Source organism: Microtus oregoni, unplaced genomic scaffold (assembly GCF_018167655.1).
Source record: "Microtus oregoni isolate MIOR12 unplaced genomic scaffold, Mior012 000071F_ref0000514, whole genome shotgun sequence".
NCBI lineage: Eukaryota > Metazoa > Chordata > Mammalia > Rodentia > Cricetidae > Microtus > Microtus oregoni.
Window position 1 is genome coordinate 5,642,058 of NW_024543978.1, and position 70,524 is coordinate 5,712,581.

Consider the following 70,524-nt stretch of genomic DNA (forward strand, 5'->3'; position numbering starts at 1 on the left):
AGGGCATCCCCAGTCTTCACTGCAGAGTGTCTCTCAGCCACAGGACGGACCCTACACAGAGTTCTGTAGCCCAGAGTATTAGCAATGCCCGGTGGGAAGTGAGCCACAGCTGTCTGTCTGTCTGTCTGTCTGCCCCCTTGCTGATATCATGAAAATAAATGAAAAGAGCAGGATGCATGTGGCAGCCCAGGCGCATGCAGCCAGAGTGTGGCTTAAGTGGCACCCTTTGCCCAAGGCCATCTCCTCTGCCCCTCGGGCTCCTCTTCTGTAAAACAGAACAAAGGTGAGGTCAATGTGTGGGCAGACACCAGAGCAACTACCTGGTCACTGCAGAACCAGCACAGGGACAGGGTGGGGGAAACAACGTGGTCTCAACTGTGTGCGGGAGGGAAGGGTTGCGACAGCATCCTTGGTGTCCGCCAGCCCCAAAGCTGAGACGTTGCAACTGCCCACCAGCTGAGCACACCAAGAACACCCAGGAACTCTGGTCCTTATGGCTATGCAATAGGTTTCCAGCATCTCCCTCTGGCCACTCCTGGTGGCCAGAGGTTCTGGAGAGGGAAGTGGCCACCTTGCTGGTGTCCTGGCCCTTGCAGATTCACAGCTTTGGTCCGAGCGCCCTCTGCTGTCCGTTCGCAGTCTGGCCACCACCCCATGTACTCAGCTTGGCTGATTAACTTCGGGGGTCTCTGGGGAGCTAGGCAGAGGCTTGCAAGTCCTTCCTCCCCCGTGACTGGATGTACAGTATGTTCCGGGAGTTCTGCATCCCAGCACCACAGCTGTGAACAGACTCCAGGTTAAGTTTATCCTTCCACGGGTTCTCCAGCTGACACCGACACAAAGTTGAGGAGAAGACCCAACACCAGCACCCTGGACTCTTAGGGAGATGACCCTGCAACATCCTCTGCCTCTGAAGAGCCCCCGCCCACCCGAGACTCGCTCTCTTGTTCCTGCAGCCCTGCAGTTTGTCTGGCGGTTGCTGACGCCATCAGACTCCCACAAGCACTTACCCACGGTGCCTATGTGGGGAAGAACTGCATATTCCAAGAAGCACAGAGATAGTAAGATATTTGCCAGAGGTAGCACAGCCTGTAAAAAGCCCACCAAGGTTAAACTCAGGAGCAAGGATTCAGGACCCCTGTGGGTAAGTAAAATTCCTTTGTGCTGTGGAAATACCTCCAGGCTGGATGGGACAAAGATGAGATTGGGGGCCACAGCTGAGGGCGGTGATTTGCCTGGGGCATCCTGAGGCACCCAACCAGCCCACAACCCCTCAGGCTATCCCACCATGTGGGTAATGCCCCAGGCCCACAGAGGCCAAGCATTGGGCCACCCCAACTTCAGGGCTTAGACTCACTATCTCCCAGGTACGTGACCTTGCGCAGGTTCCTAGTCTCCAAATCTCCTTCTCCCTGTCTGTTAGATGAGATGTTACCTCCCTCCCTCTGGGGTTGTCTGGAGGACAAGGTGAGAAAATCTCTGGCCGTGTCCATCCTTCAAATGTCCCCTGTCATCATCCACTATCACCAAACCCTCGTTCCTCCCACACCCTCCCTCCTTCCCATCCCACACCTGCTTTGAGTGCGACAGTTCCTCCAGCAGGGCTTATGGCCCAGACCTCAGTAGTCCCTGGTTAGTGCTGGGCTGGGTTGTCCTCTGACCACTCTGTTCTCTGGGGAATGACCAAAATTCTACTCCAGACAAACTCACAGCTCAATAGCGCCTGGGGTGGGAAGGTCTCCACACAGTTATCTGGATCACCTATGTCCCACACCAGACCCCAGCCACAACTTGTGACTGTCCTGACCCATCCAGCCTGGGAGTCATGGGGTCACATTCCCAGGGAGAGCCCCCAGAACGTTTCCTACTGGAAAATTGTTCCAGTCCCCCAGTTAGCAATATAGATGTGGTCTCTGGGCTCTGAAGTCATAGGGGTGAGAGAACAGGATGACTGGCCAGGGAGACCCAACAACAACTCACAAGAAGCACAGCAGATACCTGATTGCAGTCCCTGGGGCTGAGATGCCTCGTGGCTGGGTCTGCTCTGTCCTGGCTACCACATCCAGCAGGCAGAACCACAGGTCAGGAAGGTCCCGTGACAGTCAAAGACCAGTGAATGTACCGTCATGTACAGACGGAAGCTGGTGGGCTCTTTCCCCAGAGCTGTGACATCTGTCCCTAGTCCCACTCCCTGTCCTCTTGCTGAGGGTTGGGGTTATCCAGTTTTCCTCAGTGGAGACAGAACAGGAGGAGGGCACCTTGGGAAGTTCACCTGGCTGCCGACAACACCCCCTGCCTGGTGGCATCATGCAGCCACTCTCTGCCCGCCAGGAGGAATCTCAGCTGGCAGAGAGGAAGAACCCCCATCTCACAGCGCGTGGGAGCCAGCAGCTTTCTGACTCTGTGGGCCGTGAGTCACTTTGTACATTAGAAAGTACCTGGGTGTGGAAAGAAAAGTCTGGAAGGAAACCGGGATGTGGGAAGAGGGGAGAGGGGCTGGCCTGGGTGCGGAACTCCAGCCCATGGATTTCTTTGCCCCCCCCCCCCAGTTTTCTGCATCACCTGCAGAGCACCTGTGCTGAGAAGCATGCCTGACTGTCTCCTTGAGCCTCCCTGGGTCACTGACACACCTGGACAGAGGTCTAGGCCCAGGTGGCCGTGGCTAAGATTCTGGCCACCAGGTGGCACCCCTGATCTATTTTTAAGCAAAGAGTTCCAAGTAGGACTTGGCTAACTTGTGGGCACTAACCCAGGAGCCCAGGCCAGAGGGTCCCCAAGGTCCTCTCTAAGACTCCTCTGTGGAGCAAGAGTGGTCTCCCTGCTGTGAGTTCCTGATATGTGGCCTTGAGTGACCTTGGCCTCATGTCCCTGCCCCTGCAGGGGTTACCAGGTGACCAGTCTGTTCCCCTGAGACCCTCCTCCCTGACTCCGCATGGGACTGACTCCTTATTGCACTTACTTCCCCTGACTCCAGGTCAGCTCTACAGCTCAGCCCCATCCCACTGTGTGTGCATGCACACATGTGCGTGTGTACACACCACAAGTATCTGGAGCACAGAGGACACCTCAGAGGAGTCTATTGTCTCCTTTCACCACGAGGATCCTAAGGACAGAATCCAGGCTGTCAATCTTGTCAGGAAGAGTCTCTGCCCACTAAGTCACCTCACCAACACGAGACCTCGCTCTCTCACTGCCCTCTTTCTGGCTGACAAGACCCCTCTGGGCTGTTGCCTCTCCCTGGCATCTTTCTCCCTCCAGCCCCAGCTCCAGGTCCCTCAGCCTTTCCCCAATCCTCCTGCCCAGGGACCGTTGCCGGGACATCACCTGCCCTTCTTCCGTCCCTTCTGGCTCATCTCTCAGGCACCATGCATGAGACTGGTTGTGTCCTTCTGATCAGCTGCTCCCCCTATATTATGAGTTACCCTGTGAGCATCGGTCTGTCAGTTAGCATGTCCCAATGCCAAGAACTCATGCCCCATCAGTGGCCACCCAGGGATCATTGAAAGGATGAAGTTCACAGGTGACCATGGTGTCCCGTAGATCTGGAAGCCTGGCCAACTTCACCCATGGCCTCTGCTCCCTCCCGTCTGTTCCTCATATTCTCTCAGGACCCAAGGTCTTCAGCCAGAAAGTTCCAGGTGGCATATTGGCCCATGCTGGGGCAATGACCTCCCCTGCTGGGTACCCTCCCTTTTCTGCCCTTAACCTCCCACCATGAGGCTGGGTCTCCACTGTTCTTCCTCCATCAGGACATCTTGACTCTTCTCTGAGTCCCACAAACCTGTCCCATGGACACTAGCCACACTGTAGACCCCATATTCAGCCCGAGGTTATAGTAGCCCACTGAGGTCAGCGTTCTACTGGACTGGGAAGGCACCACAGTCCTCAGACCCCAGAGCATCAACATCGACGTCTGCCATAGGACAGGACAGGGCACCCCATCAGCTCACCCCATGGCACTGTCCAGGGGAGCATGTCCTGGAATTCCCGCAAGTTTTGATGCAGGTGCCGTCTGACCTACCCAAGGCTGGGGTGAGTTAAGGGACAGAGGAGGGACAGTTCTGACCCTGACCTTTTCAGGGAGTCCGGTGCTCAAGAGTAAGTGAAGGTGCCTTGGTCCACCATGCACCATGCACCCGAACTGCCTTGGAGGCCCAGGGGCTGCCCTAGGCTGTGTGGGCCTAAGCTAATGCCTGCTCTCTCTGTGCCTGGCTTCCCATTGGTGCTGACATGCGGGAAGCTGTGGGACTGACTCCAGGGGCCAACCCTGTCTGGGCCAACCCTGATGGATAGGAAGGACGTGTGGAGAAAGTCTAGGCCAAGTCTGGCCTACCCATGGAGATGATAAGTATTCAGTAGTGGCTTACCCGGCCACACCCTCCTCTGCCACATGCCTGCACACATGGAGCCCCTTTGAGCCTCAGCTTCCATTCTGTTGTCTCTATTGGGGTTCCCACCCACCTGGTGTCTGTCAGGACTCGGTAGAGGATCTCATGACACTTTGCTCCTTATCAACACTTCCTCTCTGAGTCTCCTGAGCAGAGCCCATTCCCTTAGCTGAGTCTTCATCCTGGGGAAGCAAGTCCTTCTTCTTCCTGCGCTTGTCCCAGCAGGTGGGGACTCTCCATCCCCAGCCCCCTCTGTGATCCCTGGGGAGGACATTTTAACCATGACCCTGGGCCATTGCTGTGCCTGTTAAGGGACACCTTAACACCTTGTCACCCTGCAGTCTAACTTTCTCACAGCCAAGTATCTTCACTGGGAACTCTGGATTTTGAGCCAGAGCTGGGTGTCCACAATGTCCACAATGACCTGAGCTCCCTTGGAATGCTGACGTAGTGACCAATGGCTCTCTCAGAACCACCGGGTTAAGCATTGATTTTTCTGGCTTATTCTGGCTCAGGACAGCCCAGACAGCTAACGCCAAAGGCCACAGGTGACTAAGATCCCCCCACCTCCAGGCTTTTAACCTGAAATGAAAGGACATGGGGTAGGGCAGGATGGGGTCGGTGGGGTGGCATGGGGTGGGGTGGGGTGGGGTGGAGTGGGGTGGAGTAGGGTGGTATAGGGTTGGGTAGGATGGGGTGTGTTGGAGTGGCATGGAGTGGGGTGGTATAGGGTTGGGTAGAGTGGGGTGGGTTAGAGTGGGTTGGAGTGAGATGGGATGACATCCCCTGACTCCCATTTTCCCTGCTGATGATCAGGGTCCACACAAACTGCATTCAGGTACCAACTTGGGTCTCAGCTCCAGGGAGCCCAGAAAACTCCATCATAAATCTAAGTTTCATCTCTTAATTCTCTTGGGCCTCAGTTTCTCCATCTGTTGAACCTGTCACAGCTTACCAGGTATGAGGCCCTTTCCTGACCTTGTCACGAATATTATCTCTCAGATTCTTGGCGCAATCCTCTAAGGCAGCTGCAGAGGTGTCAGGGAGCTGGGGACTGGGAGAACTTCAGCACGCAGGGAGCACTGTGCACACACGGCGCCACCATCACCCTAGTGGCTTCAGAGCCTGTCCTTGTTGACTGTGTCCAGCCTGGCCTGGGGTTTACAGGGCCAGCCTGCAGGCCCAAGCCTTCCTTTTCCTCCTTTATGCCCTGGCAGTGTTGGCAGGTCTGAGGCCCTGCCGACTTCTATGTTCTATGGCTCTGTGTACACACTCAGGGCAGACAGGAAGTGAGGGACACCAAAGGCTCAGCGCTCCCAGTAGAGAACAACTGAAAAGTTTGGATGTTTCTAGAACCCAGCTGCTCGTTCACGATGATGAGAAATCCCCAGCCATGGCACCCCTCTCTGGAAAGTGCATCTGTGGCTGTGCAGCCACCTCTAGAGAGAGAGCCTGTGGACAGTGACTCGCTCTAGAGAGAGAGCCTGTGGACAGTGACTCGCTCTAGAGAGAGAGCCTGTGGACAGTGACTTGCTCTAGAGAGAGAGCCTGTGGACAGTGACTTGCTCTAGAGAGAGAGCCTGTGGACAGTGACTTGCTCTAGAGAGAGAGACTGTGGACAGTGACTCGCTCAAGAGAGAGAGCCTGTGGACAGTAGCTCTAGAGAGGACCTGTGGGCAGTGACTCGTTCTAGAGAGAGAGCGAGCCTGTGGGCAGCGACCCGCTCTAGAGAGAGCCTGTGGACAGCGATCTGCTCTCCCACTGCCTTCTATATGTGTGGCAGAACTACGTGCTACCCTCCTATTGAGCCAGCTGTAGCCCCAGCAGAACTGCGCTGACTAAAACCACTCCCTTTTGACTGATTTCATCCGAGCCTTCTGTGAGCACAAGACAGACGCTGTGTGCTTTGGGCAGGCTAGCTGCACGGCTCTGTCCTCGCCTGTAAGACAGTCTGCCCCACGATGAGAAATAGTTTTGGTGGTTCTTTGAAACTGGAGCTCTGCTAGCAGGTAGAACATGTCTTTTCCAGAAGAATCTAGAGGGAAGACAGGTTACCCTTTTCTGTTTAATACTCATTCTGCCACCCAAAAGGCAAAAAAATGTCAGGAGGTCTTGTGTCCAGCAGTGGGTCCCCCAGAAATTTCCTGCGAGGGCAGCCACAGGGAAGACAGGCTAGAAGTCTGCCTCTTGCGGCCTTGGCAGATCCTGCCCATCCCTGGACCTCCAGGCCTGCTGGAAGGTGTGTGCTCTGTGAGCAGGGGTCATGTACGTCATCAGGTGTCCATGCACCTCCATGCCGAACAGCTCCACGAAGTTCAATCTGATTAACGCAAGCATGGCTGCTTCCTGCGGTGCCTCACCCCAGCCGTCCCAGGATCCACATTCCTGTGCACACCAGCAAGGCCGCATCTCTCTACCCGCGGGCACCTGCGCTGGGCTCAGGCCACCTTCCAGGTAACAGGAAACCCGCCCCTGCTGACCCTGCTCGCTAGTCTTCCAGACTCCAGCCAGCAGCCTCCCCACTTCCTCCTGGCTCTTAGCTTATCCTGTCTCTCTCCCCATTGCCTACATTGGCCAGGGCATAGGACCGAAGGTGGCTTGTATGGGTTCTGAATACTGCCCTCCATCAACAAAATGACTGTTGCACACTTTCCAAAAGGTCTGTTTATTGCATGTGTATGGTTTTGCCTGAATGTGTGCACACCACTGGCATCACACCTGGTGCTTGCCGAAGCCAGAAGAGGGTGCGGGATGCCCTGGAACTGGAGTTACAGAGGATTGTGAGCCATCGCATGAATGCTGAGAACCAAACCTGGGGCCTCTAGAAGGGCAGCTGATGTTCTTAACCACTCAGCTATCTTGCCAGCCAACCGATTGCTTGAAACCAGGTGTGGCGGTCCATGACACAGAGGATCCTGGCACTCAGGGAGCTGAAGCAGAAGGACTGTTGAGAGTTGGAGGTCAGTCTGGGCTGCAGAGTGAGTACCGGATGGGCCATGACTATATAGAAAAGCATGTCAACGATTCTGTTGTTATTGCTGCTGCCGCTGCTGATATGATAATAATAACAGCAACAACAACCCCTGTTTTTAAATCTAAAACATAAGGACGAGTCCACTAACCAGCAAGGACACTCACAGCTACTTCCGTCCATGTGTACCCAGGACAGCCAGTGTCCACAGCTGCTTCTGTCCACGGGTACCCAGGACAGCCAGTGTCCACAGCTGCTTCTGTCCACGGGTACCCAGGACAGCCAGTGTCCACAGCTGCTTCTGTCCACGGTACCCAGGGCAGCCAGTGTCCACAGCTGCTTCTGTCCACGGGTACCCAGGACAGCCAGTGTCCACAGCTGCTTCTGTCCATGGGTACCCAGGACAGCCAGTGTCCACATCTGCTTCCATCCATGGGTACCCAGGACAGCCAATGTCCACAGCTGCTTCCGTCCACGTGTACCCAGGACAGCCAGTGTCCACAGCTGCTTCTGTCCATGGGTACCCAGGACAGCCAGTGTCCACAGCTGCTTCTGTCCACGTGTACCCAGGACAGCCAGTGTCCACAGCTGCTTCTGTCCATGGGTACCCAGGACAGCCAGTGTCCACAGCTGCTTCTGTCCACGGGTACCCAGGACAGCCAGTGTCCACAGCTGCTTCTGTCCACGTGTACCCAGGACAGCCAGTGTCCACAGCTGCTTCTGACCATGGGTACCCAGGACAGCCAGTGTCCACAGCTGCTTCTGTCCACGGGTACCCAGGACAGCCAGTGTCCACAGCTGCTTCTGTCCACGTGTACCCAGGACAGCCAGTGTCCACAGCTGCTTCCGTCCACGGGTACCCAGGACAGCCAGCAGGCGGCTATCCCAGGTTTCTGCAAAGTCACAATGTGGCTGCCGACTTCAGTCCTAGGTCTTCAGGCCTCTGTGGGAATTTGTTATTCTCTGAGCACAGACTTGATGTCCAATTAGGACAACACAGTGCTTGGAATGGACCGGCCCCAACCAGCTTGCCCCTGCTGGAAACAGAAATCCTGGGGAGAGCAAAATTCCACCCTTTCACGGGCCAGGAGCTGGGTGCTGGACTCTGGCACGGACACCGTCTCTCTGAGCTCTCCAGGCAGGCTTTGTCCTCTCGGGCAGATGGGTCTTCCAGAGAGATCTTTGTTCTGGGAGAGTCAAGGCGCCCACAGGGGAACAGTGCCACTGGAGCCAAGGCCCTAGATGCACCCCAGAGTTCTAACGGAACTCTGGCCCACTGGTGGCAAAGGCCAAGAACCTTGTGGCCCTCTCAGCCTCACCTCCTTACCCAGCTTTCTGGCTGACTCGAGACCTGTGGGCAGGGCCTCCAGCATGCAGTCTGAGTTGGCCCTGTCTCTCTGAAGCCCCTTCCTGCAGCACAGCCATTCCTGCTGTCTCCCCCATAGCACACACATGCCGAGCCTATCATCTGCGGAGCAGCCGTGTCCTGGAGGGAGACCCTAGGCCCAGCCCTGTCCTGGAGGGAGACCCTAGGCCCAGCCCTGTCCTGGAGGGAGACCCTAGGCCCAGCCCTGTCCTGGAGGGAGACCCTAGGCCCAGCCCTGTCCTGGAGGGAGACCCTAGGCCCAGCCCTGTCCTGGAGGGAGACCCTAGGCCCAGCCCTGTCCTGGAGGGAGACCCTAGGCCCAGCCCTGTCCTGGAGGGAGACCCTAGGCCCAGCCCTGTCCTGGAGGGAGACCCTAGGCCCAGCCCTGTCCTGGAGGGAGACCCTAGGCCCAGCCCTGTCCTGGAGGGAGACCCTAGGCCCAGCCCTGTCCTGGAGGGAGACCCTAGGCCCAGCCCTGTCCTGGAGGGAGACCCTAGGCCCAGCCCTGTCCTGGAGGGAGACCCTAGGCCGAACCCTGTCCTGGAGGGCGACCCTAGGCCCAGCCCTGTCCTGGAGGGAGACCCTAGGCCCAGCCCTGTCCTGGAGGGCGACCCTAGGCCCAGCCCTGTCCTGGAGGGAGACCCTAGGCCCAGCCCTGTCCTGGAGGGAGACCCTAGGCCCAGCCCTGTCCTGGAGGGAGACCCTAGGCCCAGCCCTGTCCTGGAGGGCGACCCTAGGCCCAGCCCTGTGTTTCCTTCCCAGATCGCCCTGACTAGGGTCCCCACCAGTTGCTACGGCTTCTGCTGGTCTGTGTGCACTAAACCCTGCTTTGCCTTCCAGCCAGAAACGAGAATCACCTGCAACTGCAACACGGGTTAGGGAGCCAGGCTGTTTGGGTTCAAATCCTGATTTTACTACCTGTGTGCCCTTGAGCCCTGACTTAACTTCTCTGTGCCTGCAAATTAGAGGTAGACCGTTCTTCACTCTCAGGCTCTTTGAGAGGCTTCAATGGCATGAGAGGGGGCCCCAGGAATGCTCAGCGAGCATGAGGAGCAAGGAGGAGCAGGGAGGGGGAGGCCTGTGGCTTCACGCTCCTCAGGGCACTGGGAAGAGCACACGATCATTTGGAGGTGAAGGCTGCCCCAGGGGAACTTAGGGCTCACCACTGTCCATGCAGATTTTCCATGTAGATGCGTGAGAAACCAGCCATGTCAGCAGAGCAACCACAGCAGGCTCAGAACCCCAGGCCCAGGCGACAGTTCATGCGATGGCTACCACCCAGTTAGGCAGAAGCAGCATTAGGGACAAACAGAGCATTTACAGGTGGGCGTGAAAGCAACCCTCACACCTGGGGGGGGGGGCAAAGGGCCCCTCTGCTCAAGGTGCCAGTCCAGTGTCACACGTCATAGGTCCAGGTCAGCACCATGCCCCTGCTCAAAAACACTAACTGAGAGCCAGATTTGGTGGTGCTTGCCTGCAATTCCAGCACTCAGAAGCACCGCGAAATAGATTGGGCCAGGGTCAGGTGCATAGAGAGCTCTAAGCTAGCATGAGCTACAGAGTGAGACCCTGAAACAGGGTCTCTTGAAACAGGGTTTAGACCTTTCTGAGCCCAAAGTGAGGTCATTTTCCCAAAGCCTCCCACCTCATCACCCTTATTTGCACACACACACTCACCCCTTCTGGCCTTTCAGAGTCTCCAGGTGTGTTTCTGTATTTACCAGCTAGAAGCAGACCTTACCCAAGTACGAATATGCACTGGGCCCAGGAGCACGGAATGGGTGCTTACTGTTCAGAGGATGCAGGCAGTATGGATACAGGGATGGGGATAAGGGGTGGATGGATGGGTGGATGAGTGATTGGATGCATGCATGTGTGGGTAGGTAAGTAGATAGGTAGATGGATGGATGGATGTCTGGCTGGTTGATTGGCTGGGTGGATGGCTGGGTGGATGGATGGATGGATGGATGGATGGATGTGTGGCTGGGTGGATGGATGGATGGATGGATGAATGGATGGATGGATGGATGTCTGGCTGGTTGACTGGCTGGGTGGATGGCTGGGTGGATGGATGGATGGATGGATGAATGGATGGATGGATGGATGTCTGGCTGGTTGACTGGCTGGGTGGATGGATGGATGGATGGATGGATGGATGGATGTGTGGCTGGGTGGATGGTTATGTAGATGACTACATTATATGTGTATGAGTGTATGGTGACTGGCTGGCTGAGTGATGGGTAGGTAACTGGGTAGATGCATGCATGGGTAGGTGAGGAGATGGCTGGACGGGTGGATAGATGGACACACAGAGGGTGGTTGGACCCTATTGTCCTGATTAAACACCTGAGGTTTCATGTCAGTGGGGCTGATCTCTGACCATCACAGATGCTTCTGTTCCAGCTGGTCCCACACAGATACTTAGCTAATACATCACACAAATGGCCTCTAGTCTTGTCCCCTCTGAAACCTCATGAGCTGGGCCTCCATTGTCCATATGACTGTCAGTACTCTGATCTGCCAAGGAACCACAAGGGCAGGCCATTCAACTCTCTGCCCACAGACTCCGGTGGCTTTTCCAGTCCAAAGTCTTCCACTTTCCTTCCTGCAAACGGATATGGGGGGGGGGGGGTGTTAGAGAGCACTTGCTGCTCTTGCAGAGGAACTGGGTTCAGTTCCCAGCACCTACATGAAAATTTACAAACATCTTTAACTCCAGTTCTAGAGGATATTGCGCCCTCTTCTGGCATCTCCAGGCATTGCACACATATGGTTGCATAGCCATATGTGCGGCCAAAACCCCATATACACACGCCAATAAATAAGTAAAACTTTTTTAAAAACTCAGATTAGTTGTAGCAACAACCCCACTTCCTCAGTACCAACTTCCATCCTGCTTCGTTTCTGTTGCTGTGATAAAACGCCCCATCCAAAGAACGCCTTAGAGGATTAAGAGGCTTACTTGAGTTTACAAGCCCAAGTTGCAGTATGTCATCGTGAGGACATAAAGGCAGGAGCTGCAATCAGTTACCCACATCACACCCACAGTCGAGACCAAAGAGAAATGAATATATGCTTGCTCGCTTGCTTGCTCTCAGCTAGGTTCCTCCATCGTTATGCAGTTCAGGACACTGGCCTAGGGAGTGGTGCCGTCCACGGTGGGCTGAATCTTCCAGCCTCCATTAGCAAGCAAGGAGATCCCCTCCAGGCATTCCCAACTTAATGGAGATAATTTGCTATGAATTCCTTATGAAGACTGTCTTCAAAGGTTGTGTCAAGCTGATGGTTAAAACTAACCAGCATACGTAGCTTAAACCAGGAGCGTTATTTCACTTTGGGGTGATAAAATCCTAGAGGGAGGAAGAGCAGAATTGATACAACACCTAGAAATCACTAAAGACCAGACCCCCTCTTTCTTGAGCCCCTCTACACTTAATACAACACTTCTACTTCATAATCCAATGTAGCTGCTGGTGTTCCAGGAATCAAGTCCCCTTCCTAGCCATCAGGAAAGAAGATGGATGTGGAGAGAACGTTCTGGAAAATAACACACACGACTTCTCCATTTATGTTTTGCTGGACAACACTTGGGCACAAGTCCATGTGCTTAGAAGCTAAAACGTACGGACTCTTGGCCCCCTCATCCCCAACATGAGGCTGCTGGGTGCTGTGGGCAGCTGGCAGCTCAGCCTTCTGACTGAGTAGGAACTGGTTTGGAGGTCTTTGGTTCATCAGTACACAGCCAGGGGCTGGAGAAACACAAGGACCAAGTTTGGGGATGCAGTCAACAGACAAGAACCCAGTCTGGGTACAGGTATTGTTGCCCACACAGGCCAAGGCCTGTGGAGAACTCACTAGGAAGGAAAGGTTATGGATCAGGAAGGTAGCCAACCCAGGCCAGCGGGGAGAGGGCTCAGAGGAAGGGACACTTGGGAGAACAGAGGGGCAGGGTGTGTGCAGATCCTCCCAAGGACCAGTGGCCAGCTCCCAGTCCCCAGCTCAGCCATGTGCTCTGACATGGGAATGGTGAGAGCGCTGTCAGCCTTTCTGCGGGTTAGAGATCTGCCTCACAGGGTGGGCTATCTATAAGTCATAAAACATACAGCAGGAAACCCGTCCTCCTTCGTACACTGAGGGAGACGCAGAAAGAGCCTATGTCTGGGTTCGTCACAGTTGGGAGGAGGACTACTAGGACTGCCATTTCTTAGAGAACAAACCATCCCATTTATCCATAGGACCAGGGTCACCAACCCCGCCCCCACAGCTGGGGTGAGGGGGACCGGAGCCTCTCTTTGCTCCTCCCACGATGTCTCAGGATCCTCCTGTCCCCTCCCACTGCGTCTGAGAACCCTCCTGTCCCCTCCCACTGCGTCTGAGAACCCTCCTGTCCCCTCCCACTGCGTCTGAGAACCCTCCTGTCCCCGCCCACTGCGTCTGAGAACCCTCCTGTCCCCTCCCACTGCGTCTGAGAACCCTCCTGTCCCCTCCCACTGCATCTGAGAACCCTCCTGTCCCCGCCCATTGCGTCTGAGAACCCTCCTCTCCCCTCCCACTGCGTCGCAGGACCCTCCTCTCCCCTCCCACTGCGTCTGAGGACTGTCCTCTCCCCTCCCACTCCATCCCAGGACCCTCCTGTCCCCTCCCACTGCGTCTGAGAACCCTCCTGTCCCCTCCCACTGTGTCTGAGGACCCTCCTCTCCCCTCCCACTGTGTCCCAGGACCCTCCTGGTCCCCCTCAGAGCCTTTGAGCCCATTCTTTGGCATTAGCATCTGAATCCATCTATCTCCTACTTCAAAAACACCCACAATGACTCAGGTTTTTGTGAAGTTCAGCAAACTAAACTTCTGTGTCCTTTTTCAGTGCCAAGCACGTAGCGGCCATCCTCCCCCAAATCCATTACCAGTTAAAGCACAGCTATTATTTTTACAGCAGTGCTCAGAAATGGCTTGCAATCTCTAATTTGCTAAATTGATGTGTATATTGACTAAATAAATATTCGGCACGAAGCCCGCGTCCCCTCCACACTTATTAATCCTCGGGAAATGGAAACACAAGACACGAAATGAGCTTCTGCTCTGAGCTGCAGACAGGAATACATGATGTTGTTTTCCTGAGTGTTCAGGGACTCGCATCGCTGCAGCAGGGACCAGCCAATCAGCAAGCGCCAAGTTTTCCATGACGCACTTGTCTGGCCAGGACGTGCCTGGGTTGCTAAGGCTCTTCTGAAGTTTAGAACAAGAAACTTTTACCTCTCTAGGTGGGGGAATCAAGGGGAAGCAGCTGTAGATGGGGTATTTGGGACCCTTGTGGCTTCAGTGTTTGCAAGAGAAATCAGAACAGCTGGCAGGACCCATAAGAGGCACCCTGGGGAAGGGCCCTGACCTCCACGATGGGGATATTAGCAACCTTGGCTTGGTGGAAGAGGCCCTGTCCTTGGTTGGCAGTGCAGTTGCCATGGTAGTGTTCACTTGATTCTTTTCTCACTGGGGCTCAGCTCACCATGTGCTGGTGTGTCCTGGGGGGCTCTGCAAAAGTGGGAATTAGGGCAGGGCCACCTCTCACTCTGACCCCCAGAGTATTAGTCTAAGGTGGCTTGTGCCATGGGAGCAAGGAGTCCAGCGCTGGGAAAGAAGTGTGGCAGGGAAGTGGGCCCAGCAGAGGGGAGCACAGCACCCTCCTTTCGCCCGAATGGAAGGCTGTGACTCCCCAAAGCAGGCATTGCCTCTCAACGTTCCCTTGGCTCAGTCCAGAAGCTTCCATGCTGGGCAGACGCTGGTCCAAGGGCTCCGGCTGAGGCAGGCCTCTTCCTTATCCCCGGGTGTACCCTTGAGCAAGCTGCACACGCTTGTTGACTCTGTTTCTTGATGCATATGGTTGAGAGTCATTATGGGATTACTGCTGCAATGTCTCCATCACCTGCCCCACAGAGGCTACCTGCTGCCAAAGTCAGGGGCCATCCATCTACGTTCAGACGGAGCTCAAGAAAGGGACAGCAAGTGCAAAGGCCCTGGGGTGGAACATGGCTTTGGGAAAGTCACCAGAAAAGGGCTCACAGATGGGATGGTGGCCTAAGATGATGGCGGGGGGTGGAGGGGAGTGCCAGTGCTGGTCACACAGTCCTTTGCCAGGAGAAGGATTGTACCCTACGTAGTGACAGGCCCAGGAGGCTCTTTAGAGGATGTAAGCCTCAACCTCCACAGTTCCAAGGTCAGTTGCAGCCCATGAAGCTCCTTCTGGTCAGTTTGGAGGACCAGGAGACTTTGTGAGCTCTGCAGAGTACAGAGATCTCCCTCAAGATACCACCTGATCACGGGCCATTAAAATAGCCAGCAACTGCAGCTGGTAAAGGCATGAGCAGAGGCCCCTTGGCTCCCACAGACCACAGGTAGGAGTTGGGAGGGGCTCAGGCCCTAGCATCTATCCAAAAGTTCCTCATAACCTGCATTCTATCTTCTCGTTTAGACTGCCTGACTCAAGAGAACATTCTAGAAAGACTAAGTCAAGCTTCCTTTAGTCTTTCCCCAAACAAGAGACATGGCCAGGTGGCCATGAGGAGGAGAAGAGGAGTCACCAAGTGTGCCCACATGGAGGGGGTTGGGTGACATGGTTGTGGGGCCTGGCAGAGCTCTTCCTGAGGTACCAGCCCCATGAGAGTCCACTGTCCAGAGTAAGAAATTCCAGCACTACTTGGCTTGGAGATGTGGAACGCTTTCTGAGGATATGGTGGAAAGTTCTAAGCCTGGATCTGGCGGGGGGCTGCTCACTGCTGTCCACACTCACCCCTCACCCTACCCAGTCCATTGTGGTTTACAGTTTGTGTCTACACAGACATACTCTGTACAGTCACCAGCATCCTCCCAGGGGGTCTGCCTTGGTCTAGGGTCCGCATCTGGGGTCCGCAGTTGACTCCCCAACCACGCTCTGCAGACACCCAAGTTTCCAGGCAGAAGCAGAAGTTCTGGAGTCCAGAATGCCTCACTCTGGGGAGGGAGGGGCCAAGGGCTTCTGAGGCCATCGCGCCACCTTCCTGCAGTGATCCATCTTGTCTGGGCTGAGACTGGGGAATTGCTTGGAGGCGAAGCCGCATCTTGAATATTCATCTGATTTATGGTCGCTGCGGACAGCTTTATGAGTCCACCCGCCTCTCCCTCCAGCCGGCCATCAATCTTCCCTAAGATGGGGCCTCTGCCAGCAGCTCATGAATTAAAGAGGCCCCTCCGGCCCTCAGCCCGCCGCGCCGCCCTCCCCGCAGCACGTCGTGTTGTGCTGGAGGAGGACCTGACCAGAAGTCACAACACTGTGGTGTCTTGCTGCAGTGGCGGCTCTGGAGACCTTGGGTGACTTCCTGGTTGTTTGTTCAAGTGAAAGAAAGTCAGAAGCCCCAAGGCCCACCTTGCTCAATCTCTGAGCCTCAGTTTCCCCATCTGACTGGGGGGGTAGGCATAGTCCAGTTCCCTCTGCTTACCTAGGTAGAGTTTGAGACAGGGGGACAGGGCTGTGTGCCAGAATTCAATTACTGCAGTTAGCCCTGCGGCCAACATGAGAGGAGGGGGCTGGAGGGAGGAGCATAATGTACACAGCAAATGCCCCCGAGCCTGTGGGAAGGGCTCTGTGGAAGCCTGGCCCTGAGGAGCCCTCCATGGGCTGGAGGTATTGTGGGTTTTGTCCAGGACATGGCAGGTACATTGGGCTTTAGTTCCATGTTTGAGAAGCTACTCCAGAACATTTTATGGAGTCCTCCCCTTGGATAGGAACCCCATAAGAAGCCTGCTGGTCAAATCCTGGGTTACCTGGTCCCAGCGTGCCCTGCATGTAACGTGGAACTGGGCTAGGGTGGGCTCATCTGTGCCCGGTCGCCTACACTGCCTAGGCCTGCAAGAGAAGGGGCTGCAGCTGTCAACAGGACACTGGGATCCCGAGGCCTTCCAGGGAGCAGCCTGGCTCAAGTACCCTGAGTGTCGGGCTCCCACACATTCCAGAGCCCTAGGTGGTGAGCTGGGGATCAGAGAGAGGAATCTGAGACAGCCCCAGCTTCTTTGCTCAGCATTGCCCCCTTGTCTCTTGGGGCCCCAAAAGGTCCAGAGCATTGGTCCCCAGGTTTTACCTGTCAGGAGGGGTCAGAAGACACACTTAGAAGAGCTCCCAAACTCACTCCACAGCAACCACTGTGAGCCTCAGTTTCCTCCAGTACAAAACAAGAGCCACAAGCCCTATTCCAGATGGGACACTGGTTTAGACTGGCTCTGAGGAAGCACCCAGAGTTGGCGTGGTCCTAAACCTGTCAGCCCCCTCCTTCCCTACTCCTCAGCCTATGTGATCCTAGAGACAAGATCCAAGTGTCTCCAAGTCACAAGCTTGGTTATGAGAGCAGAGGACCTTGGATGGAGGTGTGGGATGATGAAATCCAGTGAGAATTTCCTGAAAAGGGGTAGAAGTAGAGCAAATGTCACAGAGGACAAAGTCCTCACCTGTGGAAGCTGCGGGAGGTTCCTGACCCGGACTTTCGCCACTGCTGACCACGCTGGCGTTGGTGGTGTTTATCCCACAGAAGGGAGGGGCAACAGTGTGCAGGCAGGGCTGGGCACTGGGGCAGCAAGTCAAAGCTGAGGCCGCCAGGGGTAATGGCTTTCCGGGTCACCTTTGAGTCCCTCTTATGAGCCGAAGTACAGACAGGTACATGAACTTCACAGCCTCTCTTCCTTCACGGCAGATGAGTGACCGCCCAGCCCCTCCTGGTGAACTTTGAGAACTGCTTTGCAGGCTTATATACTGGGGGAAAGGTGGAAATAACACCCAAGTGACAATGTTGGAGGGAGAAAGTGATTGGAAAATCTGCAACAAATAGGGACCTCTAAGAAATAAAAGCGAGTGGATGCTCAGGAGGTAGAGACGTGCACTCCTCCATTACCTGTCATATATCCATCAAACCATCACACCTCACAACCAAACATCTACCCTCCTGTTCATCCACCCACCCACCTACCCATCCATCCATCCTTCTGCCCATCTATCTGTTCATCTGTCCATCCATCCATCCATTCATCCATCCATCCTTCTGCCCATCTATCTGTTCATCTGTACATCCACCCATTCATCCATCCATCCATTCATCCATCCTTCTGTCCATCCATCCATTCATCCATCCTTCTGTCCATCCATCTGTTCATCTGTCCATTCAGCCATCCGTCTATTCATCAAGCCATAACACCAAGCAGCCAAATAGCTACCCACCTGTCCATCCATTCATCCATCCTTCTGTCCATCCATCTGTTCATCTGTCCATTCAGCCATCCATCTATTCATTAAGCCATAACACCAAGCAGCCAAATAGCTACCCACCTGTCCATCTACCCACTCATCCATCCATCTGTCTGTCCGTCCATCCATCTATCCATCAAGCCTTAACACCAGGCAGCCAAATAGCTACCCACCTGTCCATCTACTCATCCATCCATTTGTCCATCTATCCATTCATCTATCTGTTCACCAATCTATCCACCCATTAGTCTATCTATCCATCCATGCATCTATCCAACTATCTGTCCATCTACCCATTCACCTGTCTATCCACTCATCTGTCCATTTATCCACTGTCCAGTCATCCACCCACCCACCCGTTCATCCATTCTCATGTCATCCCTAATTGCACATGTATGGGTAAGGAGGTGGCAGATGCCTGGCCATGTAGACAGCCTGACAGATGGGTGAGCGAACGAGCGAATGAGGAAGTGGGAAGATGGCTGGATTAGTGGGCAGATAGATTGTGGTTAGATGGATATTCTGGTGGTCAATTAGGTAGATCAACAGACAGATGGATGAAGAGACAAGTGGATTGCTAGCTGGCTGGGACTCCTATCCCCGGGCTAAATTGTCTTGTTCCCAAGGGTAGTGGATCACAGAGGCTTTAGCCCCTGCCTGATGCTGCAAACATTAGCCAGGCATCAGGGGTCTAAGCCACAGCTCTCGCAGTCTGATCATTACTGACTCCTGGGCTTTCCGGCTGACACCTCCTGGAACTTGCCAGCTCTCAGGATAGCAGTGACATTTCACGTCCCCTCTAGCAGTACCTGGCCTTTCCCTGAACAAGGAATCCAGCTGTTTGCTAGCTTGCCCCCCCCCTTGGAGGGACCCTCAAGCTCCTGCAATCAGAGGCTGGTTTCCAGAATGAGGGGACACCTAAAGACTCAGTCCCCTCTTGCAGCTGCCTGGCCCCAATCTTCCCACAGATCCACCAATCTCCTTAATTACCCTTCAGTTAGGATTTAATTTATTGCTTGGTGGCAAAGCAAGCGCCGAAGAAAGAGTTTCCCTGGCAACCAAGTTTTTAAACACAAGATTCTCTGTGTTTTCAAAGCCACTTATCATCTAATTTCCTCCCTGGAAATTAACTTGAAACTTGTCGGCTACTGGAAAGTTCTGCCCAACAGCAGGCCTGCACGTATGTGTGAAGCCATCGAGGTCCTCTCTCCCTGGCAGAGACCCATACTGGGAAGTGTCCCTTTCCCCCCATCTCTGTTCCAGAATGGTCATTATGAACTGACCATGGGGGCTTGGCTTGACCACCAAGCCTCCAGTAGCTGGCTTCTAACTTGTGGTCACCCAGATTCCCTGGAGGTTAGAACTGGGGACACGAGCCTTCACACAATGTGTCTAGGCTTGAATGCACAGGTCCTGCTGGCCACAGCTTGAAAAGAACAGCCAACAAAGGGTCTTTCTGGGCACCCCACCACCACAAACCTAGCTCCCCAACAAACAGGATACAGCCTAGTTCAGCCATGTGGGTGACTTTTCATAAACATCCCCAGTGTGTGGTTAAGGCACACTGTCCCCAAGCCCTCCATCCATGCACAGTACAGCCACTGATGTAGCCCATTCCCTCTTTCTCCTCCACCCCAAACCCCAAGGCTGTCGCAACCTCTTGGAATAGGCCTTCAGATCCTCGTTTTCCAAATTCATGTCAATCCATGGGCTCTACTCAAACGTGGCTCCTCATGGTTCCCTGGCTCTTCATGAGCTCCCTGTTTGCCTGCTTGTTTTAGTGGTGACAGGTGTCATGTCCCCATGGCATGGGGAAATTGGGATGGTCCCATTCCTGTCTTGGTGATAAGGTGGAAAGATGGATTGTGGGTAGGTACAGGGTGACAGCTGGTCTACTGGGGGAAGGTAACGGTAGAGACTGAGTGGAAACTGAAGGCAAGAGAGGGTGAAGAATAGATGACGTAGGACACCTAGAAGCATAGATGGCTGGAGGATGTCAACATAGGTTGTGACAGAAGGGGAAAGGACTGGTCAATAGGCAGGAGGGAGGGAGGAAAGGAGGAAGAAAGGGAAAGAAGGAAGGTGGGCTGTCTAAATAGGTAGGTTGATGGATGGGTAGGTGGATGCACGAATTGGCTGGGTGGCTACATGAATGGGTAGATGGAAGGATGGGCAGGTAGATGAACGGGTAGGTGGTGGGTGGAAGAGGAGATGGATATATAGGAGAGCTGGACTGATTAATGGATACCTGATGGATGGGTACTTGAGTAAATGACAGATGGGTGGGTGAGCAAAAGAAATTAGATGGATGGGTGGTGGGTGAATGGAAGGGGAGCTGGTGAGTGGAAGAATTGACTAGTGAATGGACAAGGCACATCCCAGTGGCATCTCTCAGCTACACAAGCGAAATTGCGTGCCCTGAAGTGTGGTCCAGAGGTGACCATCAGACAGCTATGACTTCAACAGAAGAGAGAACCTGTGAGTTTTTGAAATAGTCACTCCTGAAGTGTTGGGACTTGAAGACGTTTGTCAATGACCCCTAGAGAAGGACGGAGTCTTCCTATGGGACCCATTCATTTGGGAAGCCAATCCCAATAAGCTCATCCAAGCACTTAGGCTGAGTCTAAGTGCCAGGCAGTCAGCGGACAGTCACTAACTATTCATTGGAAAGTGATGGATTGATCCTGGCCACCAGCCATGGCGGAGAACCATGGCTGACTGGGGACAGCACAGGCATATTGCTTCTCAGAGCGCATTCCCATGCCCCACCCCCATCAGCACTGGGAGATGTTGGGCCTGCTGTCATCCACACCGCTTTCTATGGTATGCCATGACCTTCCGCAGTAGACTCGAGGGTCCAGGAGATATGCTTCTTTTGATGGAACCACCCAAAACAGCAAGGTCTACCCACATCTGACCCAGCTGGTATCGAAGGCATGAGGGATGGCTAGAATTACAAGCAAGGTCCTGCATGGCCATTCATCCACAGAGGCAAGAACAGCCAGGAGAAGAGGTGCCCCATGCTGTGCAGCTGTTGGGAAATGGAGGGATACAGCTGCTCTGTTCTGCTGAGTTAGAAGGTCATTGGACCAGGAAGGGGCCACAGGCCTCAGCCGAGGCCAGAGGAAGGTTCAGATTCTTTCCAGTCTCCCTCAACTCCAGACTCAGCTTGCACGTTCTCTTCGGGTTCCGAACAGTTGTGGGGATCCTAGCTGAGGTTGCCAAGAGATCGGGTGCATGGTATACCTAAGTGAGGGCTTACCCACAAGCCCTGAGACAGGACAGCCTGTCTCAGAGTGCAGTATGGTGGCAGGGGGGTTAGGGCTGTCAGTTCTCAAGGGCTGCATCCTAAAGATGAGACAAACTTCCCACCATGACTCTGAGGTCTATCAAACACTCTTGACTCTTTCCACCTCTCACCCTCCCCAGCAGGACGGAGGGAGCATCAAGAAGACAAACTTACTTCTGCTTTAACTACAAAGTGCTTAGTTAAGTGCTCAGCATACAGTAAGTGCTCAATAAATAACCATTATTAAGGGAGGGTGCGACAGAGGGAATTGGACAGATCAGAATTTAATTCAGCCATGTAGATTTATTGTGCTTCTGCCCAAGGTGGGGAGTGGGGGCAATGACTATCTTTCCTGCCCATCTCTCTCCACATCCGATTTTGCTGCCTTGTCCTCTCATCCCTTTTGCCTGCAGCCTGTTGGGGGAAAAAAAAAGAAAAAACAATGAGAAGAGAAAGTCAATCTGGCATGCTTGGCTGAGCTCTGTCTCTCCTGGCCGCAGCTCCCTTGGTCTTGATGTTTAATTTCCCGGGGTCAGGAAGAAGTATGTTGATGATCCCAGTTAATTCAAAATGTAAATTCCATCTCCTATCAGCTAATGGCGCTGAGCTCCACTTTACATAATGGGGGAGCGACTGCCATGTGAGTCATCAAGCCCCTTGGCTCCCTCTTCTCCAACCCTCTCCAGTGCTTCAGACAGATGGCCCTGGCCTCTGCCCACCTTGTGGCCAGGCCTGGGTTCACCCTTAGGAGTAGAGTGTTCTATTAACAGTGGGACATAGAGCAAGGGGTCCATGCCAAACGCAGAGGATGAGCTTAGCCCAAGAAGCTCCAACTGGACAAAACCAGTCTGGGCTCAGTCCTGGGCAGCTCAGCCTCCCAGGTCCATTTACCTGGACCTCAGCCTGAGCAGGGAGCTTGTCAACAAGCAAGACTGAGTGCAGGGGGCCTACCTTTGCCCAGCTCTGTAAAGCTGTCCCTATGCTCTGGGGAATGGCATCTAATATGATGGCCAAGGTCTTTCTATTATTAATGTCTTTGGGTGACAAGACCACAGTCTGTCCTCTCACCGGCCTCTGTGTTGTCAAACAGGCTTCTTCCTACCTCCCCAAGGGGTCCTACCAAAGCCAGCCCGATGTCTTACTGTCAGACCTAAACAGCTCTTCAAGACCCCTGAAAGAGCAGGCTTCAGGCTTCTGCCTGTCATCGGTAGCCTGGCCTTGAACCAGGCATTAGCCAGGACAAAAGGTGCCAAGCCCCTGGGGTTGGCCTACGACTCTAGCCTCCTCTTCTGTACCTGTCCTTTGCAGTGCCAACGCTACAGCTAGCCCCGTGGCTTTCTTCTGCCGGCAGGACTGGTGAGGGTCCTGGTGTCTTGGAACTAGGGTCTCTTCCCTCTGCTGAGTAGGCTAATCTGGGCTCATGGCAATGGTCAGAGTCTGTGTGGTTCCTGGAACTTGAGGATCCTGGTGGTCTCAGCTCTGCCACCTGCTGGCCAAGGGACTTTTTGCTGTGTCTGACTTCTTTGGCCTTAGTCTCCCTTCCTTCCTTCTTTCTTTCCTTCTTTCTTTCTTTCTTTCCTTCCTTCCTTCCTTCTTTCCTTTTCTTTTGAAGGTGCTTTTTTGGTTTTGTTTATTTGTTTTTGTTTTCTTTTTTGTTTTTTGAGAGAGGTTTCTCCATGTAGCCCTGGCTGTCCTGGCTCTCACTCTGTAGACCAGGCTGGCCTCGAACTTATAAACATCCGCCTGCCTCTGCCTCTCAAGCGCTGGGACGTGTGTCACCACACCTGGTTTATCCAGTCATTAATGTGATGAATTCCCAGAAGGCTCACAGACCTGAAATTAAATGACTTTGAACCTGGGGTAAGTCTGTGACTGTCCCATCTCCTTTGAAACTGCCATTTCTTCTAGAAAGAAGAAGCCCTGTGAAGCATGGGTACCTCTTAGCAGGTGACAATGCCTGCCTCTAGCTCTCCCTTCAGAAGGCAGCTGCTTTCTGATATTAGTTAAGTGAATGTTTCTTTATGTTGTATTTTTTCTTTTTTTTAAACAAACTTTATGAAGCTATAATTCAGATACCATAAAAGCTGCCCATTAAAACGCACGATTTAATGGATTTTAATATATTCACAGGGCGGTACAAACTTCCCCAACAATCTGCCTTGAAAAGTTTCCCAAAGGAACTTTGTACCCTCTGAACACTCCTCAGCCTCCTGTTCCCTGGACCCCTGGGCGCCACCAAGCTGCCTCTGTCTCTCAGACCAGCCAGCTCTGATTCTCACAGAAATAGAGTCAGCTAGCGCGTCTTTGCTGACTGGTGTTTTCGGTTATAATGGAGAACGTGGTTGTCGGACTGGCACTGTAGTTCAGTTGGTAGAGTGATTGCCTAGAACACGTGGAGCCCCGGTTCAACCCTCACTGCCACACACACTGGGTCTTCTGATGTGTGCCTGTGATCCCAGTCCTGGGGCATAGAGGGAAGAGGATCAGGAGTTCAAGATCAGCCTCTGCTGCTGCACAGAAAGTTTAAGACTAGGCTGGACCACATGGACCTTGTCTAAGAACAGAGAGAAGGAAGAAGAGGGGGAGGAGGGACAGATTGAGGAGAGAAAAGAAAGGAAAACGTGTTGATTTCGCAAGGAATGCTGGGTTTAGTGCATAGTTGTGACCCTGCTTTCTTCCTCCCAGTGGTTTTGGTTAGTTGTTTGGTTTTTGTTTTGTTTTGCATTGTTAGGAACTGAACAGAGGACCTGATGCACGTTGGGCAAGCACTCTACCACTGAGTCCTAGGCCTCGTCTTTGAGATTTGATTTTGACACAAGGTCTCACTAAGTTGACTAGGCTGACCTTGAACTCACTCTGCAGCCCAGACAGGCCTTGAACTTGTGAGCTGGCCTCAGCCTCCCAAGCAGCAGGATGACAGCCCCACGTCACCATCCCAGCTTCTATGGGTACTTTTCCATTTGCGAGAACTGACCTTTGGCTCAAGCCGCCATCACCCACAGATGGTGGAGATGTTTGGGCATCAGCGCTAGGGCCTGTCTAAGACCCCTGACCCAGTCTGTTCTGATTTGGGGTCTCTTCTGTTCCTTTGCCCTCCCCCATTGCCCCCCAGGCTTGGACGGTGGGAGAAGGGCATCCACAAAGCACAGAACGAATGACCGGTCCCCACTATTGACGAGTTCCAAGGGACAGCTGCGGGCTGCTTGTCTCTCCCCCATGCCTTCATCTGGAAGTAGAGCCTACAAGTTTAATTATGCAATTAAAGTCATTTTCCTGAGCTGAGCAAATATTTACGAGCCTATCTCGCTGTAAACGGCTGTGCCTGGAGAGTAGGCCTGTCACTCAGACTGGCAAGCGCTGGCTCATTTGCATATCCCATTACCAAGGGGCTCCCAGCCTAGCTGGGCTCCAGGACCTGGGCTGCGTGGGCAGGGCTCTCAGGGAGAGGTGTGAGCCACGCAAATGGCCTCACTCCGCGGCTGCTGTGGACTCAGTGACGTCTGCTGCTCCGCTGTGGTGGTCCCCAAGTCCCCACTCTGCGCATCTCAGAGACCTCTGAGCTTTTGTCCTGACGCCGAGGGCACCCAGGTGGCTAAGAGAACATGACTCAGGGACATAGTTTTGTAATAACCAACCCCTCATTGATCATGCCCAGCTGCCCTCCTGTCGTGGCTACAGGCCTGCTGAAGTGGCCTTAGCTTGAGTTCTGACCCTCTCCTGCCCCCCGCCTCTGCTGAACTTCCTGTAAGAGCCAGGCAGGAAAACTTCAGACCAAACTTCAGGGTCGGCGAGAAGAAAGACCGCTGGTTCCAGCTTCCCCCAACCAACAGGTGCCTCACCTCAAGTAGCCATTTGTCCCGACCAAGGGCACCTCGCATCTCTCGGGGGGGCATTTTAGCCGTTGAGGGGGCCTCCTGCTCTGATCTAGAAGCTGACTTGCAGCAAGGTTCTGGAGGGCTTTTGTGGAATAGCAGGTTGTGAGGTCAGAGGCAAGGAGAACAGTTCACACACCAGCTGTTGGTAGAAATGGTGGCCCTGAGACAGGAGTTCTGAGCTGAGGCCAGGTCTCTCAGTTGTGTGGGCAGGTCTGGGATGAGACAGTGCCCGGGTAAATCACCTCTTCTTCCATTCTAATGGCTACCCAGTGATCTCTTCTGGAAGAACTACAGCTTTTCTTGTTCATTCCAGTGACTGGGCTTTTCCAGGCCTTCATCATGATTGACGGCAGCTTGACTGATGGCCGTCAGCACCTGGATACTATCTTAGGGTAAATGTGAAGTTTTTCTTAGGAAACAATTTTGACTTTTATTTCTTCCTTCTTTCCTCCCTCCCTCCCTCCTTCTCTTTTTCTCTTTCCCTTTTCTTTCTTTTGTGGTACCCTGAACGTAGCTAGCACTTGCTGACTGAGCTACAAACAAACCCAGCCCAAGGATGCACCTCAGAAAGGTAGAATTGCCGGACTCGGGCCCTTTTGCTTGGGTCTCATGAAGGGTGAAGGTGACTGTGGGAGTTGGGATATTGAAAGAAAGGAGTGTGCTCTTCTCCCTTCACCTGACATTTATGAGGAGGGAGGATGGAGGCCACACAGAAGACAGAGTGCCACCCCGGAGCCACAGTTACTCATCAGAGTTGATGAGAGAGGGGAAAGGCAAGGTCCCACCATAATACGGCTCCCACCCAGTCACACGGAGGACCTGGAGTAAAGCAGAGATCACTGTCCTCATAGGGTCCTTTTCTGTGCCACACCCCTTCTGGAATCAGTTCACTGAATCTCTTCAAGCATCCTCAAGAAAATGCAAACCTACCCATTTTGCAGCCAAGGAAATTGAGGCTCAGAGTTCTGTGCAATCACATAAGGGCACACCGAGGAAAAAAGTTGAGCCTCGGTTGGTCAGCTTGCACCCATACTCTCTCACAGACCCCCAGGGCCTGAACTGAGCTGGGCCATCCCATGTCACCCTCAAATCCTACAGGGCAGGACATCGATGAGGTACAGGAAGACCCTGTTGCCACGTGTCTGAGGCTGTCATCTAGGAATGACAGAGGAGCTGGAGGTCAGCCTGGAGTCATTACTGCAGCAGTGACATGGAACAGAGCTCCGGCCTCATGTGGCCCAGACCTCCTGGCGTGGACACAGATCAAGGGAGCCATTCAGGCCCATGAGAAGCCCAAGGCTCTGATTCAAGAAAACAACCCTGCTTCTCTTAAAAGGGAAGGGAAGAGTGAACCCCAGCCCAGGTGTATGCCCCTGGTCTCAATTTTGCCACCTGAAAACCAAGGCAACCCTGGGGGATTGTGGATCTGTGGAGGAAAGGGGAGGGAGTGTCCCGGGGTATCTAACAAGTGTGGGAACAGCCAGCTGCTGGGTGTGGCAGAGGAGGCTGCAGTGATCTGCCTGCTCCCTGAAAGGAAAACACACTCTGGGGGGGAAAGTGCATAACCACAGGGCGAAGGCACCGTATAACACACCATATAAAGTTTATGGTTTGTTTAGACTCTTCTGGAACAACCAATAAGCCAAGTAAGCAGAAAAGACCCAGGAAGAGCTCAGGCTGACCCTGGGCCAGCCCCGTGATCTCCCTTCCCAGGTAGCGTAAGGTGCAGCCACTACGTGGAGTCCGCGGGAGTGCAAATGCTCTTCCTTCTGTTTCCCCACCCCCACCCTCTGGGCCCATGGCAACCGAGAAAAGTGTTGCTTACGAAGTGCTTAAAGGAGAAGACCTGTGCCCGTCCACAGGGCACTTATAAAGAAGGCTAAGCCCCTAAGCTCAAATTCTCACTAAAACTCCTTAAACCCTCTGGATCCAGCTATGTCTGCCCGGAAAGCTGCTAAAGAGCGCCAACTGGTGGCACCAATGACTCAGCACATGGGAAACCAGACACTGCTTTCTCTCCCTGTTCCTGCTCCCATCTCCTTCTGGTCCCCTACTCACTCCCAGCTGGTGACCCCCAGCCAAATTTTGTCCTTCCTTCTTTTTTTTCTTCAGTTCTTTCTCCTGTCAAAGGCAGTGCCATAGACTCCCCCAGGGTCTCAGAGGAGCAGGATTAAACCCCAAGGTATTTAATCAGAGCGTTCTCCTTAGCGTTCAAGTAAAAAGAAAAAAGCAAAGCCAATGAAATTCACTTTTTCTATAAAAGTTTATTTTGCAATTTTTTCCCCGAGAAGTGGTCAGGATGCCTATTTCAATTATGTAAAGAAAAGTAAGGAAGGGCAGTGTATAAAAATAACTTAAACATACATACTAGCAACAAAGCAATACGTATCTCTAGTTACAACAGCAGATAATCTTGCCCAAGATTTTCCCAAAGGTATTAAATATTTTGTAGACAATGGGACAGACAGGCACACGTCTCACACACATAAACACACACACACACACATACACACACAGAGAGACACACATATATACAACTCAAGTATGTTTTCTGTGCATTTGCGCTAACCGCTACAGCTAAAGTGAAAACCTGGATTCCTGAGTGACCTTGAAGTGGAACCAAAACCTGCATCAATGTCAGAGCAAACTTTGGAGAGCGTGCTGTGATTTCCCCACCCACCTCATTTGCCCCTTACCTGTCCTCTGTGCTACTCCTTTGACTATTAAAGGTGCCCTTCTGATCTACTCAACCTCGTGTTAGCTATCTCAAAGCTGGGGCAGGCTGGCTTTTTCCTGACTCCCAGTGCTGGGAAGCGGTGACTCAAAAGACGCCCCAGTTAGTACTACATCTGGCTGATTCTTTGTTTCAGGGCTTGGAGTTCCCTCTGAATTTCGTAGGGGAGGTCAACATTGACTTGGTCTTCCAGGTACTTGCTGATCTCCTCCACCTCCTTCTCCCAGAACTCCTTGGAGATCCCTAGCAGCTCCTCCATGTTGACGTTCCCCAGGCCTTTCAGGTTCAGGGCGTTCTCCTTAGGAATGTAGCCGATGGGTGTGAGCTTGGCACTGTCTTCCCCTTCAATCCTGTTGAACATCCACTCCAGCACCCGAGAGTTCTCGCCGAAGCCCGGCCAGAGGAACTTGCCGTCTTTGTCCTTCCGGAACCAGTTGACGTGGAAGATCTTGGGCAGCTTGGCTGCCGGGCGCTGGGCCATGCTTAGCCAGTGAGTTAGGTATTTGCCGAAGTTGTAGCCAAAGAAGGGCCGCATAGCGAAGGGGTCGTGCATGATGACCTTGCCTGTTGCACAGAGACCACCGTTTACCTCCGACCCCATCATGCCAGATTCTCTCCCCTCTTCCCCCGTGGCAGACACCGAGAAAAGGGCTAGAATTGCCCTTCTTGGGGTCTGTGGCCAAGACTTTGACTCACCCTTGTGTTCTGCAGCAGCCGTGGCCTCTGACCTCATGGCCGCTCCTACAAACACCCCATGCTGCCAGCTGAGAGCTTCATAGACAAGGGGGACACCTGGAGCAGGAAAAAAAAAAGGTCATTAAAGACTAAGACATCCAGACTCCCTAGGACTGATGGTGCTGTGTCATTGTTCAACCAAGCAATAGCCTTCTTTCGGATGAGGAAGTTTCACTTTGTAGCCCAAGATAGCCTGGGACTTACTCTGTAGCCCTGACTAGCCCCGAACTCGCAGCAATCTTCCTGCCTCAGCCACCCAAGTGCTAGAAATGTAGGTGTGAGCCACCCTGCCTGACAAGCAGCATTTTCTGTGCAGTTAGTCTTACATCAGCAGAGACAATAAACAGGAGGTCACTAAACCCTGTCACACCAGGTCTCTCGGTGAAGCAGAGCGCTGGCCTATGCTATCTCAGATCACAGACCCAGAAAGACCTCTGAGGAGCAGAAGGCTAGCCCTAGATTTAAACTTGCTCAATTAATCTAGATATGGGAGAGGGAGATCTTTGGAACCAGTTGGGAAAAAGACTCCCTGGATTTTCTGGTATCGCCATAGCCCAGGTGCCCAGCCTGAATAGAAGATGCCTCTCACCTGCAGGTCTACGACCACCAAAAATGATGCCCTCAATGGGTACACCTTCTGGAGACTCCCAGGCAGGGTCGATGATGGGGCACTGGCCAGCTGGGGTGCAGAATCGCGAGTTGGGATGGGCACAGGGTTCATCTACAAGAGAGAGAAATCCCTTAGTGTGTGACCCAGAGGGGTTGTGCCCACAGCCTAGAGCACATGGCCTCTGGAGGGGACTCACCGTCCTGTGGCTTCCACTCCTTGTTCTTCCAGGATGTGATGGTGACACCCGGGGCCAGCGGCTCATCGATCCCTTCCCAGTAAACTCCCCCGTCGCTGGTCTCAGCCACATTGGTGAAGATGGTATTCCTCTGAATGGTCTTAATCGCATTGGGATTCGTCTTCACTGAGGTGCCAGGAGCAACTCCAAAGAAACCATTTTCTGGGTTGATAGCCCTTAAGTTGCCTGGGAAGTAGGAAACCAGAGAAGGGGGTGTGAATTGGAGCCAAGCATAGCAGAGTTCTTCACACCTTGCCAGGCTAGCTCACGGGCTAACATTTCCTATCTTTTTCTCCCGCTCCCTAAACCACGCAGCCATCCATTTTGACCTGCATACCGTGGTCAGCTCAGATGCCTGCAGCCTTCCTTCTTCCCTGCTCTTGCAGTAACCCTCCTTTTCTAGCTCTTTATCTATCTTTCGTGTGTGTATATGTGGAGGGGATGTGGTGTGAGTGTTCCAGGGCACACGTGTGAAGACCAGAGGATAACTTGCAGTGGTCAGCTGTCTCCTTCCACCATTAGGTCCTGAAAATCAAACTCAGGCCTTCGAGCTTGGCGGCAAGTGCCTTTATCCATACCACAAGCACCGCAATACCCTCCAAAGAGGCATGCAAGCAAGCAAAGAGCTTCTTGTGGCCCTCTCTATCCAGACGGTCCTCACAAAATGCCTATACAAGGCACTGCTGAGGCCTTGTTGACTCTGCCCTCAATCACTCAATGCCCAGTGCCAGTCACTTAGAAGAAGGTTACAGTGTATCTGAAGCCAACCACTCACCAAGGGTCATAACTACCATCAACCCGACCCAAAGACTCACCTTGGGCATCAAACTTCATCCAGGCAATGTCATCACCCACACATTCGACTTTCCACCCGGGGAGGGTGGGGTTCATCATGGCCAAGTTGGTCTTCCCACAGGCGCTAGGGAAGGCTGCTGCCAGATATTTCTTCTTGCCTTCAGGGTTAGTTACGCCCAGGATCTGCGGGGGTAGGGATCCACATTTAACCTCTAATCTTTGACACACGTGTGTGAAACTGTCACGAGAAAACCCATCACTCGGTATCATTGGTATGGTAAAAGGGAGAGACAAGGGGTATGTGTTTTCAATAAAAACATGGGCCTGTCTTTCAAACTATGGGAGGGTGGGAGAGGAGGGCAGGGAATTAAAAGGAAGACAGGAGAGGAGAGGGGGAGAGGGGAGAGGAGGGGAGAGGAGAGGAGAGGAGAGAAGAGGGGAGGCAAAGAGAGTGGAGAACAGGAGAGGAGAGGAGAGAAGAGAGGAGAGGGGAAGGGAGGGGAGAGGAGAGGAGAAGAGAGGCAAAGAGAGTGGAGGAGAGGAGAGGGGAGGAGAGGGGAGGGGAGGAGAGGGGAGGAGAGGGGAGGAGAGGGAAGGGGAGGAGAGGGGAGGAGAGGGGAGGGGAGGGGAGGGGAGGAGAGGAGATTGTAATACTGTTATAGTTTAAGAAATGAAGAGCTGTGGTCCCTCCTGCCCAAGGTCTGGGAACGCCCCTAGGATCTCCCCAAAGGTAGATCCTCAGATCTCTTCCTTGGGGATCAGGATAAACTGAGAAGTTGCAAAGGAATAAACCCCCAAGGCTACTGTTGCTCTGGTGTGTCTGAGCCCCTTCCAAAGAGATGGGCACTGAAGTTCTTCCAGTCAACTCGGTACCCCTGACTCTGCCCTCCAGTCCTCAGAGATTGGAGAATGTTGGCATGGCTCTTCTTTGCCACCCCAGGTCCTCCAAATGTCTGTCCAGGATCTCCTGACCACTTACCAGCATGTGTTCTGCCAACCACCCTTCCTCCTTGGCCAGCCGGCTGGCTATCCGCAGCGCGAAGCACTTCTTCCCAAGCAGCGAGTTCCCGCCATATCCGCTTCCAAAGGAGATGATCTCTCTGCGGTCCGGAAGGTGGGCGATCAGGGTTAGCTCAGGGTTGCAGGCCCAGTTATTGATCAAAGGCTCTGAAAACAAACACCACATGAGTGTATGATGTGTATTCCTGCCCAGGTCTCCAGGCTGGCCTTGAACCAGCTATGGAGTAAGGAACTTCCGATCCTCCTGAATGCTGGGATGATTGACCTGTCTCCCCATGTTCAGTTTATTTGGTGTCTGGGATCGCACTCGGGCCTCATGCATGCTAGGCAAGCATTCTACCTGCTGAACCATGTCCCCAACCCCTCCATTTACTTTTGATTTGGAAAGAATGTACTTACTTTTTAAAGGAAGAGGGCACCCCACCGAGTGGAGGCACTTGATAAACTCCCCGTCGCCCAGGGACTCCAGCACGGAGGTCCCCATCCGTGTCATGATCCGCATGCTGGCCACCACATAGGGCGAGTCTGTCAGTTCAATGCCAATTTTGGCCAGAGGCGAGCCCAGTGGTCCCATGCTAAATGGGATGACATACATGGTGCGACCTGCAGAGGCAGATGGGTGGGATTGACGCTACAGAGGCTTGCAAAACATCCTCACATCAACTTCTGAGTGGTACCCATGGCTGTGTCTTGCCCGACATCATGTGTTCTGTTGCCCACCAGACTCTGGTTTGCAAAACTTAAAATTTTCATAACCACCCCACTTGGTTGCACTAAAGCCACTTTAAATCCACACTAGTGGAAAGCATCTTATTTATTTATTTATATTTTATCTATTTGATATCACTTATTGAACCCACGGTCTTACAGGCTCTAGGCAAGCACTCTACCACTGAGCCATACCAGCATCCTGCTTTTCAGTTTTTATTTTGAGACAAAGTGTTGAGTTGCCCAGGCAGGAAGTTTGAATCTTCCTGCCTCAGTTTCTCAATGTCTGGGATGACAGGCCTGAGCCACCAGGACTAGCAGGAAGCACTTTAATAGTCCTGCATCACCACCCATGCAGTAAAACTGGCCAGTACATTTTCACATGTCCACCCTATGCAGCTCAGGCCACCCTCAGGAGCATGAACTGTGTAGTCAGGAAACTGTGAGGCTTGGGGGTTCGGGTCCACTCACCTTTCATGCACCCTGGGAACCTGGTGTTGAAAGCCTTCTCAAAGTCCTCTTCTGACATCCAGCGGCCCAGCTGGCTGACGCCAGTTTTGGGGATGGGCACAGTGTCTCTCTGCTCCTGAGTGATGATGACCGTCTTGCTTTCGATCCTGGCCACATCCCTGGGGTCAGTCAGAGCCAGCCAACTAAAAAAGTCACAGGAATTCCTTCAGCAAAGCATCCTTAGGGATGTGTCCCTCTTGCCTATGCCAGGCTCTTCCAAGGCTAGCAGGACACAAGGAGATTGTCCATGTTCCTTAAATATGGAAACCAAACCAACAGGGGCTTTTGCTAGACCATGAGCTGGCCATGGGAAAAGGGATCACCTTCCATAGTTGTCTAGAATCTATTGGCTGGCTATGGTAACCTCACAGGGTGTCTGGATTCTGGTCATTCTGCTATGGACTCCAAGAAGGTGGAACTGGGGAGCCTGAGGGCTAGAGAGTGTGGGTTGAGGGGACTCACCAGTTGTCATATTTCTTCAGCTTGCGGATGACACCCTCCTCCTGCATGTGGTCCAGCAAGCGCCCATACTCCTCCTCAGAGCCGTCACAGATGTGGATATGTTCTGGCTGGCACAGCTGGGCATTGCCTTCTACGAACTCCCTCACCGCCTTGGGCAGGCTGTCGAGGCTGCCCTGGACGACCTTGGCAGAGAAGTCCAGCCCGTTATGCAGCTGAGGAGGCATATTTGCCACTGTGTGTGAGGCAGGGATCCTGGTGTCACCTGAAACAGAGGAAGAGGCTCCTAATCACCGACTCCCACGGCTCCTCCCAGTTCCTCCTGTAGACTTTGCATGAGCTGCACGTGGCCAGGGAGCTGTGTTTGTCAGGGTGAAGAAAGTGAGTCGCCCCATCTCCCATATTTACTGAAGGGTGAGTGAAATGGCCCTACCTACCTTTCTGCCTGTAGGAAGGTCTGGATCGGAGATGGGAGGGTGTCTTGCCGGATTTCCTCTGTTGACCGAGGGTGTGTCCCAGAGGGAAGGCCGACTGTGCCTGTGACCAGCCTTCCTCGCTTTAAATACTACACACAAGGCAGGACAGCCCTGCCCCTCAGCTGTACCCGGAGGCTCGCCTCTGACGTAAGGGGCAGGCCCTTGGCTCATAGCCATGGTCAGCGAGGTTTGGAACCGACTTACCACAATAAACCCCGGGAAGATAATGATTGAACTGCAGTTGTTAATGAATGCTGGGAGGCCTCAGGCCCCTCTGTCCGCCATAGTGAATCCTTACACAACATTTGATTGACTAAACTTTGACCCTGCCTGTTGCTGATGCAAATTACAGGCCCTTTCCTTGATTGGCAGGTAGGGGTCAAGGACAGGGCTAGCTGGGGCACCTCTTGGACTCCATATGTTGTTGGCAGCACATTTTGTGTGCCAGTGACTGCTGGTTGTCAAAACACAGCAGCTCTGAGGTGTCAACCCAATGGTCAAAGGTCATGAGAAGAAAACTCCAGCTCCAAGACACTAGGCTTCTAGACAAATGTCCCGTAACAGCTGAGGTAGCTGGGGTGCGTTACCTCACTAGGTGACTGGCAGATTTTCTGGCCACCCCAGAGGGTATGGGTTGCTGCGAGCTTTATTCTGAGGGGACAATGCCTGGCACAAGAGTCACTAATGCAAACATACTGATCCCTGCTCCCAGGGTTTTATGTCATCTCATTCTTACTGCTGCCTGAGATGGAACTCTGACCCCTAGGAAACTGAGTCAGAATGATCAATTAGCAGGTCCCAGTGGCTAGTAAGAGCCAGTCTGGGCTACAGAGTACCATGGCTCCCTTGTAAAGTATCATTGTCTTTTCTAGAACCTTCTGTGTTTTCTTCGGGAAGTCCTGGGTTAGATACAATCACCCTTGGAGCTGCCTGGATACTTCTTGCAAGTCTGGGAGTCTAGGGAAAAGAAGAGGGGAGGAGGGAGCTTGGCGGTCTGCTGGGTCACACTTGAGCAGCAAGACCTTTATCACAGTGGTGAAGAATCTTCTCTGCAAGCCACAGACCTTCATTCCAATTGAACCAGTCTCGAGCTTGCTCACTGGAGTTTAGAGAGAAGTGAGTGAGAAGTCAATGAAGACAGGCTGATGGCCAGGCCCAGCTCCCCACAGCTGGCCTCAGCGGGGCTGGCAGGGGGTTGGCCCACTTCCCTGTGGGCAGTGGGGAATGGTTCCACAGGCAGCTCTGTGACTCTGCTTACTGTGAAAGGCCGTCCAGACAGAGCGCTCTTGGGCTCTGCGATACCTAGTGCCTCCTACGCCCACATCGCCACCTCTCTGGAGTTCATCCAGTGGGCTTTCAGTGTGGTACAGAAGAAGGTGTTTTCTGTCCTGGTCACTGAGACTGCTCAAGAGGGGTGGCCTCCCCCTATGCAAACTGTGTTGTGTCTAAATCCAGCCAGCACGCCTTGCTCAGTAGCTGAGAGACATCGGGTACGATGCACACCTTCTCTGATCTTTGTGGCCAAGCCCCACTCTGCTGCTAAAACTGTCGTGTGTGTGTTGGAGTCCCTGGAAGGCTAAGTTGAAAACAAAACCCGAGAGACCAGAACTGAAGTTTTGAAGCACCCTACACAAATCCAAGGGCCCTCTGCTGTGAGTCTCGTAGGAGGGACCTAGCTAGTCCAATAACAGTGGGGGAGCAAGGGTCTCCATGACCTTCTAATCAGTCTGTACCCCCACATGCATTGTGCAGGGGTGCAGTAGTACCCATCCCATTCCTTGTCAAAATGTCACAAGGCAGCTACTGGACTACAAAATGACCTGGAGCTCCATGGTCCTCTGAAAGAATTGAGAGACAAACAGGAAACGAGGCTCTACTCAGGTAAAGCTGGCTCAAGTGCCCTCATCTCCAGATGGGGATACCCTGGGGCCCTGTCTTTCCTTGTCTTTGGTGATTTCAGGTCCACAAGAGGCCTCCCTGGACAGCCCTCCTGCCCCCCCCCCCAGGGAGGAATTGTAAACCAGTTCACCTTCCTACTGCTTCATCTTGAATAGTCACAAAGGAAGCCCTAGGTACTAATGCTAGCTGCCCTGCTGGGGGTTCCCAGAGAGTCTCAGCCCGTCTTGTGTGCATGTTCAGTGTTTTGTACAGGACAAGTCGGGGTCAGGACTCCCACTGGGTGGGAGTTTCCCATGTGGTTTCTCACACAGACATGTGCAGACCCCCAGACCCCCAGACTGGGGCCCATGCTTCCTAAGGTCAGGGCACTTCTTGGTCAAGTGCACAAACAGTTGTTTCTCATTGTAAAGCTGCTTCAGAGGGAAGGGAGGAAGCCCAGACACCCAGGAACAGAGTCAGAATTATATTGCTGTATTAGTCAGGGTTCTCCAGAGTAGCTGAACTTATAGAATTATATAAATATATATATAGTGGAATATATAATCCCATATATGAATATGTATGTATATATACACACACACACACACATGAGATTCGTTCAAATGACTTACAGCTAGTCCAACAACAGCTAGCTGTGAATGGAAAGTCCAAGAATTCAGTAGTTGCTCACTCCACGAGGCAGGATGTCTCAGCTGGCCTTTGTTATATACAGGCATCCCGAAACAGCAGGTTCTAAGACCAATGGAGGAATGGGTGTGCCAATAAGTTGAGAGCAAGCCGGCAAGCAACAAAATCTTCCTCTTTCCGTTGTTCGTATATAGGCCTCCAGCAGGTGTGACCTGGATTAAAGGTGTGTCTTCCTATCTCAAGATGCAGATTTTAAAAAAGTATGTCTTCACTGGCGGTGGTGGTGCACATGTTTAACCCCAGCACTCAGGAGGCAGAGGCAGGGGGATCTCTGTGAGTTTAAGGCCAGCCTGGTTTACAGAGTCAGTTCCAAGACAGCCAAGGCTACACAGAGAAACCCTGTCTTGAAAAATCAAAATGAGAGAGAGAGAGAGAGAGAGAGAGAGAGAGAGAGAGAGAGAAAGAACAAACCCTTGCTGCCAGGTATGGTGTAATCTAGTACCCAGGAGGCAGAGGCAGGAGGATAGTAAATTTGGCCCATACAGTGGTCCCATGGAAAAAGAGGTTGCATACACTTGGCCCATCTCCATGTCCACAGCTCACATCCCGTGGGAACGTCAATGGCCGTATTTGCATCCAGACTAAGATCAATAGTGATGACACAGATGGTGGCTATGGGTTCTGAGGTCACAAGTGCCTTCCCAGATGTGTTTATCCCTGTCCCCAGCAGCCATGAGATAGGCAGATACGGCTGCCACATACATTTAAGGCGTCATTTAAACCCAAATAACCCGAACCTCCAAACCAGAGTCTGGCCCTCCTGGTGCCCCTGGCCTTCTGGGCAGGTAGGAAAGAAGTGGTTGCCTGAAAAGTGCTGGCAATGCAGCCGTCTGACCGTTTCTCCAGAGAGGCTGTCTCCAGGACTCCGGAAGTGGGTCTCAGAAAGTCCACACAGAATGGAGCAGTCAGGAAGCAGTATGAGGACCATGGTTTGGCTCTGTTGGTAGTGTGCTTGCCTAGAATACACAAAGCCCTGAGTTCAATCCCCAGCACCCCATTAATCAGACAGATGGTACACACCTGTGATCCCAGCATTTGGCAGGTGGATGCAGGAGGATTAGGCCTTCAAGGTCATCCTTGGCTACATAGTAAGTTCAAGATCAGACAGAATGACATAAGACCCTGGCCAGGTCTCACCAAAATGCAACAGTCGTATAGATAGATAGATGGGTGGTGGCCATGCACAGGCAAATCAGCAAGAGAAACACCCTGGGCTTCGTGGGGTCTCCCATTGGGGAAACCTGATGATGTGTGATTGGGACCTGCCTTGCTGAGCTTTGGCTGCCTGGGGATCAGTGAAAGAGCATCTTACCCTACGGTCCAGCCTTGGTCTTTAGAAACAACAGGAGTCAGGGCTGTGGGTTTTTTTTAAAAGGATTAATGCATCTTTATTATGTATACAACATTCTGCCTCCATGTATGCCCGCAGGCCAGAGGAGGGCGCCAGATCTCAGTACAGATGGTTGTGAGCCACCATGTGGTTGCTGGGAATTGAACTCAGGACCTCTGGAAGAACAACCAGTGCTCTTAACCACTGAGCCATCTCTCCAGCCCAGGGCTGTGGATTTGAGATGGTGCCCCCAGGGCTGGGTTATTTCACCAAACCTCCTCCAGAGTAGAGTGAAGACCCAGAAAGATGTCCCTTGAGAGTCCCTTTCACCTACAGAACCTGACTCCGCCAGTGTAACCCTCAGACTTTCTAGATCTTAGGGTGTGAAGAAATTTCACATCCAGGACATCTGCTCATCACCGGGGGTTCAAGCCCTGTCCTCCACCTCCCCAAGCAGCACCTGTCACTCTCAGACCACAACTTCCCAGGTCACCTTAGCCATGGACGGAGGGGCTCCCCCTCACCACAGGGATAGCAGGGTAAGGTGACTGCCGAGAGGTTACTCTGTCCAGAGATCTGAGCTCATAGGGACTCCTACTGGCAAAACTACGGTGACTGTGTTTCTCTAGAAGAAAGCAAGAAACAGTGTGGATCCCACACATGAGAGCCAAAGGCATCTTCTCCTTTAGATCCCTACTGCCTAGGGGCTACTGGAGGGGCACCTGGCTGGCCTCTCTGTGGAAGTTCCGGACAGCAGAAAACACTGCAGCCTGGAATCGTCACCAGGGCGATTCAGGTCATCCACCTCGACTATGTTTGTCAGGGACAAATATTTAGATGTTCTCTCTGCAGCCCGGGGAGTGGGGGTGGGGGCGCATTTGCCAGTGAGTGAATGCTGAATGAAAAAGATCACATTTCCTTGGCCCCCTCTGTTTTGAATTTCATCTCAAAAAAGGGGGGGCAGCACTTGGGAGGCAGAGGCAGGTGGATCTCTGTGAGTTCAAGGTCAGCCTGATCTACAGAGTGATTTCCAGGATGGCTAGGGCTGTTAAAGCAGTCCTGTCTCAGGAAAAGAAAGAAAGAAAGAAAGAAAGAAAGAAAGAAAGAAAGAAAGGAAAAGAAAAGAGAAGGAAGGAAAGAAAAGAGTCCTTGTAGTCCAGTCAGCCCCCCCCCCCTTTTAGTAGTTTTGAAAAAAGTTGGGGGCAGTATGATGAGACGGATCCAAAGCCTAATTTGGGGTGCAGAAGGGTCTCCAATGTCTGGCCTGGGATACCTTGAGACTGTGGTCTCCAGCCGAGAGACCCTGACCTTAAAGGGCTGTGTTATGCCACAGCCTTCCCCAAGGGTGCCCTGGCTCGTTTGTCTGCCTCTTATTACGTGTGCTTGTGCCTATGCCTGTCTGGGGGTCAGAGGACTACCTACAGGAGCCTGCTCTCTTTCCATCCTAGGGAGCCTGGGGGTTAACCTCAGGCAACCAGCCTGGGCCACAAATGTTCTAATGTTTGAAGCCTCACCAGCTCTACGTGTGTATTCTAGAACAAAGAAATAAAACATAAATAAAATCTAAAATTAAAGCAACTTACTTGGGACTCAGGAATAAGATGTGAATTTTGCAACAAAGGTGGACCCAGAAGGGGCATTAGAGGCGTGAAAATATTCAGCTGTTAAAGCCTTCTGGGATGAGATCTCTCCATTGCAGGCATTGCTGACCATGGCAAAGCAGACTCCCCAAACCCTGGCTTTGATTCTGTGGTACTGAGGGGTCAAGCCCGTGGCTTCTTATGCCTGAGAAGCACAGGCCACCTGACCCCAGTTCTGAATGATTTTGAAAAGCAAGAACTGCTCCATAGCCCAAGCCTGTCTGGAACCCACAGTCCGCCTGCCTCTGACTCCCGGGTGCAGGGACTTCAGGGTGCGCTCCACGCCTGGCCCTGTAAATTTTCTGATTGCTCCATCAGGCTGGATGGCAGGGTAGCACCCTGCCATGTCAGATGGTGAGGCTCTGGAACTCAACATCCCATGCCACCCCAGCCCATGACCAACTTGGCTCTCCAGAGCTCAATGTCACCTCTCTATGGTGCTGACAGTTGGCTAATATGGCCACTTGGGTTCAGAGGACTCTTTTTCAACTCAAGGAAAAACAGGCAGAGGGTTTCATTTTGAGGTCACCATACTCCTTGCCTTGAACCCTTGATCCTACCCTTTCAGCTTGCAGCTGAAGCAGCCCAGTTAAGATGAGGTCTACGCAGTCTGCAGAGATGAGGATCACTCAGTTAAGATGAGGGCTACACAGTCTGCAGGGACGAGGACCCTGAGACCTAGGGCAGTCTCCCCAGATCTTTAGCTCCCTCAGAAGTCTGCCCATGCCCCATTCTGCCGAATGCAGTATTGAGAGGAGCTACAAACTCCGAGGTCATTGCCATTTGTGAAAACTTGTCCCTTTATCACTGTCCCAATTTCTAATGCCACTTCTCTCTCACCTGCTTAGAGCAGCAGGACACCATGTTGTTGGAAGCTTGGGAGAGGTATGTCTTCCTGTCTCCCCAACCTGCTTTACGAGATAAGATCTCATTTTACAGGCCAGGCTAGCCTCAACTTTGCAGCTCTCCTGCTTCCATTTCCCAAGCAGTGGGACTCCAGGTATGAGCCACCACTGTCAGCTAGGGGAACATCTTTCATTTGGTGTGCACGGGCCACTGAAGGACCCTTCATGTCTGCCACCAGGCACGCAGTTTCGATAACCAGGAGACTGAAAAAGAACAAAACGAAAAGTTCAAGCCTGTGCTAATTAGCTCAGCCTCACCTTGTTCTCGCCTTCTGTTTGCCTGTTCCACACAAAGGGAAGTGGATTTTTACCTAAAATTTCCCCATTCCTAATTATTCTGAGCCTTGGTTTCCACGTGGCTTCCCTTGCAGACTCTGTATAAACCTCATTTTGCTTGGGATGCTTCTAGTTGCACACAGTCAGGACTTACACGAGAGCCATGCAATAGAGCCCCAGAAGGTCTTTTAAGAGGCTGGCTGCCTAGCTGAGACTACAGATGGTCTCAGCAGACAGACAGTGGCCCTCTGGACTCCTCCCAGGCAGCTCTCCTGATCCTCCAGCATATGATGGAGGTCTCCCTTGACTTTACAGGTATGGAGTAAGTGAATCTAGTTCCTGAAAGTTGACATCAAAGATGAGAATCAGCTGCCACTGGGAACTGTAGCAAACACACTCCCCAGGAAGCCACCCCAGTGCCAGGTAGAACATGGGCAAGAAGAATTAATTGCATAGCTACCACAAAAAACAATCCAAAGCTTTTATTCTTCAGTGAGCAAATGGATCTACTTTGGGGTGCAGTTAGCTCTGTTGGAGGATGATAATTGCTTGGGAACCAAATGCACCCCTTCCCCGAACTCCCTCGTAACCAGGCACTGTTCCCGCTTGCCTGGGGCCTGCTGCTAAGAACAAAAATCTCTTTTCTGATCCACGCTGGAAAGAACATCTAAAACTCAACAAATCAAATGCACCCTGTCAGCTCCTCTCCTGACAGGGGCAGAATTTGTGTGGCCCAAGCTGAGGGACACACGACCCAGGCTGGAGATCTGGCCACCAAATCTGGGTCAATGCTGGGGCTTGAGCCTTAGAAGTCAGAAATGTTTCCCAGTTGGATACAGAAAAAATCCGGCCCCCAGGACTGCTGTGCTCGCAGCTGGGGACTAAAGGAGACTGTTCACACGATAAACACACTCCCTATTTGTCTGGGAAACAACCAGAGTCTGACGGGAAAACATGCCAAACACGTGCCCATTCCCCGAAGCTTTGAGGAGGCAGCCACACAAGATCAACAACGGAGGAAGAGAGAAACTAACACTGTACGTGAAAAGCAGAAAAGCAGCTGCAGCTGCAGCTGCAGCAAACACAAGGTGTCTGTCTTCTCAGTTATCACGTGTTCCGAACAGCAAGGAGGACTCAGGGCTCAGGGTACCTGCAAGGTACCACCCATGCCTGATCTGGTTAGTGCTTTGCTTCTCCTGTCTTATTTTCTACAGAAAGCACGCCTGGTCCAAAGAAGCCTTGGGGCAAGAGGCCACATTCGGAACCCTTTGTCCTGCCCATGCTCACAAATCCAGGGTGCAAGACCGGAGCCCAACTTCTATTCTGGGAGGCCCCACCCCAGCTCACAGACCTGTGGCCCTCCCACCAACTCACAGGGAATCTGAAACTTCCTTTTAGATATGGGATGAAAGGATCAGCAAAATGGCTCAGTCGATGAAGTGCTTGTCACAGAAGCACGAGAACCTGACTTCAGTCCCCAGCCTCCACACAAAAGCCGGACACAGCAGCAAACACCTGTATTCTTAACACAGGAGAAGGGGACCTTTGGGGTTCAATGGTCAGCCAGTCTAACCCAGTTCACAAACTCCAGGGTTATCTGAGAGAGACTGTCCCAGCAACTAAGGTGGAATGCAGCGGAAGAAGACACCAATGCTGACTTCTGGCCTCCACATACCCATATACACACACGTATGTACACACGCATGCACAATTACATACAAACAGTACGCACAAACACATACACACCCAGCTGCAAAGCAAGGGAGATTGGATTTCCTCCACAGTGGCAAATGAAAAGATGAGGTGTTTGGTTCAAAACATTTTTATAAGCATATGCTTTTTAAGATTGATCCATCGAGCTGGGTGGCCATTTTAGTGACCCCCCCCAGCAGAATGGGCGAAGCAAGCTTCAAATCTTCCCTTTTTCATGGTTTCTTTTGATCTTGTGGGGGTGGGGAATTTTTTGTTTGGTTGGTTGGTTTTGTCTTGTTTTAGTTTGGTCTAGTCTGGTGTGGTTTGGTTCTAGGCACAGGCTCACTGTGTAGCTCTGACTAGCATGGAGTTCACTGTGTAGACCAGCCTGACCTCAAACTCTCAAGAGTTCCACGTCGCTGCCTCCCAAGTGCCGGAATTCAAGGCTTGCACCACCACACCCAGCCTTAAAAAAATATCTTTATTTTAATGTTCCACTTAATGTGTTTCTTGGGTCCATTTAGGATCTCATATTCCTGAGATTGGTTTTTTTTCAAGTTCTTTATTTTAGGTTTGATTGACACATAATAACCCCATATACTTAGAGCTGTCGTGTCCCCCCCACCACACACACACACTTAGGTGAAAGTCTCAGGCAGGCAACCTTGTGTGAGGTCCTCACAGTCCCCACTTAGAAACAGAGAGAGAGAGAGAGAGAGAGAGAGAGAGAGAGAGAGAGCACGCAGGTGCTGCAGTTCCTTCACGGGAGACCCCGTCTCAAGCACCACCTGCGAATTATTAATGATAAATTCTTTATGGGGAGGGGGAAACTTCTTGGACTATCTTTGATGTACTTTTAACAACCGGAGCCGTCTTCCTCTGGCAGCTTCTCCGAGCTGTCACATTATTTAAATGAGAGCCTAGCTGACATTTGCAGATGAATGCACTCGCTAGAAACTAAAAAGCTCTGTTCTGAGCGCAGCTTTGATGGGCGCCGTTTGGGCTTTGAAAAATAAAGGTTTGGAGCACTTTAATTTGGGAGTGACTTACCCACGGTTGAGAACAGAGGGAAAAGTTTTGTGCTTCAGGACAAACAGACGAGTGTTCCACAAGTGACATTTGCAGGGAGCGGGTGGTGGGGACGCTGTGCTCAGAATATACTTAGAATCGCTTCGTTCCTCATTGTTCGTTATGTATCTAATTATTCTAGTTACGGGCTTGTCAAAGAAAGTTTTACCTGACACGTGTTGTTCCTTAAGGGGAAAAAAAAGTACGTTGGAGTTGAAATCTGACTTTGTTCAAGGAGTTGAGGCTGCCAGGGCATGAACAGGGAGACCACAGTGTCACGGTGTAGACAGGCTGGCCACAGACCCTGATTTCACTCCATCCCACATCCCGTAGTGTCCTGGCCACGTATCGACTCATCTGAGGTCGTGTAGCCAGGCACTAGGATACAGTGGCCTCAGGTTGAGATAAAACCATCGGAAAGCAAGCTCAGAGACCGGCCAAGTGAATCCTGGCTGTCAGTGCAGTTTGAAGACACGGTTCCCCTTTATCTGATAGTGGCCTTCCCTTGGGAGCTACAGAGAGCCCAGAACTTGAAAATCAAATTCCCCTTTATGGATTGGCCTCTTCCTTAAGCCAGCCTTGTGCCCACTCAGGCCCTTTGCACTGCCCTCCCCTGTGCCTGGCTCGCCCTTCCTGGTTTCTGCCCTTTTGGCATTTCCCAGTCCTCCAACGTGCAGAACTCTGTTTTCCTGCCCGTTCGCTTCTGCTTGTTAGCTTCTTTGTATACCTTAGTTTATTTTTTTTAATTTTTATCTTTATTTTTAATCACGTGTATATGCGGGTGTGAATGTGGTTTTGTCCACATGAATAAGAGTGCCTTCAGGGGAGCTAGAGTTGTAGGCGCTGAGAGCCTTTGTGAGCGCGCTGAGAACCAAACTCTGGTCCTCTGCAACAGCAAAATCGCATGAACTCCTGAGCTGTCTCTCCAGCCACTGCTTTAAAAACCTACATTCTCTCTCTCTCTCTCTCTCTCTCTCTCTCTCTCTCTCTCTCTCTGTGTGTGTGTGTGTGTGTGTGTGTGTGTTGTACATGTGGCGGTCAGAAGACAACTTGAGGGAGTCAGTTAGTTCTTTTCTACCATGTGGGTCCCATGGATCAATCTTAGGTTGTCCGGTTTGGCGGCAAGTGCCTTTATCCGCTAAGCCACCTGGCTTCCTAGACTTTAGTGTCTTCTTCATTTGCCTGGTTTAACAACAGCACCAGCTCATGACTGCTAGTCACGCCCCCACTCCCAGGCCCAGGCCCTACCACCTGCCGGTGATTCTCGGGTTGTTAGGGAAACAACGAAGGCCCTGTGGGTAGTTCAACCCACAGACCCCTGCAGAGAGTGGACTGGCTGTAGAAAGGCTGTCCCCAGCCTTCGAGAGCCCCCCTGAAATTGCTGCACGTTTGAACCTTTTGGGGGGGGGTGCTGCCTCCAAGATGGGCAGCCTCTGTCCGTTTAGCAATGGCTATGTAGAGTCACCCCAACTCTAGCCTGCTTGAGAACAGCTCCCCCACTGGCCACCCCTAGCACCTGCACATGAGGCTGGCCTGCAGTTCATTTATATACTTGAGATTAAGTGATAATTTCTTGCTTGGCCCCACTCACTGGTCAATCATGCCAGAAGACTCCAGTCAAGAAGGAGTGTGCCGGGGTGGGGGCTGCTTAACTTCATCTTTCATAAGCCTTCGTCAGTCCCCATTCACGGGTGCCAGCTGAATGCCTTCTCTGGTCATTATTAATTAATTTATTCATTTATTCATTAAACGTTTCAGGGTAATTTACCATCTAAAAAGAGAGGTGGTAGCAGCACCATGGGCTTGTGGCGGAACTATACAACGGGAGCCTGAAGGAGCCACTTTAGAAAAAAGTTTTCAATATTAAAAGTACCAAAACAAAGAAAGAAAAAAAAAACCCACCACAATTGTGATGGTAAATTACAATATGATAGTAGGTAAGAAAGGCAATTATACATTCATCACTTGCTATGAAATGGTTATTACAATAGTGTGGCATTATAAAATTGATATGGTTATTATAAAATAATAGGGAATTTATCTTACCTTTTTTGCATTAAGAGATAATAAAATTACTCTCTGAAAACAAATTATACCTCCTTTTGTCTTCATAAAACATTAGCTAGGCCTGGACAGTACTCTAGAAACTTCCTTTGTTTTGTCAAGTATTTCTTCCCTCAGGGACTTGCCAGAAAGCTGCTGGGCCCTTCAAGCCCTTGTTTCTGGCAGGTGAGACAGACAAGCACAGAGGCCATCTTCCACTGTGCTACGCCCCCCCCCCCCCCCCGCTTGTTAATTTCCAAGGAAACATCCCTTTTTTCATTTGGTTAGAACCTCTGAGGCATGGACAGACCCTTCCAGAACAAAAATGTCCTCACCGCCCTGAGTACATCACTGTGGCCAAGGAGGACCCATGAGAGCCCAGGATTCATAGCAGGCCTGGGACAGGAAGACCTTCCTCTAGGTGTCTCTCCGTCCCTGACCCCAGAAGTGAGCTGCCATGTGAACTTGGCGTTTGTCTGAACTTGGCCTTTGCCAGTGTCTGAGCTCACCTCATTCTTGGAACACGTGGAAACACGGGCTTTGCTTGGCAGTGAGTGACAGCCCAAAGGAGCCCCTCCTAAAGAAGTGTGGAGACACAATGCCCCTTTCGAGAAGAGCACCATGAAACCCTCCCTGGAAATGAAGCCTGGGTTGGGTGTGTGAACCACCTCAGTGGCTTGGAAGCACGCCGAGGAGGAAGCCAGCAGGGCGTTGGAAGCTAGAATCACATCATGTGTATGAAATGGAGCAAGCAGTTTGCCTCAGTTTCCCTGCCTGAAACAGAGATCTAAGATCCCAGGGACTATGTGTTCTCTTTCTGAACAGGGGAATCAAGGAGACCCAGGCACACACTCCAAGCATCGCCTCAGCCCTGCACCCCAACAACACCTGCAAACTTTACCAAGTCCCCACTATTCCCAGGCCACATCAGTGCAAGCCGCTCACGGGCCCCTCCAGCCATGATCCCCCTCTCTAGAGCTCTGCTCCCAGACTGTCTGATCATGTTTCCCAAACAAAGTACACTGGCAATTTGTCTGGCGCTTAATTTCTCCTAAGACAACGTGACAGCCTCTTGAGTGCTCCCCCTCTGTGTTGGCTTTTATTCTTTCTTTCTTTATTTTTCCATCTCGCCCACTCTTCCCTGTTGCTCAGTCTCCCAACTGCATTCAACTGTCACTCTGGTATTAGCCCACTGTCTGCCTGGCAGCCCACAATTACACACTTATTTTATTACTTAGTTTCCCACCCTGAGCCGGTGAGTCATCCCTAACCTTTTGTGCTGTAACAAACTCCTCTTCTACTTTCCTTCCTCCCCGACAGCCTCCTCACCCCTTAACTTTCAGAAGTCAATGTCTGCTCAAACCCTTATCAATGAGCGAGACAGGACAGGCTTCACTGTGGTGCTGAGCCCGCGACCTTGTTTTCCACCCAAGCAATTGGTTTGAACAAATGAAGTGCTGTACTCTGGGTTTTCCAGTCCCTTGGGATCAAACAGGAATAATAAACAGGACTCAAGAAGGGCAGGAAAGTGATACATTGGTCCCACGGGCAGATCTTGGACTAAGACAAGGCAGGGCACTCCTTTCTGTAACCTGGACTTCACTACATGACTGCGTCGTCAGATTGCAGAAATGAGGCTAATGTCCAGCTCCAGACGACCGGGCGTGGGGCTCCTGGGTGTTTCCAAGTAACAATCCTAAGAGAAGCCAGAGATGCTTTTCAGTGTTTATTGCATTCAATTTATTTAGTGGGGGGGGGGGCGAGCGTATGTGGAGGTCAAACAACGATTTGTAGGAGTCACCCCCTTTTTTCACTTTATGGGTCCCAGGAATTGAACTTGGGTCTTCAGAATGGGCAGCAGGAGCCTTTCCCACCTGAGTCATCTCATTGACCGGGGTTTGTCTTTTTGAAAAGATATAAAACCCCTAAAGTTACATAAGTTCTCTGTGTGGCAGCTGACATGGAGTTGTCTCTGAAGATGCCAAGAAGGAAGACGGGACAGGGCATTTTCAAGAGGAGGGACTAAGAGCGGGAGAGACCCAGGGGTTCCTTACTAATTTTTACCTACTAATATTCACAGAAGAAAACAGACTTGGGCTAAGACTGGGACATAACCTTCAGGGTCCAGAGCCCAAGTCCTTCCCAGCATCCATGTTACCTGATGCGCCTACATACAGTTCAGGGGAGAATGCAGATCAGAGAGGGCTTTGAAGCACACGTGCATGGGGAGCAAGACAGTGAACTGCACAGCTCGCCACCCTCACAGGCGGCTCCGCCCTAGTCAGCAAGTCATCAAAGCAAACACGAAATGCCCAGCGAAGGCCTGGGCGCCCACCTGGCAGTCACAGTGCATGCAGCAGAATCTTAGGGATGAGAACTCAGGATCTAAGGCGCTCTGTGTGGGGCTGGGGAGATGACTCGGGGGACCGAGAATATGCACTGCACTTGCAGAGGACCAAGTTGGGTTCCCAGCACCCAAGTGGGGAAGGTCAACTATTGTCTGCAACTGCAGCTCCAGGGGACCCCATGTTCTCTTCTGGCCTCTGAGGGCACTGCATGTCCATGAGCCTCTCCACACACAGACACAAAGATGATTTCAAACAACAACAACACATAAATCTGAAGGTTCCCAGCTTGTGATCAGAGCATCTTGCTAGCACAATCGTCAATTTTGTCGACCCCCTGGTCACGGCTTTTCTCCCCATATCCTGTTAATGGTTCTTTGGATTTACCTTTTAAAACACACAATTCAGAGACTTCTAGTGTAATCACACAGGGGTGTGCAGACACCCCTGATCCTTCAGAACCCCTCATCGCCTCTCCCCTGCCCTCACAGTCCCATCCACACACCGTCTCTCAGCACCCCTGCAGCCCCTTGGCAGGTGCCAGTTCTCTCCAGCCTCATCCTCCTGCCCTTTATGGGGCTCCACACCAGGGGCACAGTACGATTGCTTTGTGGTATTTTGTGACTGGTATCTTTTATTTAGGTCATTGACATCTCAACATCAGGAGAATTCATGTCTGGGTGGCGTTCCGCCGTGCCGCTCTGCTATCCTTTATCTGCTCGTTAGTTAATAAGCCCTCGAGTTGTCTCCATTTGGGTGCTGATAAGAATAATGCCACTGGCCCTTCCCTCTTAACAATGTTCTGTCACTCACCTGGTTGTTGCTGCCAGCTCATGTTTGCCCTAACATCCCCTGTCTGAGTAGAAGCCCCGGCATGGACTAGTCAAGATCAAACATTGCTGAGCAATCCATCTTCCTTAGGAGCCTGGCATTCTGACTGAACCCTGACACTGTCTAAATGGCAATGGTTCGTGGCAAATGTCCCTATGACATTTCCAATTTTCTCTGTCTCTGCTTTTCTGTACGTCCTCTTGAAGGTCCTTTGGATTTCTGATTAACCAATCCATCACTTTTCATGTTCAGATCACAGGGACCCTGCAGTTTGGTTTCCACGTGAAGTATGTCTACAGTCTTTCTCTGGTCTTCACAATACCGTTATATGGAAAAAATGGTGCAGTTCTCAAGAAAAATGAAACCAAACACTAGAGAAATGGACACAGAAGCAGAAGGAAAATGCAGATCTGCCGCTGTGTCTGGCACCTTCTGGGAGAACTCATGGACAATGATCAAAACTGCTTTTAAAAATCATTTGTTAGCCGGGAGGTGGTGGCACACACCTTTAATCCCAGCACTTGGGTGGCAGAAGCAGGTGGATCTCTGTGAGTTCGAGGCCAGTCTGGCCTATAAGAGCTAGTTCCAGCACAGGCTCCAAAGCTACAGAGAAACCCTGTTTCAAAAAGCCACACACACACACACACACACACACACACACACACAAAATCATTTGTTGACCAGTAGCAAATTCACAGGTAAACAAGGCAAGGCAATTAAAATCAGATGTCTGACCAGAGAGATGGTCCAGTAGGGGAGGGTGCTTGCACCCAGCCTAAGATCCACAGAGAGGAAGGAGAGAATCACCTTCACTAAGTTGACCTTCCACCTCAAGCCATGGTGCACGCGTGCACACACACACACACCACAATACACAATAAATAAGTAGATGAAATTTAAAACTAGATGTTCCTAAATTAATGTAGAACCATGTCACGAGGGATGCAGTGGAGGTGCACACCTTTAATCCCAGCATTTGGGGGCAGAGGCCGGCAGATCTCTGAGTTCAAGGCCAGCCTGGTCTACAGAGTGAATTCCAGGGCATCCAGGCCCAGGACAGAGAAACCCTGTCTTGAAAAACAAAAGAAAAAAGAAAAGAGCATGTCACGATGTGACCCTCATATGTTAGCAGCACGTATTGCTGTTACACTTTTTTCTTGTGTGTGCGTGGGCACAAACATGCACACATGCAGAGGGCGGATGTGAGCCTCAGGAATCCTCCTCAGCCACTCTTCACCTTTTTCAATTTTAATCTTTATTAATGTTTGATGCTCTCACTGAACCCAGAGCTCACCAGTTTAGCCAGCGTGAGCCCCAGGGATCCTCCCGTCTCTGCCTCCCCAGTGCTGGGATTCTAGGCACAACCCGCCATACCCTGCTTTTTATGTGGGTTCCAGGGCTCCTTGTGCTAGCAGTTTACTCCCAGAGCCGCTTCTCCAGCCCCTGTGCTTATGTCTCTATTAAAAGCCTGCAGTGGATGAGCCAAGCAGACCTCATCAAATCTCAAGGCCTCTGATTTACAGTCATCCTGATAGAGGCTGGGTTAAAGTTTATCCTCTCGGATCTTCAAGAAAGGCTCTGCTAAGCAAATTAATCTTGTCAACAAGATTGCTGGTGCCTGCCGAAAGCACTTTCCAAAGCACAGAATGTTTTCAACTGCATCAAATGGGGCTGGGATCAGGGCTACAAATTCTCCTTTGGGGCTTGTCCAGGGAGTGATCAATACTCACCTTGAAGAGAGTTCTGAACGGTACTACTTGTCTCCTTCCCATCTCTTGAGTTTTCCTAGGCTTGTACTTGCTGGCTTTGGAAGTAGTCAAATACCCGCCTCCCCCTCCCATTTGATTGGAAAATCACTTAAATTTTACATAGTCAGCCAAGCCTTCCCAGACGTCCGTCCAAATGGTAATGAAATGAATTGGACGGTCCTGTCCTGATGGAGAGCTTTCCAGGCCGCTGAACTCTGCTGGTAAAGAACTCAGCCTTTTAAGTTGGACAGTAACACAGATCCCGCCACTGAGCGGCTGGAGCGAACCCTGAGTCTAGACACATACATGCACGGAGAGTTGTCCTTCAAATGCTCTTAGGGTAAATTCCGAGAGGTGCCTCTGAGCTTAGCATCAAGTTGTCACTGAGGGGAGGAAGAAGCAACAGGAGCTTAGTCTCAGCCCCCTCCCTCGTACCACTTCAGAGAATGTCACCACCCTCATTTGCACAGGAAACTGGGGTTCAGAGGGAATCACTCGCCCCCACCCAGGTTCCGACCCCATTTAGATGCCTTATCATGGTATGACCAAGCAGCGCCTTGCTGCAGACCCCGCATGACAAGATTGCCCTGTGTTCTATGGCACCGTGCCCATGTGATTAAGGGGAACATTAGGAGTCAGTGAGCTAGCCCAGTAGGTAAAGGTGCTTTGCTGCCACACCTGCCAATCGGAGTTCAGTCTCCAGAGCTCACATGGGGTAAGAAGAGAAGCAAGTCTTCAAGTTTTCCTCTGACCTTCACACATGTATGTGGCTCTTATGCTGTAGGTGTGTGGGTGCATTCACGTGTGTGTGCGTGCATGTGCACATACACACACATGTTAAAGAGAGAACACTAGAGATGGGGACGAAGAGAGGGTTATATGGTGACATGCAGCCAGTTGAAAGATTTCCATCCTGCAGGGAGGCTCCTTAAGAACCTGAAGAAACAAGTCATAAATCTCAGGAAGACCCTGAAACTTACAAGACCCACAACACCCCTACATCTCCATAGATATGTACGAGTGAGAACTACAGGGCACAGTTGTCAGGGAGCTCCAGGGTTGCAGCCCACACAGTGTATCTTTGAGTTACTTACGACCCAGCAAATCACCCCTCGTCCCCTCTCAGGATGGCACCCTGATAAACTCAACAGCTCACTGAGTTGGACTTGTCAGATCCTCTCTCTGGAGGGAGGAGACATTTGTTCTCGTCTTCCCAGAGAAGAGTCACACAACAACCGGACAAGAGTGTGGGTGGAGTCTGGAGAAGGGAAAACTGAAGGACATGAGGCAAGGAGGCATCTGCCTGACTATAACACCTTCCCCCCCCCCAGAAGATGCTACCCACCTCAGAGATGTCCCCAGAAACTTCTGTGCAGTTCACCACTTAATAATGTGTTGCTTAATAACCACTTAGCAACTCACTGGGCTGCTCCCTGCCTCAGGAAAGCATCCACCAGTCTCTCTGTTATGTTTAGCTTTATTGCGTAAACTGCTGCTTAATTCACAACCGTCTCTGGATTCTTTCTTTCTTTGAGGACAAGAACTAAGAGGTACTCTCACAACCGAAGAGTCTTTTTAGTCTACTGATGAAGAGACTCGAGGCTCAAGACGGTTTAAGTCCAATGTTGTAGTGGAGTTAGGACAAGCCTTACCAGACTACAACCGTTGAAAAGGTTCTTTAGCAATAGCTGCAAGGGATGGAATATCTGGAGTGGCAGACTGGCATCTGTCTCCTTAGAGAGATGGTACTTTTGTTCTCAAAAAAAAAAAAAAAAAAACTAGTCCTTTCTGGATGTCCCAGTGCCCTTTATGTCTGGTTAGCTCCCCACAGAGATCTGAAAGGACCAGGCATCCAGAGGCCTGGACTGCCAGCCAGGCCCAGAGCCAAGAATCAGCACCAAGATCATCCCCTCCTCCAGGCTCTCTGTGGCACTGGTCATCCTGTGACATCAACACATGACCAAAGGAGACAGTTAAGGAAGCAGTATCACAGCGAGGCCCAGTGGCACAGGCCTGACACCCAAGCTACTTGGGAGGCTGAGGCAGAGGAATCATGAGTTCATGGCCTGTCTAGGTGATTTCATGAGCTCCTGTTTCAAACCCAAAGTTTAAAAACAGCTGGGGAGTCACTCAGGGGGAGGAGGCTTGCCTGACTCAGGAGAGCAACTAGGTTCAGGCCTCTGTGCTGGGGTAGGGAAAAGGAACAAGGAATCACACAAATAATTGCAAGAAAATGACACAAAATGCCCTTTGACAGTTCTGCAGAGAGTAACTACTCCGAAAAAAAGTCCCCCAGTGGATGTTGGCCCCATGACAAACACCCTCCCAGCCACCCCTGAGCCTTTAGACTATTATCTAGAACAGACACCGGTAGCTATTACGTCTTTAACCCAGGCATCAGGAACGCAAACTCATAGTCGTTCCATCAAACGAAGATGCCCATTGTGGCGGGCTAGGAGCCCGGGAGTTCTTGAGCACATCCCTTCATCTGTTCTGGTAGCTCAGCCGCCACAGTGTGCCCATCTGAACTCCGCTCTAGGCTGGCCCACTCTACTCTGCGCTGCTCCCCCATTAGCAACAGAAGCCACAGCTAATTGGTTTCTAGGCCACCAGTTCTTTACATTCATCACCCAGGCCCCTCAAGAGGCTCCAGCCTGCCACACCGTGGACTTGTCTGGGCCCAGATGGAGACTTTACCCCCCCACCCTTATTTGACAACCACTGTTAATTGGAAAATTACTTCTAAATTCATCTTTCGAAAACAACTAAAGTCCAGACTAATTGCTGAAGGGCAGTTTTGTCGACAGTGTCCTGACTAATTGCTGGCAAGGAGCCAGAGACAATTCCTAGGAAGGAAGTAGCCCTGCTAGAAGGTTCTAGAATGGATCAAAGGTATATGGGAGAATATTAGCAACAGAGGCCAGTGACCTCTACCTTCGTGTCTATCCACAGAGGCTTTGGAACACGCAGTATGATACAGACCACCAGCCAATGCCTGGGAGGCTGCGCTAGACACCAAGTGTGTTGCTGCGTGGTTGCAGGATACTCCTGGGGTCCTTTACAGTTGAATTCTTAGTCTGCTCCATCGATGGATGTCAGTCAGGCTGGGCAGGGTGGGGGCGAGAAGATGACTGGGCCATGTCCTCTTGAGTCTGCATCCCCAGGGAAGCTAAGAAGTCAGACCAAAGAGACACATAGCACAGATGTAGCAGAGGTCCTGACATGGGTGGTCAGGTGTCCCTGGCCACCCTCTGAGGGAAGGTTAGTTCCAGAACTGAGCAAGGAAAAGGGCTGGAAGCCTGCAGCAGAAGAGGGATAACCCAAGACCCATCAGCTGTAGGACAGGCAATGGGAAAGGGAGACTTGACATCTGACCTCCTCACAGGTCAGATTTGCAAATCCAACATGCAAAGAATGACTTTCTTCACATCAGCCTTGGCTGTGTCAAACAGTGAAGACCAGCTGACCCTGAACCCACCACACAACCGAGGCTGGCAGCAAAGTTTCCCTCAGAAAATTTTAAAAATGTGTGTGTGTGTGTCTCTGTGTATGTATCTTTGTGTGTGTGTCTGTCTGTGTGTGTGTCTGTGTGTATGTGTGTGTGAGACTGTGTGTGTGTCTCTATGTGTGTCTCTGTGTGTGTCTGTGTTTCTGTGTATGTGTCTGTATGTATGTGTGTGTGTGTGTGTGTGTGTGTGTCTGTGTGTGTGTACACACAAGTGCAAATGCTTGCAGAGTCCAGAAGAGAGCATCAGATCCCCTGGTACAGGACTTGTAGATTGTTAAAAGCCCTCCAGTATGGATGCTCAGATCTTCTGCAAGAGCAGCACGTACTCTTAGACATTGAACCATCTCTTCTGCCCAAAGAAGTTTCTAAAATGCCCCCGTGGCTTACATTCCTCCAGTGTCATCCTGAAAAACCCAAGGTCTTTCCTAAGGTCCATGTCCAGCTGCAGGAGCTAGGTCTTGTGTCTTCTTCAACTCCCTCAGGCTCTAACTATCGGAAGGTGGCAGGGGACCCTCAAGCTGCCCGGGCAGACATGGGAGGGAGGTTTTCAGGGTTCCTTAAAGTGGCTTTAGAGATAGCTAACGAAAAGAGAAGTGGTTATCCAAGGAGTAAAGATATCTCTCTCTTCCTAACTCCCACCACACACACACACACACACACACACACACACACGAACGTCTGTCCTTGCGTACTGGAGAATGGCTACAATCGGTTGTGATTATAATATTACAATTATTATAAGAGAATTATAATATAATGTTATATTCATAATAGAATAGAATATTTCTCGTGAGAGGCTAAAGAGATGATTCAGTCAAAAAAAATGCTTGCCATACAAGTGGGAGACCTTGAGTTCAAACCCACAACCACTTTTTTTGTTTGTTTTTTGTTTTTCAAGACAAGGTTTCTCTGTAGCTTTGGAGCCTGTCCTGGAACTAGCTCTTGTAGACCAGGCTGGCCTCGAACTCACAGAGATCCGCCTGTCTTTGCCTCCTGAGTGCTGAGAGTAAAGGCGTGCGCCACCACCGCCCGGCCCCACAACCACATTTAAAAAGCCAGGCATGGTGGTATCCTTGCAATCCCAGCACAGAGTAGGTAGACAAGCGGATTCCTAGGGTTCTGTGGTTTCCCCAGCCTAGACTACTTCCAAGCCAGCAGGAGTCTTATGTGGAGACTCAGGACATCCTGACCATGATCTGTCCTACACACACACACACACACACACACACACACACGTGCCCCTCAGAGGAACATAGTCCACCGTCTAGTCCATGGAACTGAAATTTCCAGAGGCTGTGTTGCTGTTCCTGTCCCCAAATTTGCTCTGCTGGGAGTGGGCAGTTAGTGGCACACACCCTGGGTCCTTCAAGTCAGAGCCGACCAAGGTGGGCTGAAATCACAAAGACCAGACCATTTCAGAAAGTGGACAGGAGAGGACTGGGTGTTGAGAGCACCACACACCGTCCTGCACTAGGACGCAGCTCTGAGATCACGCTGGGTTGTGTCCAGGTCATGGCATGTGCTACCCAGACTCCAGACCTTGACCATACTATGCCCATCCCATACCCCCAGGGGGTGAACCAAGGAAGCAGAACCCAGCATCCACCTGATAGGCTGCAGAGCCCTGCACAGTGTTAATCATTACGGTTTCCAGAACGCTCCCTTGGGAAAAGCAACAATTTAATGAATGACTGAAGTTCTTCCAAGTCCCACCACTCGACGGCCTCCAGCTCTTCTTGTTCTGAGACCTAAAAAGAAAAAACCGAGGGTCACTGGGCAACTATCCAGAACGGAGGTCACCCACCGGCTCACACCAGATCTGCTCCACACCTCTTTTGCTTGGTAGGCAAAAATAAAAAAGACATTGTTTGAAATTTTTGCCAGCTTTCAACTGGAGTGACTTGTGTACCCAGACAGCGCCTAAAGAACGCCTCTCCTGCTGCCATCTACTGAACCCGAGAACAAGGGTTGCTCTGAGGAAGACCCTGTCTCTCTCCAATCAAAGGCAGTGGCTTAGCTGGTCCCTCTAGGAAAGCTAACTGAAACCTTTATCTTAGATTTAGAAATACACCATTTATCCACGGGGCAGACTCCTTGTGGTGCCACATTTAACCAAGCAATGCACAGAGGACTAAGGCCCCCCCTTGTCTGCAACCAAAAGGGGATCAGACCAGCGGGAGCCCAGAGCTCCTCTACCTGTATGAGTGGGCTTCTCTACAGACACCTTGGGCTCCCGCCTTGAAATGACATCTCAGATGATGTCTGTGCCTCCTGCAGAAATGTGGCCCCAGTGACTGTGTGGAGTGGAAGGACTTTGGAGCAAGTCTTCTCAGGATTAAACTCAGCGCTGTCTCCAGCAGCACCGGCAGACGCCGGAGTTAGAGTACAGGTGCCCCAGGCCCTCAAGTCCTGATAAGATAGGTGCAGGCCTCCCTGGGAGTCTGTGGAGACACCCAGTGTTCTTCCTCAGATCCCAGTCCAGTCCTGGGAGGATCAGGTTCTTGTGTCCTTCACTGGGCTGAGGAGGGCAGTGGGGGTGAGCGGTGCAGGGCAGCATAAGGCGCGCTTTGGGGGACTGTTCTGAATTCTGAAGCGCGTGTGTACACGCACAAACCTCCAGCACTCCCCCAAGCCTGTGTGTTGGAAGTCAACCAGAGCAGAGAGAGAGGGAGAGAGAATGGTAAGTTCCTCTACTCCTCTTTGTCTTTTGAAACAGGGCCTCCTGTAGCCCAGACTGGCCTGGGACTCACTATGTACCAGAGGAAAACCTTGAACTTCAGATCCTCTTGTCTCCTCCTCCTGAGTGCTGGGATTGCAGGTGTGTGCTACCACATCTGGCTTGCACAGTGCTAGCAATGATAGCCAGGGATTTGTGCAAGCTAAGCAAATACTTTAGTAACTGAGCCACTTCCCCAAGTCCACCTCCTCTCTAACACATAGCGGTACAGCTGTACAGAATCTTGATTAGGGTCTCCTCCAGCCTGCCAGGAGCTTCTGGGGCATTTCCTGAATTGGGACAATCACACTGTCAGGAAAAGGGTAGAAGTGAGCTGTAGGGAGCCACTTTTCTCCTTGAGAGGCATGGTCAGGCTCAACCAATGCATAGCTAGTTCCATGGCCTCTCCACCTCCCCCAACCCCGTGGGCTTCCAGCTTCCTGGCTACCGTCTGCACGTTCTTTCTTTTCTTCCCAACTTCCTGGCAAGGGTCTTGAAGGAGCTCTAGTCAGCCCAAGCATGACAAACATGGCTCTGGCAGGCCTTGCCCTTCCCCCCATTTCCCTCTGCCTTGCTAAAAGCAGTTGGATTCATTCCTAAAGCCAGCCACCAAGGCCTATTTCCTTATTTAGCCACTTCTTCCTCCTGAGACTGACAACCAAGGTCCAGCAATCAAAAGCCCCCTAACAAGTCCAGTTAAAATTAAACACCCTCATCCTAACAAGGAGTTTGCTCCTTTGCCTTTATAAACTGCCGTTTGCCTATGGGCCACCTCTGTCTTCTCACTATCCAGGGACAGACTTCTGTCATTGTCCCCCAACCGACAAATACCTCTCTCCCCTCTCCCTTGTTCCTTTCCCCTTCTTCCTCTTCCTCTGTCTCCTGTCTTTGTCTTTTATCCCCTGCTCTCTGTCCCTCTGGGGAAACTAAATCTCTTTTGTGCCGAGAATTTGATCTTGGGGGTCTTGAGCCGATACTGGTTCCTTTAGGTCTCATAAGCAGAAGCAGACAAAAGACTATTTGCTGTCAGAGAGAATATTGTCCCACAACCCCTTTTCCACCTGAATGTGTCCTATGCAAGAGGTCAGTTCTCTTCCTCCTTCCCAGACTGGACCTTGGGATTCTCCTCTACAACTGACTTTGGAACTCATGCCTGTAAAAAGCCAAGGGTGCTTTCAAGAGTTAGATGATGGCTCAGTGGTTAAGAATACTGGCTGCTCTTCCAAAGGATCTGGGTTCGATTCCCAGGGCCCACATGACTGCTTATAACTATTTCCATGGGCTCCCCTGGCTTCTTCTGGCCTCCCTGGGCAGGCACACACATGTACACAGACACATGTGCAGGCATCCATGAGATCCCCTGGCCTCTTCTGGCCTCCCTGGGCAGGCACACACACGGTACACAGACACATGTGCAGGAAAAACACTCAATCACATTTTTAAAAAGTTAATTTTTTTTTAAGGCAGAAGGAACTTTCAGCAGGAGAGGTGTGCCAGGGACATGCTGGCAGCTTCTCTCTGGGAACCGGATTTCACACTGTTTGATTATGGTATACAGTCTTGTAACTTTTACAAGTCTGGCAGTTAAGATGCATATTACATTCAACTAATATAATATGCCCGACTAAGAGCACAGATAAGCCAGACCACCAGAGAGTCCTGGTAAATACCAGGCCTGAGAGCCAGGCTAAGCTGGTGGAGTTCACTGGTAGAGAGCACTAATGTACTATATGCAAAGACCCAGACTTGATCCTCAGTACTGAGGGGCTGGGGCTGGAAAAGCCACTCAGGACCAGGCTAAATGATTGCAGAGGGCTGTGTCGCCGAGCTGGGTGTCCATCTGTAATCCAAGCCTGAGGGAGGCTGGGGCAGAAGGGTTTGAGGTAGAGAGCAGACCGGACTCCAAAGCAAGGTCCTGTCTCAAAACAAAACAAAACGAAATGAAAAAGGCGATTGCGTCACGCGTGCCCGGGCTAGCTCTCCCAGCAAGCATCTGAGGGGCCAGTGCCCCGTACAGCAGTGGCAAACCATGTCACCCAGATGTTACTGCCAGCACAGCAGGAACATTCCACTTTTTTGAAAATGCTGCTTGTTGTCCCTGAAGCACTGAAGCTACCCACAACAGAACAGGGGTTTCAACTTGACTTCGAGGGTGTTTTGAGACGGCCTTGGAAGGAGACAGGTGGTCAGAGAAGAGGGAGTCTTGATACTTTGGGGACCAGACCTTGCCATGGTAGAAGGAAAATCCGGTTCAGGACAGCAGGCCTGAGGGCTGCAGGAGAAACAAGGGGCCACGTGGAAGAGCAGGGCTGACCATGTGGACAATCATGGACTCCAAAGGGAGGAGGGAGCTTTTTCAGCTCTCACGAGTCCTGAAGACGGCTAGGGGGCTCTGCCTAGGGCATGACCAGAAGGTATGGCATGGTGCTGGCCAGATCCAGGCAGGAGCTGAGGAGTTAGGATTAGGGCCTCAGACTCAGAGATTTTTGTGAGGTCAGTCCATTTGCTGCTGTAAAAGAAGGAAGAGTCTCTAAGGTGTTTTCCAGCAGCTTCTAGAAGCATCTACAAGGATCTTCACCAACTACAGTAGAAGCCGGAAGAAGGCAGGATTTGGGGTGGGGTGGGGTGGGAAGAGCTCTGATCTGGACAGGTTTGTACATTAGAGGACTTGAACAATTCAAGGGGGTGAGGAGTTCTGAAGGAAGCCACTAGCATGGTTCACTGAAAGTACCGAGGTGCCAAGATACCCAAGGGCAATGCTGTGGAGGCTAATCCAAGGAACAAACCACAGGCCTGGTGCTGGGAGGCTGGGAAGGAAAGCAGAAAGTGGGTGGAAGACTGAGATAGCCCCAAGGAGAGAACCAGAGGCATCAGGAGTAGGTGGCAGACTGAGATAGCCCCATGGAGAGAACCAGGGGCATCAAAGCAGGTGGGAGACTGAGATAGCCCCAAAGGAGAAGACCAGGGATATCTGGCTTTCAGATACAAGTTGTACATGTGTCTTCATGCTCAGATTGGGGGCTCTGGGGGGCACACACATGCCCTCTCCCAGATCTGGACATCAGCATTATAGAGTGGTGAGCAAGGCCGCAGCCTTTCTCCAGGTTTTGGGGGCACTCCCTTCCTTTGCCTCTGTAAAAAGTAGTTTCTGGAGTCCTCCTTTTCCTTGCTCCCAGCCTATCCCTTTATCCCCAAAGCCCAGAGCACATTACCCTTGAATCTCTTTCTCCATTTTCTTGGCTGTATCTCCTTCTGACCATGACCACATACCCCCACACCCCCACACCCTCACCCCCTCTCCCTCATAAGGTCTTCCCAATGGCATCAGATCAATTCAGGATAGTTTCATCTCAATATCCTGACAGCACACCCCAGTTTATGTGAAGAAGAATGGGGACTCCCTCAGCATTCAACATGAGACCCTTGAGTACCCCATTACTGGAGCTGTCTACCAGGAATGGTCTGGAGACCCCTTTTTAAGCTGCTTGTCATCGGAGTCCATCAGACTAAAGGTTAACAAAACTTTCTCTCGTTTACTAGCTGTTTCTACAACTGTCAGCAGGATAACAGAGCCTTTACCAATAAAGTTCTGGAGTGTTCTGGAATCCAAGGACACTTTTATATAACAGTCCCTTTCATGCCCCGCCTCCGTGACTCATGATCTTTCAGGTTCTGAGGATCCTTTGCCTCGCTTGTCCCCAAACTCCCCATGAGCAGCCAAGTCCAAGGCAGGGCTGAGCGGCTCGTGAAGTCAGTACATTCCATGTTCATGTCAAAGTTCAAAGTATAACGATGGGTATATAAACAAAACTTGCCCAGCAGGCCACTGACACGTGTCCACACACACTCCCGGGCCACCTATTGGCTGAAATCGGACAGACCGCGGGAACATTTTGAACAAAAGCTATTTACTTTATGGTATAAACTATCTTCAACACTTAGAAGGACCAAATTTTCCATGGAAATGTAAATTAAAAAATAATTTACACACCTACAGCTAATCCAGCTTCAGAGCAACAAGAAGAGGATATAGAAGTGACTAACCATGCAGAACAAAATCAGGGCATTTGATCCTCAGTTCACATGGGTGATAAAGTGGAAGTCAGTGTTCCAGCTCCTTCTATAGACACCAGCAGGTGAGGAAGGCTGCATGGTGACGAAGGCTGCATGCACAGTCTAGGCAGCACAAGCAAACTCCAGCCCAAATAGCTCCTTGTACGCTACATTCTTTCTACCTGGTATATTTCCCAAGTACGTCTTGGGAAATGGCACACACAGGTCCAGGTTGGAAATGCTAGATACCAGAGCTCAACTCATAGGAGACTTCTGGATACCCACTTTCCAATGATAAAAGTCCTTAAAGCACACACCCCAGGGTCATTACAAACACCTAGAGTTGGACAAAGTCAAAAGTACTGGAAAGTTTCAACAGTGTATGGCAATAAGAACATACCCAGCATGACATCCTGTAAGCTCGTAGGATGTGCAGATCACACGCAAAGCATGTACTCTCTTCGTGCACGTTAGCAAGGCGGCAAAGCTAGAGAGCTGACTCTAGAGCCAAGCTTCTCCACAAACAACCGTCAGGCCCAGTCAGTAAAACCAACAGAGATCAGCTGGTGGTGGTGGCGGCACACGTCTTTAACCCCAGCACTCAGGAGGCAAAGGCAGGAGAATCTCTGTGAGTTCGAGGCCAACCTGGTCTACAAGAGCAAGTTCAGGACAGGCTCCAAAGCTACAGAGAAGCCCTATCGTGAGAAACGGAAAAAAAAAAAGCAACAGAGATCCCTGCCCACCTATAGCTTTCCACCCATCCCACGCCATAAATGGGACCATGCACGCATGCATACACATGTTTATCAAATGCAAATACACATTTGCATATCAAATGCAAAAACACCCTTGAATTATCATGTGCAGGTATACATTTGCATACCTGCATTTGCATATTGCCTGTATATTTTTCACATCATAATTACATTGCATACTAAAATGAGAGTGTTAAATTAAATAGATAATGTTTAGACATTTAAAAATATTTTTATATAATAATCTTGGCAGTAATAAACAAGGAAACATTACCCAGTGTTTAAGACAAAGACACTGCAGTGTCTAAGGAAGGCAGAACGGCAGAACGGGGTGGGTGGGAAGGGAAGTATGATTACAAACGGGGGTTACCATCTCACTGTGCTAAGCTGCATTCTGGGTTCTCAAGCCCTCCAGCAGGAAACCAGCACAGCTTCAAGAGGGAGGGCTCGCCACCAGCTCCTCCCTTGGGGCCTCTCTCCAGCTTCTCCCCAGGCCGACTTCCTCCTTTGGTGAAACTCCCTCCTTCTCTGCTCCTCCAAGTCTACCTCAGTTTCCCCTCCCATGTCCCTCCTTTCCCCAGCCTCTGTCTCACTCACACACCCATGTCATCTGCACTTGAGCTGGACACACCGGAACGAGTGGGTAATTTCAGCAATCAAGAAGTAGAGGAGGGAGGATCAGTTATCCTCAAGTATATGGCCCATCTGGGCTACACGAAACCATATCTCAAAAAGGGGGAGGGATGGAGAAGTGGCTCTGTGGCTAAGAACAGTTATTGCAGAGGACCCAGGGTCAGTTTTCAGCACCCACATAGCAGTTCATAACCATAACTCCAGTCCCAGGGGTTCTGAAGGCCCCCTCTGACCTCCTCAGGCACACACAGGTACATGTACATACATGCAGACAACACACAAATAAATAAAATAAATCCTTTTAAAAAACCAGAAAGAACTGTGGCACCCGTGGCAGTGGGGGCAGGGCTGTCCCTGGTGCTTTGGCTGGCTCTTGGGAACCCATTCCTCATGCTGGATCGCCTTGCCCAGCCTGAGTACAGGGGGAGGTGCTTGGTCTCATGGGCGACTTGATATGTCATGTTTTGCCAATGCCCATGGGAGGCCTGCCCCCTTCTCAGCAAATACAGAGGCAGGATGGACTGAGGTGGAAGGAAAGGAGGGGGGAGAGAGGAGGAGGAGAGGAGGGAGAGGAGGTTGTAGTCAGGATGCAAAATTAACTAATAAATTTTTAAAAAGTAGGAAAAAAGCAAGAAGAGAAAAAAAAAGATGTTGTCTCTTCACTGTGTAGGTTCCAGGGATCACACTTCTGTCAGCAGGCTTGGTGCCAAGCACCTTTACCTGCTGGGCCATTTTGCTGCCCCCGGAGCCATTTAGAAGATTGGAAGACAAGGGAGGCCAGGTGGTAAACTCTGGCCTTAATCCTAGCACCAGGAAATTGAAACAGGAAATAGAGAATTCAAGCTAACCTTGGCGACATAGAAAGAACCTGTTGCAAAACAAACAAAACAGCTTCTGGCATAACTCAGTGGTCGTTTGCTTAGCCTGGACTGGTGCCTGGACTGGTACCTGGACTGGTACCTGGACTGGTACCTGGACTGGTACCTGGACTGGTACCTGGGTTCCCCCAGAACTTCAAAAATGTGAGTTTTCTGGAACCAAGGAGACTGAAGCAGGATTGATACCTCAGGCCAGCCTGAGCTACATGAGAGTGTCTCAAAACAACAAGAAGACAAAGAGAAAACCCCCCAAGTGAACCACAGAGAGAAAGGGAGAGGCTGCTGTAGGCCCGTCCTCCACTGGGAGAGCCTGTCTCTAAATAAATAAATAAAAATGCAAAAAACCTTGAGGATATTTTTAATGAATTTTTGTTCTGTTTTGTTTTTCGAGACAGGGTTTCTCTGTAGCTTTGGAACTTGTCCTGGAATTAGCTCTTGTAGACCAGGCTGGCCTCGAACTCACAGAGATCCACCTGCCTCTGCCTCCCGAGTGCTGGGATTAAAGGCTTGTGCCACTACGGGCTAGGTGAGGATATTTTTTTAAAAAATAGAAAGAATGAAAAGAAAAAAATAGTTCAGTCTGGACTACATAGTGAGTTCCAGGCTTGCTAACCTGGGCTACCATCTCAATAAAACAAAAGAGAGAAAGAGGTGCGGGGGGAGGGGGGCGTTTAATTGGTTTTTAGAATTTTCCAACATCAATCTTTAACACATATCCTGAGAAAATCCCTTAGCTGCAAAATTACCCACAAAGATACTGGATAGGTGGTTATTGTTCAAGCAGAAAAAAAGTCATTTAAGTGATTTGCTTAAAGTTATCATAGCTGCGGGAGGTTAAGAGCACTGGCCGCTCTTCCAGAGGTCCTGAGTTCCATTCCCAGCAACCACATGGTGACTCACAACCATTTGTAATGAGATCTGGCTTGCAGGAATACATGCAGACAGAACTGTATACATAATAAATAAAAAGAAATCTTTTTAAAAATAAGTTATTATAGTACAGTTTTCACAGGGACCTCAGCATATTTATCTTACCAGCCCAATCCCAGCACTTGAGCAAGCATGCGCACATGCACACACGCCTGCCCGCACTCATGCACACATGCACACACAGACTCCAGGCCCCCCTCTGGACTCCACCTCCCCCAGGACTCCAGCGCCCCCCTCTGGACTCCTCCGTCTCCCCCAGGACTCCAGCGCCCCCCTCTGGACTCCTCCACCTCCCCCAGGACTCCAGCGCCCCCCTCTGGACTCCTCCGTCTCCCCCAGGACTCCAGCGCCCCCCTCTGGACTCCTCCACCTCCCCCAGGACTCCAGTGCTCCCTCTGGACTCCAGCGCCCCCTGTGTCCTCTTACTCCACTTCCCCATCTCCATGCTCTCCCTCTCCTTGGCTCCACCCCTTTCCTCCGCCAGCGTCTGCAAACGCTGGGAGTTGGTGGCAGCGGCTGCAGCACGAAGATCCGCTTAGCACGAGGCGACAGGGTGGCAGCCACGCGGTAGACTTCCCAGGCTCTGCCTCGGTGGTGAGGTCCCGGGGCACTTCGTCCTCATAGGGAGCATCAGGGAGCGTGGGCGTGGGTGGAGTGAGGAGGGGGTGGAACAGAACGGGCGGGGCACGAGTGTGGGTGGCGGCCATGGAGCCCGATGGGCCGTGTGCACATGGCGGCCAAGAGCAACGAGGTCCAAAGAGAGGTTGGTCTGCTGCCCTGCAGACCTCGAGTGTCGCACCAGGTTGGGGGAGGGTGAGCTTGTACCGGGTTTTGCTCGACCCTTGACTATGCCAGCTCAGACCACGGCCCTTCACCACCGCGAACCCACCTTGGGACTTAGAATGTCGAACTATCGCTTGCTGTAGCTTAAATCCCGCTAGAGACTTTTGTGGAGGTGGGGGAATGTTGAGACGTGGTCCCGCTACAGAGTCCAGACTGGCCTGGAATGTGGGCTCTGTCTTTTGCACTTTGAAAATCTCTGTCCGTTAGGCCTCAGCCCCTCTGCACCCCGTAAAGATTGCATGCTCTCTTTCCCATCAGGGGACATCACGATGGCTGCCGCCGAGGTGCCTGTCCCTTCTGAGCCCTTCACCCAAATCAAAGAGCAGAAGTTGAAGCCTGGAGACCAGGAAAAGGAAAAGGAGAAGGGTGGGGTACAAAGAATGGGAGCCCAGGAGTGTGCTGTCGAGGTGGAGGCCGAGTTCTGCCAGCTTCTGAATGCGGGGCCCCAGAAAGACCAGCCCGAGCTGCCTTTGTCGGTCCCGGTGGAGAGCGATAGGAGGATCCTGACCCTGCAGACCGTGCACCTGACCTCTCAGGATGGGCACCTGCAGGAGTTGGGGTGGCTGAGCGGGCCACACTCCGAGGGGTTTCCAGTGATGCTGCCACAGGCAGAAAGCTTTGGGCCACTGCCCTCCGTGCTGTGGCTGGAACAAGAGCCCCAGCCCAGCCTTCAGCACTGTGTGGCCATCAGCATCCCGGAAGAGCTGTGCCCACCTGAGGAGCTGGAGCGCACGCAATTCCACCTGCTGTGGGAGGGTGTGCCAGTGGTTGAGGAGGACCAGGAATTAATGCCAGACTTGGGTGAAGGCACAGCCTTGATGAAGGTATGTTCCTTTCCTACACGCCGATGCCTTGTGGGAGAGAGGAAAGTAAATCTGATTTTCCTTAGATCAAGGCTTTGGGTGATATTATGTATGGACAAGATAATTTGAAGTTGGAAAGTAAAGCCCAGTATAAAAATAACAAGAGACCTTACCATATATAAACACACATATAATATAATACAATACAATATAATATAATATATGTGTGTGTTTTTATTTATTTATTTATTTTTGATTTTCGAGACAGGGTTTCTCCATAGCTTTTGGTTCCTGTCCTGGAACTAGCTCTTGTAGACCAGGCTGGCCTCGAACTCACAGAGATCCACCTGCCTCTGCCTCCCGAGTGCTGGGATTAAAGGCGTGCGCCACCACCGCCCGGCTTATATGTGTGTTTTAAAAAATCTACAGGATTTAATCCCAGCACTTGGGAGACAGAGGCAGGCAGTTCTCAGTGACTTTGAGGTCAGCCTGGTCTACAAAGCGAGTTTCAGGACAGCCAGGGCTACACAGAGAAACACTGCCTCAAAAAACAAAACAAGACAAAACACAAAAATGTTACAGGGAAAAATGCTCTTTGTGTGAGGTGCGTTGCATTTGAAAAAGGAAATACTATGGCCTGGAGCTACAACTCAGCTGGTACAGTACCCACCTGCACACATGGAACCAGGTTTTCATCCCCAGTCCTTATAAATCTAGCTTGGAGGCCCACAGTGGGGCATTCACGAGGTGGAGGCAGGAGGAGGAGAGGGTCAGGGTCATCCTCAGGTATATAGTGAGTTTGAGGCTGGCTGGACGACAGACCCTGTAAGAACCCAAAAGAAAAACACCCCCGGGACTGGAGAGATGGTCCAGTGGTTAAGAGCGCGGGCTGCTCTTCCTGAGGATCTGGGTTCGATTCCCAGCACCCACATGGCAGCTCACAGCTGTGTGTGACTTAGGTTCTAGGGGACCCAACACTCTCACTCAGCCATACATGCAGGCAAAATACCAATGCATATAAAATATAAAATAAATAAGAAAACCACCACCACCAAATAAGACCGAGCCACCACAGAAACCCCGATGCTAAGTTAACGCCAGTTTAATAGCACACGTTTGGTAGCTGTGAACAGCCTTATGTGTTTGCTTTTCCTTCTGTGTTCTGTGGTTTGCCAGAACGAAGAACTCCATCAGACTGTAAGTAACAGTGTTGCCTCTGATTGCTTGTTTTCACTTATCAGTTGGAAGACGATGAGAAGGACCAACTGTTTTCAGAGGGAGGACCAGAGAAGGAAGGAGAAGAGAGATACCTTTTTGTGGAAGTGGCACCGGCTGATGAAGGAAAAGATGAAATCGTTCTGACCATTTCCCATCTGAACCTAGAAGAACAGCAAGATCAGCCCGCGCCAAACCAGACAAGTGCGCCTAAGGCTGCGGCCACAAAACCTCCGAGGAAGGCCAAGGGTAGGCTGGCCCGCTTGCATGAACTGCTGAGAGACCCCTGTTTTTCTCGTGGGACGGTGGCAGTTGTTGAAGTTTGAGGTGTTGACTTTTATAAACTCCTTTCAGAATATCAGGAAATGGAAGAAATTTTAAACTGATGTTCTATATTGAAAATTGAAGCCAAAAGGTTTTTTGGGGGGGTTTTGTTGTTGTTGTTGTTTTTGTTTTGCATATAGACATTTTAAAAAGTGGTTTTTAAATGTTCCAGAAAGTATTATGCACATAAATCACAGACCAGGCCTGGGGCTCTGCTTTCTGACTTGAAGTTTCTTGGGGGCAGTTGATTACAGAGCAGGGAGCAGCAAGCCCTGGCCCCATAGAAAGGCAAAGAGTGAAGGGAATGGGACCAGGGAGCCCTTTCTGCAGAAGGCTAGAGGCTAGGCAAGGGGACAGCAAAGCTGGGGGTCAGAAAGAAAAACAGAGGGAGACTGGGGGGCAGGAAGAAAGACTGTGCCAGGCTGGGGGTCATTGTGGAGAATGAAGCCAGCCTAGGAGCTGGGACCAAGGGTCAAGCCAGCAGAAAGAGTGGCCTTCCTGTGGCCGTCAATGGCCCTGTCAGGGCACTCAGAGGCAGGGCCCTGTGGAGCTCTGGGGAGGTCTTATAACAGCAGCATAATAGATGACATCCTAGAGGCCCACAGGAGGAATTTGACTCTTACAGTGGTTTAATGGGCTGCTGTTTTAAAGTCATTTCTTACTTATTTAAATCAAGACATTTTATCCCATTATTCCAATTTTGAGATGACTTTTTAAAAAGTCTTCTCTGACTGGAATTGTGGCTCGGTGGCTCAGCACTTTCTTAGATGCGTGAGAGCTTGGGCTCCATCCCCGGTCCGGCAAGGAAAACAAAGAAGCTGACAAAACAGCACTAAAAAGTCAGTTTATGACAGCACAAGGTGTCTCTATCTTCTAGTGACCCACGGCCAGGTTGGGAAGGAGGTGACTCGGTTTACAAAGGGACCAACCACCCTGCCAACTCTTCAGTTCCCTTCTGCAGGGCCAGGGCCATTCCCGTGGGTTTCTGCCTCTGAAGGTGGAGGTTTGGCTCTTGGCCTTAGGGCAGCTTCTCATACAGTCGGTCATGAGGCTGTAGCCCCAAATTTCTCGCCTACCTCGCTTTCCAGCTTTTAATGTATTTGTAGTCCTGTGCAATCATCATCACACTAATTCCAAAACATTTTTATCACCCCCGAAAGAAACCTCTACCATTCATTACTTTCCCTCCCTGGCCTCCTAGCCCTGGGAGCCACCAATATGTCCATAATAATACTTATAAACCATGTGGCCCATGGATCCTTATTCTTTCACTTAGTCGTTTCAGGGTTCAGCCTTATTGTAACATATAGTAGCATTTTCTTTTTAACAGCTGCCTAGTGTTCAATCGTATGGACATACCACGATTATTTATCTGCTCGTCCCTTGCAAACCTAGCAAAGAGCGAGATTGTTCCCGCTCTTTGCTATTGTGAATGGTGTTGCTATGACTATTAATAATTTGGGGGAATGTACATAATGAGTGGAATTTCTGGGTCATATCTTTGTTCTATGTTTAACGTGTGTGTGTGTGTGTGTGTGTGTGTGTGTGTGTGTGTGTGTATGTACATGCATGTGGAAACCCTACAGGAAGAGGACACAGACTGTGTGTCTATACCACTCTCTACCTTACTCTCTGGAGACTGTCTCTCTCTCTGAACCTGAAGCTAGGCTAGAGACCAGCAAGCTCCAGCAGTCCCCCTGTCTCCAACTCCCACAACACTAGAGTTAAAGGCATTCAAGGTCACGCCTGACTTTTTATAAGGGCGCTGGGGATTTGAACTCAGGTCCTTGTGCTTGCACAGAAAGCACTCCTCCACACTAAGCCATCTCTCCCGGCCGTGTCTAGCTTTCTGAGAGACTGCCGGACGTTCTCCATAGCCACCTGCAGTGTCAGAGACTCGTTCCTCCACACCCTTACCAAGCCAGTTTCGGTGCTGTGTCCCATTGTTCTGATGGTTGTTCCGATGGTCCTGGGTGTGAAAAGGAGTCCTGCTGCTTTCGTTCACGTCTTCCTAGTGGCCGTTGTCTCCAAGCATGCATTGCCCCTCTGTGTGTGGCCCATAGAGAAACGCCTGCATAGCCTCGGCTGCTGTGTGAGTTTCTGGTGGCTGTTGTCACCAAGCAGCAGTTGCTCAGTGCCTTAAAACCACAGGTGTGATCGTCCACGGTGCTGGAAGCTCCTTAGGAGCTTCGTCAAGAAATGTTAATGGGGGCTGCTCCTCCTTTGCAGCTGTGTCTTGCCGGAGGGCGTCCTCACTTGTCTGTCTGGCCTGGCTCTGCCAAGTGGAGCAGCTGAGGTACAGGAAATACCGTATCCAGTCCAGTAGCCACGGGCCACGTGGCTGGTGGGCGTGAACGTGAGGCTTACATCAGAGAGGGGCCACGTTTTGTTTTCATTTTAGTTATTTTAGATACAAACCTAAATAGTCGCGTGGAGCTGTTGGCTGTGGTTTCATTCCGCTTCCTGCCAGTTTGCCAGAGCTCCCTGGCTTGGGTGGAGGATGCTGAGAAGCCAGGCGGGAGTCTCCAGTTCACTCAACAGAGAACACATGCACTCGGGTCCATGTTTAAGGGAGATTCTCTTCTAGGACTCCCTGCTTTGAGCAGACACTTCATCTTCTGTCCTTTCTGATCCCTGCCACACTCTAAATGTTGTGACATTTCTTTAAGACTAATTTTTTTAATTTTGTTTTTGTTTTATTGTTTTTTGAGACAGGGCTTCTCTGTGTAGCCCTGACTATCTTAGAACTCACTCTGTAAACCAGACTGACCTCAAACTCATAGAGATCCACCTGTCTCTGCCTCCTGAAGGCTGGGATGAAAGGAGTGTGCCACCACTGCCCAGCTAGGATTGATTTATTTTTAATGTGTGTGTGTGTGTGTGTGTGTGTGTGCGCGCGCGCGCGCGTGTGCGCATGTGTATTCATGTGTCTCTGTGCACCATCTGTGTGCAGTGCCCATGGAGGCCAGAAGAGGGCACAAGATTTTCTGGAATGGGTGTTGCAGACATTAGTGAGCCCCACTGGTGCCCGTTCTGCACAGCAGGAAGATAGGTTAGGGACCTAAACAGAAACTTATTTCCTGACAAGATGCTCTCGATCAAGCACGGGGTATCCTGAGGTGTTGAGACATCTCCTAATCCTGGCCTTTGCTGGAACTGCTCAGGACAGAGCTTCCCAAATGTCTTCTCCCTATAGGAAAGCCACGCTCCTTCCAGTGTGACGTCTGCCTGTTCACATCTTCCAAGTTCTCGACTTTTACCCGCCACAAGAGAATTCACAACGATGAGAGACCTCACCTGTGCCACCTGTGCCTGAAGGCTTTCCGCACTGTCACCCTCCTTCGGAACCACGTCAACACCCACACAGGTGAGGCGCCCTGGGTGACCTTCCTTCCCAGATGTGCTGCATGCCTCAGGGAGGGTGCGGGGGAACCGGTGAGTTCTCCCTTCTCCTGGGGCTTCACTGCGGTTTCTGTTGGTCAACCTAGCAAATAGAAAATCCCAGGAGCTGGGGGTGGAGCTCCGTGCCTAGTGCATTGCCTAGTGCATGCAGGGTCCTGGGCTTCGTCCCCAGCACTGCAACAGGAAAGGGAATTGCAGAAGCAACAGCTCAGACGTTTAAATAATTTTCCTGTCAGTGCGTAGTTTAAAGAGTTTTGTCAGTATCCTCTTGGCATCTGCTAAACTCAATTTGTTGCCCGTGCTTTGTAAAAGTGAGGACTCAAGCATGCTAGGGAAGTTCTCCACTGCTGGGCTACATTTGCAGATCTTTACTTTCTATGTTGAGACAGGTCTAAGTTGCCCAGGTTAGTCTGGACCTTGTGAGCCTCCTGTTTCCGCCCCTGAGCAGCCAGGATGGTGCCCTTGGGCCCAGCCGAGCTCATTTACTCTGTCAATTCCTTATTGTCGTTTGTCCTGAGTTTTAGTGTCTAATTTATTAATTAGGCCTCATCATGAGCGTTCAGGGACCAC

At 51.4% G+C, this 70,524-nt stretch overlaps 2 protein-coding genes across 2 annotated transcripts in view; one reads left to right on the plus strand and one right to left on the minus strand.

The window, feature by feature from the left end:
• Window positions 1-27,392: 27,392 nt before the first annotated feature.
• Window positions 27,393-33,483, minus strand: Pck1 (phosphoenolpyruvate carboxykinase 1). The gene is made up of 10 exons (XM_041641903.1): window positions 33,392-33,483; window positions 32,958-33,219; window positions 32,457-32,638; window positions 31,677-31,880; window positions 31,237-31,424; window positions 30,278-30,440; window positions 29,424-29,648; window positions 29,207-29,338; window positions 28,579-28,674; window positions 27,393-28,446 (listed from the first exon to the last, which is right to left on the minus strand). The coding sequence occupies exons 2-10, from the start codon at window positions 33,179-33,181 to the stop codon at window positions 27,992-27,994; spliced, it is 1,869 nt and encodes a 622-aa protein (XP_041497837.1). The 5' UTR covers window positions 33,182-33,219; window positions 33,392-33,483; the 3' UTR covers window positions 27,393-27,991.
• A 30,996-nt stretch (window positions 33,484-64,479) lies between these two features.
• Window positions 64,480-70,524, plus strand: part of Ctcfl (CCCTC-binding factor like) — a 22,331-nt gene continuing 16,286 nt past the window's right edge. The window contains exons 1-3 of the mRNA XM_041641879.1: window positions 64,480-65,034; window positions 66,255-66,477; window positions 69,749-69,919. Of these exons, the coding sequence (XP_041497813.1) occupies window positions 64,480-65,034; window positions 66,255-66,477; window positions 69,749-69,919 (949 nt within the window). The remainder of the gene's footprint in view (window positions 65,035-66,254; window positions 66,478-69,748; window positions 69,920-70,524) is intronic.

Bases quoted from the DNA above. Each gene is read 5' to 3' on its own strand.
- Pck1 (XM_041641903.1), bottom strand. From the start codon at position 33,181: ATGCCTCCTCAGCTGCATAACGGGCTGGACTTCTCTGCCAAGGTCGTC. The intron at 31,425-31,676 runs GTAAGTACATTC...GTTTGTTTTCAG, and splicing joins GTGCCCTCTTCCTTTAAAAA to AGCCTTTGATCAATAACTGG. The intron at 29,339-29,423 runs GTGAGTCCCCTC...TCTCTCTTGTAG, and splicing joins GGAGTGGAAGCCACAGGACG to ATGAACCCTGTGCCCATCCC.